General features: G+C 48.2%; 1 protein-coding gene across 5 annotated transcripts; it reads right to left on the minus strand.

Moving 5' to 3' along the window:
• Positions 1 to 10,620: 10,620 nt before the first annotated feature.
• On the minus strand, positions 10,621 to 58,302 carry LOC144166600 (uncharacterized). Of its 5 annotated transcripts, none has more exons than XM_077696112.1 (9): positions 58,023 to 58,302; positions 53,939 to 54,087; positions 42,588 to 43,277; positions 23,989 to 24,276; positions 21,962 to 22,092; positions 20,391 to 20,754; positions 18,832 to 19,074; positions 13,834 to 13,920; positions 10,621 to 13,328 (listed from the first exon to the last, which is right to left on the minus strand). In XM_077696112.1, exons 1-9 carry the CDS (start codon positions 58,045 to 58,047, stop codon positions 13,269 to 13,271), a joined length of 2,037 nt encoding a protein of 678 aa, XP_077552238.1. In that variant the 5' UTR covers positions 58,048 to 58,302; the 3' UTR covers positions 10,621 to 13,268. The 5 variants fall into 5 exon arrangements, with proteins under 5 accessions (XP_077552238.1, XP_077552237.1, XP_077552234.1 ...); XM_077696111.1 differs by having other exon boundaries at positions 53,939 to 54,090; XM_077696108.1 differs by lacking the exon at positions 58,023 to 58,302 and adding an exon at positions 54,797 to 55,042 and having other exon boundaries at positions 53,939 to 54,090.
• Between the last annotated feature and the right edge of the window lie 13,787 nt (positions 58,303 to 72,089).

Here is a 72,089-nt window from a genome sequence, read left to right on the forward strand (position 1 = left end):
AGACACGTGCGAACAAACAGCGGCAGCACCTTTTTCTTTTTTGGGCGCGAGGGCGGGATTGGTTGGCTGCGGCTGTCTCGATAAATGATGCATAGAGTTAAAAATGACGCATGCCCTTGCAGTGAATCGCCGTTGAGCTGGTAGTGAAAATTCCTTCCTTGAAAAAAAAATAAGGAAATGAAAATTACACACAAACCAGAACAAAAATCGAGCCAGTGTTTGCGGTGCTTAGTGCTTATTTCTTGAAACTCGACTTCCATGGTGCGGAACTGCCACCGACACTCAACGGCGGGAAAACTAGATTTGAAGTTTACGATACGGGTTCCGAAAGGTAGCGTTGATTAAATAATGTATATTGAAGGTAGTACTGCACTGGCATATTGGGGGAACGGTGTTTTCGGGTGTACGGATGCCAAGATATTTGGGCAAGGGCTTACTTAAAACGTCGCACTGGGCCAAAGGCTCTTTGCAGCACGGTTCGGGCGGGGCGGTGTACTGTTCCGCATCTTCGTCATGGTAGTGCGCAGGGATCTAGAATTGGTTTCGAATATACGTTCGCTACTTCTATAGGATGCATAAGAACCCGTTCGAGCTTTACACTTGTGGTGGCGGGAACGCACAAAACACTGGGGTCGGGTCGATGACGCTGTACAGAATTGCGTGCGATAGTTTGACGCGATTGAAAGTACCGAAGTTCTCCTTGATGCCGTTAAAGTTGCGACTCTATGCGCCATCAAGGTCCTCGAGCGCCTCGTCAACGTCCAGCAGCTTTTACAAAGTTACATCCGTGGCGGTTCGGTTTGTGCGCGCCGCGTCGCGGCGGTGGAGGGCCGCGCCTGGCAGATCGTGGTGGCGTGGTGCCATCGCGTACAGGAGCCGCTCTCGTTCGTACGGACGGGCAGGTACTGGCGTCTTAATCTACGATGACGAACAGTTACTTTCACCGGCCATTTTCTTAGCCAGACGGCCAAGTGCGAAAATGACAATGAATGTTTACCTTTGTAATTATTGTTCGCATGTTACCTTTTCCATGTGAGGCAATCAAAGGCAACTCGCGAAGCGCACTAGATAACAATCCAGCTAGCATATGCTTACAGGCATCAGGCCCCAAAATTTGCCCTCAAACGCACCACCGACACTGTTGCGTAGATCCAACAACTGTACGTCACAGAGGAGATGGATAGTCATGGCCACTAACCTCAAAGGAGCTTTTGATGTCAGCCATGAGGCCATGACATGACCTTTTGCAAACAATTCCGTGACTATGTTAAAGGGGCCATGCAAACAAAATACAACTTTGTTTTATTCAAAAGATTTGGTGTTTCATGGTGCCCCTAGCGCTTTTCCTGCCACAAACGATGCTTCGGATTGGATTGAAAAAACTTTATTTACAAAGATCCTGCAGTAGGCGGGGGCCGATTTACGGCTCCGCCTATTTACAGAGAAATTAATCAATTTAGGTCAAAATTGATTCTCCTGCCAAATTGTATGTTTCATGACATCTGCGATGATGTAACCAGGACAGGTCTTCAAGCAAACGTGCGCTGCTTCGTCGCAGCGGACTGTGGAATGCCTTGTTTACCGTCAGTCCTCCTAGACGGCACCACCATACTGCACGGGACCACTGTCCGCCCTCACTTTGTTTCTGACCGTATTAGCACTTGGCTTGTTTTTGTTACACTTGGAAGTAATCGTTTTGTAAAAAACTGGGTACGAAACAGGGTCACACAAGACTATGTCACTTACGCCAATTGGCCAGTGTCACGTGAGACAACCCCAAAGCGCTAGACTTCTGTGCAGCTATAACAAGCACAGTGCGCACTGGTACTTCTACGTTTACGTGTACTTTCATAACTTCCATTGTTTACCCCTACATTCGTAGTGCTGTAAAACGAATATGCATTGCATTTAAGAGAAAATAACTCGTTCTGCAAGCTTCTAAGCCCTGCCTCAGTTGTGTTTGCTTTTGCTGACCTCAGACAACCGCACAGCTGTGCATATTGCGTCAAGTGTTCTAGAGCAGGAAATGAGCTAGTGAGTTGCATGGCCACTCTCTTTCTTTCTACTTATACAGCTTATTTGAGCAAAGTTTACGTTAAAAGTGATGTATGATTCTAACGAGGCAATCTTTCGAATGAACCAAACTTGTGTTTTGTCTGCATGGCGCCTTTAAAATGCTTTCTCCTACAGAACTGCCACAGTTGGCATGAACAACGTCCGCACAGATACATCAACAATCGCCAACAAAGGAACTCCACAGGGCTCTGTGATACCACCCTACTTGTTAAACGTAGCAATAACCAGCTTGGCCACAAAGTTGGAAGACATCCCGTACATAAGATATGCTATGTACACAGATGATCTAACAATCTGCATAAATTTGGCCAAAGGAAGCAAAGCTCCAGGCAGCAACCACATGCGTCGAACAGTACACCTATGAATATGGCCTCAACTGTGCTACAGGAAAGCCTGAAATACTCCAATTCTGGTGCCCAAAGCTGAAGAGGATGGGGTTCCCACGAATCCACACCTCTGACTCTTGGTATGCTTTGAGGTTTAGGGGATACTGGCGAATACAACGGTACGAACTCTAGGGATGTGGATTCAATTAACCCACACTCCATAGCCTTGTTCAAGACAATGACGCAAGTCACAGGAAAAAACGAGTTGGAAACAGGCGAGCCAGAACGCAAAATGAGGAGTGAGCATGGTGGCATCAGACTGCCCCATCACAGCATAGCCTTCTACAAATAGCGACAGGCAGAAGTAATTGCAAGACAAACTTACAAGACTGCGATCAAGCTACCATTGTGCACGTCAACCAAACAACCAATGGACTTGGGGGTCCGTAACACCTTTCAAGGACACAGAGAAGATGAACTCAAGGCACAGACGGAGCAGCTGATGAAGACCCCGATAGGTAGGACAACCTGCGCTAGCTAAGTTACACAAAACAAATCAAAGAAATGTCCAATAGAGCGTACATATGTAACGAAATTCGCAAGCACCTGAGGGTGACCTCAATGCTCTCAAACCTCCATAGAGGAAGACTGCAAGCACGACTGTGAATTTGAACTTCATTGGATGCAAGTTCTCCAACAAGAACAGCGTGCATGCAGATGAAGCCACACAAGCTTCAAAAGGTTCAAGGACTCACGGTGGCTGTAATCGTTGACTCAGCCTCCATGAAATCACTAGTGGCTCGCCAAGTCATAGTGCCTCAGCTGTAACAGCAGCTGAGAAATTAGTTGCTTCAGGTCCAGCCGATCACTTATAATTTCCGACTCCCAAGAGACCTGTCAACATTTTCTGAGTGGCAAAGTAAGCCTCCACAAACTCCGTAGAGTCATCGAGGTGAAAGGCACTGTGACACAACAAGCTGGGCTCTCACCTAAGGTCCAACGGAAGATTCCATGGGCACTGGAGCACGCAGGGGTAGCAGGATATATACAGGCGGACAGGGTAGCTCAGAGCTACGCTACAAACCAAGCACCTGAAGAACTGGAACTCTAACCCACGGCAGTCTCCACGGAATACTCGGCCACACTTGGAGGTTTCAGGAGGATCAGAAAAAGATGCCCGCTGTGGCAGCATGGATATTTCTGATGAGTGCAGAAGTCACCAAAAGCACACAGTTTCAGACAAACACATTTCCCAACCCAAACCTAGTCATTAAATGTTCCCGCCTCCATATGTAGGCAAATGTCCATGGCAGCATCTAACACCTGCACTACATAGCAACTCTCAACTGACAGTTGAAGTATCACTTACAAGGGCACCCTATGCATATACAATGGGGGACTCGATAGACAATTGGTTGGAAGGCCTTTGAAAAACCTTTTAAATGGCCGTGTAGCACAGGTACAAAAGAAATTACACCACATGGGAATTGAAAAACGCAAGGGCTATCCCCAAAATCAGAAACCCAAATGTGCAGCAATGGGAGGCACTTTTGGCCAGCAGCTGATGCGAAGACTAGATCATTGTCATTGGAAACCTCCTGGACCACGGGCACCAACCCTTCTGATCCTGTCTAGAGCTGAAGCATCACGGCAGAAGATCCGCAGCAGTGTACAGCCCAACCCTACAATAAAATTCCACTAGATGTTTTTTCCAGTCCAGTGAGTCCCCTTCCCAGTCACACCATGGTACACTGAGCAGGTTAACTAGAGATCTCCCGGATCACGGGAGATAATGATGGTGAGGAGGGGGATAGAATTGCCGTGGCACACGTATGCACATATGTACCGAGGGACCAATTTCCCCTTCCGTCATAACCCAAGATACACAGAGTACAGCCGCATAATGTGCAAGTGCAAAGCTGCACACTCAAGCAGATGAAAACGCTGAGTAAGGCAAACCACCAGTCTTTTCTCTATGCATGCATGCCACAACAAGAACTACGTTTTCGCCATGAACATTGCTGATCCCTCGTTCATTTTGTCCATGTGCCAACTTACGAGACAAAGCAAGAGAAAATTGCATGTCTTGTTTGTAGTGGAGGAGGAGGAGGAAAAGGATGAGAAGGAATACTTCTATTAGGAGTGTAGGCTTTAAGACCAATTGGAGATTGGGACTGGAGTGGGGTTATAGAAGAATCACCGTTATAGAAGAGACATATTCCTTGTTACATTAACTTTGCCATGGCGATTCCAGGAATGAGGACAGTTAGAAATGCCAAATGTCGCACTAAATGTGCACAACGCATTAAGTTCCCCAGACAAGTGAGTCGAATGCTACTAGCCCAGGTATTCGGTCTTCCCCAATATGACATAGGAGTGCATTAGACTACATTGCGCATGCTCTCCTCACAGATTTCTTAAATATGAGCAGTTGCATCCTCGTTTCTAGACTCATACTTCAATGAACATTCACACTGCTGATGGACTCTAAAACACGCTTTTCCATCAAAAACCTCTTCGGCTGCTAAGCACCTTTTTAAAAACGCTCGTGAAGTGTGTGTAAGTGTGTTTGGCAGTGTTGGGATGTCTTGATTGTTCAAGTTGTATATCATATACGAGAAAATTGCTAGCGTTGTACCTTACAGTCCTTATAGAACAGCGTATTAAAGTAGGATGGCTCACAAGTGCCACCCACCTCCATTTGCGATCGTCCGTTTCACCAATTTTTCAGCTTGCACTGTTACAGAACAGTAGATTTAAATAATACACAACATTCTGACACTAGACAGGAATCAAGTCCAGGTGGTTCGGGTACGAAGTGGTTTGGGTACTTGGTTCGGTGGTTACTTGGTTCGGATACTTCGTCCAGGTGGTTCGGGTACTTGGTTATACAGGACCAAATGACCTTGATTGATTGATTGTAGGGTTTAACGCACCGACGCTTCATCGGTGATGAGGCAAGCCGCAGTGGAGGGTTCCGGATTAATTTTGACCACCTGGGGATCTTTAACGCACTCCGAAATCTCATACAATCGGGCGTTTTTTTCTCTTCACCGCCATAAGAAAAGTGATCTACGCAGCTAGAAATCGAACCCGCGACCTCGTACCAAACGACCTTGGAGCAGGCTCAAGGAGCAATGAAATTCAGCAGTGCAGGTGGTACGGTATGACACACTCTTTATTTCTTTTACCCCTGACCACTACTGGCTATGAAACAAGGAACAACGCAAGAAGAAAAAAAACGTACATACAATGCAGTTAAAAATAGGCATCTGTAGTAGGCTCACTTGTACAAACACGCTTGGCGGCCGTGCGAGTTCTCTCATCTGGGTGAAAAACGAAATGCCAAGGAGAGAGAAATGACAACAGATGAAAAAAAAAACAAGTGCAAAGCAGTGACGGCAGCTCTGATGCCACCAGCTGCAACGTATCTCAAGCAATATTCGACCGTCCTTCAGTGAGAAAGACACAGCGAGTAGCAGCACCTCAAAAAGCAGCAGTAGCCAGGGCCCAACACTCGCCAGCCATCCGGGAGGCATCAACCAACGATCAGGGAATGCAACATTCAAGCACACAAAGCATTGCATCAGTGCACGACACACACCATCGGGACAACATCACACTGTTCGGGGCGGGGGGAAAAATTGTCTGTCTGAAATGCACACAAAACGAGTCCGTCAAACCCGTCTACAACGCTAGCTGTACAGAGCTTCATTGCCTGCTGCCCATTAATTCTCTTGAATATCCAAAAACGAAAACAAGAACGGAGCCGTGGTTGCTTCGCACATCCAAAGATGAGCTCTTCACTTGTTTTTGTTTACCCAACCAAGTCTCATTCACGGCCCACAAAATTTCTAATGCAGGTTTGAAAACGCCCGCGCTGAAGTTGTACCACTCTGAAAATTAATCTGGAGCATTTATGCATGCCCAACCACTACCACCCAAAGAAGCTCAGTGTTGTAGAAGGGTCTGACCGGCTTCAAACACTTCATCCATCAATGATGCCTCGAAAATGTACATCAGCAAAGTCAAAACCTGCACAGCCCACTCAAATGTTTGCTATGTACTCTGTTGCGCAAAGTAACCCTTCTCAGCTGGCATTTGGAGTGCATTGGTTTCAAAAACACACATTTTTTTCTGAATCCCCTCGTATTGGCTGGGGGCGGACAATGTTGGTGGAGAAGGTGACTTACCCATTGCACAGTAAGCTGCCCTTGGTAAGAAATGTAAAGTTACCCTTGGTAGCCTCCCAAACCTCCCCATTCAGCTCCAAGCTTACCCCCATGAATGCAGCAGATGGTTCTGATACAGATGCACTCAAAATGCCGGTGCTGGGGTTCGCGCTGGGGTTCGCGGTTCGCACTTCACTCTCGCACACGAATATTCATTGCCATTTCATAATGGGTGCGCAAGGTCACAAAAGTACGGGTGAGAATAAGCCATCTTCTCAGAGCACCCAATGAACGCGTGAAAGGGAATGGGTGACAGATATCGTATTGCGGTAGCACGAAGCATACGAAAGAAGGCGATGTCACAAAGAAATAAAAAAAGCTGCAGAGATAAGGGAGTTGCATACGCTACAGCTAGAGAAATACTGCGATGCCTTCACATTACGAACCAACTGCATTGGGGCGAGCTCCGTGCTCGCACGCACAAACCGACAAAAACTGTACAGACACGAAGCGCGACATCGACTGCTTGCCCTATTCACACAACTTACAATTCCCAAGGATCAACTGCCATCTCGACCCTTGAAAGATGCTTGTTTCGACATATTCTGTGTCTGTCCGTAACTTCCTCCCATGCACACATTTATAGTAGGGCTTCCAGCCCCACACACAATTTTAAAGAGTCTTGATAGTGACAAACTCTCGTGTTTCGTGGCAGCTTGAATTAACTTTGCCATTCACATGCACCCCACCAACATGTGCACTCAAGAGTGCTGTCTGTATTTAAGATCATCATTTGTCCCAACACTACCATCTGCCCTTGCCATCTGTCCAGCAGATATGAATGGTACAGTGCAATGTTTCGCCAACCTACACTTGAGTTAAAACTCTGTTCCACCAAAGTGGAACACAGTACTAATACAGTCAATGCAATTGAAGAAACTCCCACAATAATTGGCATAAATGCATGTGGAACAGTAAAAGCAGGCTTGTTCGGACGCTTTTAGACTGAAATTTTCAGTGAAAAAAAAAACGCCCAAGTGGATCGAATCTTATCCCTTGAGGTTCTATTTTAAGGGGACTTCACTGCATATCTCATTTAACAATGCACGATCTCGGCATAACAGACTGAATCATGTACACTAAGGTTTAAATTGGTTGGTTGCAATGCAACAGTGCCGGATTATTGACTACGATTAAACCTTACCATAGTCAACAGCCATTTTTCCGAATCTGACACAGACTGTAAAATTGTCCGAAAGACCAGTTCCGAAGAAAAGCGCCAATATGTTACTAAACCGTTCTAGCAAAAAAAAAAAAAAAAAAAAAGTGATTTTTTTAGCAGCTACAAAAATCAGGGGTCCAAAAAATAGGCTGTACAGACTATGCCACAAACCATTATTAAGTAAATGCTAAAAACACAAAATTGTTAACGCAAACGTGAAACATGCCTCACAGTCTCTGCATGCACTGCAATTCAACGTTCACCACACTCTTGTCTCTCCCATACATGCGTTGATCAATTCATTACACAATAAAGTAAAAGCCTCTGTAATTTAAGAGAAATTAAAACTGTGTTGGCTAATAATAAACATAGAGATTATAACAAGAATTTCATTAACGGATTTGCACGATTCTAGGCCGCGCCTTTTTTCCCTAAAAGACACCCTAAAATTGGCCTGCACGTTACAATCAAGCTTAAAACCAAAATCAGCCTTCATTGTTCCCCGCTCTAGTTTGATTTCGAACAGGAGTTGGATAAACGAGTGGAAGAAGCACAAGGGATTTTGAATGCCACAGTTGTATACGCCAAATAAAATGCCTTCTGCCAAGTACGTGGCGTCACGTCTTTTACGTCAGCATGGTAGAATTGACGTCAAAATATTTGTGCGAATTTTCATCCGCAAACTAGCCTGTGCGTTACAATCGGGGGTGCTTTAGAATCGAGCAAATGTGGTAAGCTGCCACGGAACACAATAATGAACAACTGCATCGCGATCGTTCAATAGAACATTTATGTTTTTCCATAGTTAAGCTATGCGTTACTCTTTCGCATTCCAGAACTGTCACCAGTGAGGCTTGACTGTACTTGGAACCATGTTCCCACAAAACCTCCTGCTCGCGGTGAAGGTAGTGGAGCTACCAATGTGAGACTTCTTGTCACAATGTGTGGGAAGTTAAAGGAGCAAAGTCCGAGGGGAGAAAATGCAACATGTTGACAACTTCGCATCACTGTTCTAATGAGAAGGGGACACTGACTCATGTTCTGGACATCGAAAATTTACTTTACATCGCCTTCCAACACAACTACACGAAGCCTCACACTGGGCCCTTGCTTTTAGCTTAGGGACAGCAGTCCACACTGTTTTTCTGATGGGAGACAGGCTCACAAACAGAAATGAAGCTCAAAGCCTTTTCATATTTCCTGCCGAAACGCCGTCAAACGCTTCTGCGCCGGCCGCAAACGCAAACACAAATACGGCAGGGTCGAAAACTGTATATAACAATCGGCCCACGCGACAATGCCTAGAAAGAAGCCACCAATCACAGCTTACATACTACTGTGTCTATATCTACAGCACAAGTACAAAGAACATCATCGTGTGGCTTCACACGTGGTGCTTCGCTCAGGCCTCACAATATCGCCAATGAGCGGAAATGAAAAATAACTATCATACATCCAAAGTGAACGTCACGTCAACATCACAAATCAACACTCCAAGCTTGCGAAATTTCAATGGAACGTTAAACAAACAAAGATGACTGAATGTTGTAACACCATCCCAAACATCAGCTTTTAGCAATGGTAAAAAAAAAAAAAAAAAACGCACCAAAAACAAGCTTCGGAGCACACAAAAGCAGCCATCATGCTCTAAGAAAACAAACCCCCACAGGTTAAATGCAGAACAAAAAATGGGTTTGGGCATAAATACAATGTCAATAGGCCTCTTGTATCCAAAAACTATCAAAACTATCACGTATCAGCAGATACACGTGACATCAATTCAAATAATAGCTAAATTATATCTGCATATTCACACCAAGCTGTTCGACCTAAGGGTCTAGAGTCCATTTCCCCTTTCACAGGCCAGGACTGTCCTTCCAGAGCAAAAAAAGTGAATCCGATTATTTTCTCACACTGATACGCCATTCAAAAGGAAAGAGAGAGAGAGAGAAACAGCGCGGGAAGGAAGTAAGCCACTGTCGAACAACGACCACACTAAACCGTACACAACTCAATCAAATGGACTGCATGAAACAATGCTATCTGCATTGAACGCATTGCGGCACCTCGCAGAGCTTAACACCAAACAATTAAAAAAATAAAAGGGTGACAGGCTAAAAGCAGCAATGACTGGGTGTAAGTGCGATGCGTATTGTATTTCGTTTGCCTCGTTGATTAAGAAGCCAGACGATCCCAGAGATGACTTCAGTGGTCGGGGGGGGGGGGGGGGGGGGGGGGGGGGGGGGGCGGGAAAAGCAGACACTCTACCACTTGGCAAATATTCTCCTCCAAACTACATACAGCCTCAGACGCATGACCTAGCTTGACACGATACTTCCTAGTTTGTTCGAAACAAGCAAGACCTTGTTTTCCAGGCAAGATAACGCAAGAACTCACTGGCTTATGAAAATGACCGAGCTATTGTACGTTACATCTGGCATCGCAGTCACGTTATGAGGAGGTCATGACAAACAGTCCTCTTGTGCTGACCATCCAGCGAATCTTCAAGAACACACCACACAAGCTTGGAGGGGCCATGAAGACAAAATACAAGTTTAGTTCATTAAAACGACTGTTTCGTCCTATTAAAAATGAAAGCTATTTTATCGCAAACTTCAAGCATATCATCTTAATATTAAAAAAAGAAAACGGGGTAATGTAGTGGCTTTCCCAGTCACTTTCCTGCGATTCCTCTACTTCACAGAATCTTATTTGGAAGATTGGTGGCCACTGACCAAATCCACCGCCAAGAAACATGACTGGCGATTGCTTAACACTCAAGTGATAAAATGTCCCCTCCATTGCTTCATAGCTGATGTTCATCTAGCATATTTATACATGCCCCAACATTCCGTGCAAATTATTCAGTCAAGAAACTTCTTTTGTGGCTGAAATGGAGCTGAGTGGGTTACTAAAAGCTTCTTCTTTCAAACAAAACAAGACTGCATTTTGTCTTCACGCCATCACGGACTGTCAACTCCACTGATTTCTCACGTTGTGCACCCCTAGGGAAAAATTTTCCCCAAACTATTCCTCCAGTCCCCTTAAGACACCCGACAAAGAACACAAAGCTTTCGGCACTTCCCCATTCCATTCGGACACTGCCTTTTCCGAATGCAGAAACAGCAAGTTCAACAATGCCATGATATGAACTGCGTGTGCAGCGCTAGGACGGGTGGGAGTGATTTTTTGAGAGGCAGGCGAGACGAGGAAGAGGGGAATACTTCTAGAGCACACTTAGTTGGCAGCCACGCAGTGAAGCTGAGGAAATGTTGATTGGGAGACACTGATCCCGCTCTTAGCTACTTTACACACGAGTGGGATGAAACAACAGGGAGGCATTATCAAGAGAGACTGCAAACTTGGCTTATTTCACTAGCTGCACTGCACTGCAGGAGAAGAAAAATACAGTGGAACCCCAATGATACGTCCCCGGGTCTTACAACAACCCACTTCTTATGACAGATCCCCGCAGTCCCAGGAAACTCCCCATAGAAACAACGCATTAAAAACCCCGACGATACCACACTCGGGTGCACGCGGTCCGCTTCATACGACGGACCCTGGTGGAGATAAACAGGCGTTTTTCCCATCTTTTACACCGCACCGCTTCCTCATCCCGACCTTTCTTTACTCTTAACCCCGGTTTGAGATAGCTTGATGTTCAAAGGTCAGCAGGCGGGCCAAAGCACTTGAAGAGACGCAAGCAAGCATGCAGGTACTGGCGGGCAGGAGTTGTATTGCGACGGCTCCACGCGGCAGCAGAACGTCACTGTGCTAACCGCGAGAAGTCAAAGTGCCGGTGACCGGCGGACTGCGAATTTGAAGCTCCCATCGAGCTCACAAATGTGAAATTGCATACAATTCAACCCAACCCCTGCTTTTCTCACTCACTTGAATAAAGTTTCTTCCTTGCACAACCCTCTCTACCCGTTCTCTCTGCTTATCGGTGTCTTTCGAAGCCACGTCGCCACTCCAGTCTTTCTTGACCTCCTATTTTTTTCCATCACCGCCTCGTACAATCGTTTGTTTCGCTTGGCCATGGCAGTCTCACACTCTCGCTTTTTTTCCTCTCAATTTGCTCGGCCACGCGGGCCTACCCAGATAAACTTGTGCGCGCACGGCGCAGGCCTAGCGACCCAAGCTAGTGTCGGACAAATGGGGCCGTGTGGCGTGCGGGGCATGGCTGGTGGGCCAGCGCAGACACCATGGAGGGGAAGGGGGCACAAAGGAACATTTCTTTTTTTAACTTATAATTTTAGCTAAAGGTTCTCAAATTACGTGAGAAGGATGCGCTAACTATATTAGTTTAAATTAGTTCTAAGCCCACCTGTTGCATGAGACCGTCTATTAGGCTGGCGTAACCCGTCGTAACCCGATCATACGACACTTTCGTGCGGTCTCTTGAAGGTCGTATTATTGGGGTTCCACTGTACAGAAAAACGGATTAGCCTGGGCTTCATCTTGCTTGCTTGCTTGCGCTGTTCCCTCTCTTCACAGCGCGGAAAAGCAAAATGCCTTCAAACTGAGACAAATGCTCTGCCTGAGACATTCTCACTGCAGTCAGCATGAGCGGCAGCTCTCGACCGAGGATGACGCGCCTTTAGCACAGGCTTTTTTGCAAAGACGACAGCGAACGCCTCGAATGAACTGGTGTCACCAGTTTTTCGAACGCAACAGGTATAGGGGGAGGCTCTTTAAGTGAACCCCCTCTATCGGAGAAGCAAGTGGATTTGCTTCATCAACTTTAAACGAAGCACACAAACGTCCCTACACTAGCTCTGCCGAGTGTTTTTTACTTGAAGAGTTCTCCTCCTCTTCAAAACACTTGTTCCAATTTGGGCCGCAAAGAGAGATTCTCCACACTTGAGCAAAAGCTGGCAGTGCTTGCGCGGTTTCGGCTCTCTGTCCCGGCCCAAAACCTGGAATCCAACTTTGTTCAAACAGCCCGTTGTTTGGCCTCTCTTGTTTGTCACTTAGGACTGCACAGAACTGCTTGGAGCCGCTCCGTATTTATTTTCTTTGTGCCTGTAGAATGTCTACTGCAAATGTTTTGGACTGCTCTAAGCTGCTCGGGGCTCGCGATTAAACAGGGCCAATTTAGCTCACCCACACTATAGAAAACACGATGAACCCATTGATATTCTGACAGCAAGCAGCTCCATACCTGCTCACAGTTTCGATGGTTGGCGAAGATAGTGAAGCCCGTGCCCTTCTTGAACTAAGAGGGAAGAGTTAGCTACATAGGATGACGATGAGAAGACAAGGGGTGGATTTCTTCTTGCTTTCTTTAGGCAGAAGCGGCCGGGAGTGGGGTGAGAGCACAAGGAGAAGGGGAAAAAAAAAAAAAAGAATGACTGTACACGGAAAGCATGTGCGTGCGCTCCATCAAGCAAGAGGCACACGCTCGACGACGACGATGCAAGATTCGGGCATCGGGTGTGGCCAGCGGTGCTTCGACGACTGAGCCGGTCAACTGGACTTGGACTCGGGAACGCATGTCCGCCACAGCTTCTGCAGGTCCGCATACATCTGACCCCGGGGGAAAAAAAAAAGAGAGACGTTGTATTGTACAGTGAAATTGTACATTAAGAGATTAAGAAAAAGAGTAGTGTAAAGAAAAAGTGTATTGCACAGTAAGAGATGCTTAAACCTGATTTCACAATCACTTTGTTGCTTTGAATTGTTGACGACGAGTCTATGACATTGGCAGCATAACTTAATTGAAGAAGAAGTGGAAGAGGAGGAGGAGGAGGAAGGAGGAGGAGGAGGAGGAAGAAGACGCTGACCAGCAACACTCCCCCACCTATGAAGCGCGAGGTAGGAAGGATGGTGAGGGTTTGAAATAGGCGCAGAGAAGCGGTGACAAAAATTGCCACACAACTGAGAGCCATTCATACAAAAACGTGGCATTTGGCTTGGATGCCCCCAAACAACAATCCCTGCAGCAGTGCAAGCTTGTGCGCCACGTTTCAAATGTGTTTCAGGGCCCTTTTAACTTGCAGGAAAACACGACGATACCCCATGCATGCCTCACCTGGTTGACCCATGTGTCGTCCTGCAGACACCGCTCGAGGATGATATGCGACTCGGTCACCTTTTCGTCTTCCCGCAGCCGCTCAATCTGCGCCAACATGTAGCCGACATGTAGCCAACAGCGGCCGCAGGGGGTTGCACATTGCAGCCACCCGCCACTTTGGAAGATCGTCTGCTTTAACAGAGTATGTGCTCTACCAGTCAAATTTTGCAACAACGGAAGAGCACCACATTTAAAGCTGCACACCAGACTGACGTTCACGTTGTATAATATCGTACAAACGTGGCAAGATTATGTGAAGCCGAAGCTTGCACCCACCACGGCTAGCACTGCTGACAAAGTGATGGCCATGTGCTTGCATACAGTGTGAGAATTGTACGAGAACCCGCAACTGCGGTACCCCGGTAAAATTTCGATGACGTACGATGGTTATGTGCCCGGCCTGGACTGGGATTTAAACAAAGGACCCCTTGAACTAGGAAGTGCTAATAATTTTTTTTTGTGCTTGTTGGCAGCAGGTATACAGTCTTTGTCAAAATTTTCTAGGCCAAACCGGAAACATGCAGGCTGCAAATAATTCAATGTACAAGGTTGTGCCCCGAGCGAGGCTGAAAGTTTTTATGCCGGAAAGCTAGAGAAAACACCTTTCTTTCTTACTGTTACAAAACATTTTTGTCACATCTAAAGGTAAAGCTTATTCTTTGAATTCTTCCTGGTCAAGAAGGCTTAGGATTGGCATAGAAAATTTTGACAAAGAGTGTACACATTGTAATCTGTGGGATCTGCCAACCACCAAGGTTTACATTACATTTTCGTTTTTTTTTTAACCTATGTGCTCGAGATTTAAGATTAAATGTATTTTAACATCCTGAGCAAAGATCCGCAGTCAATTTTCATCTATGTGGTGTAAGTTCAGAGTTGTGCAACGTGTCAAGCGATTCTGCTTTGGGCAGTTTTTTCATTATTATACAGTAGAATCTCGATGATACGAATCTCGCGGGACCGCGAAAAATATTCGTATCATCCGAAATTCGTATGAACCAACACAGACCAAAAAATTGAGCGCTGAAAAAAGTTTTCGTTGATTTCTTTTCTTACTTTCGCGTGACCAAATCTATGATTTTTTCTGCTTTTTTTAAACCCCCACATCACAAAGCAGTCCTTTCTGGAGCGCGTAACGCTTCGCCTAGCTTCGCACTTGTCTCCTCACTCCCGGTGTCCAAGCTCGCTACACGCCGCAACAGAAAAGCGTGAACCGAATGGTGCGTTTTCACACGCGATTCGCACGCCTCGGCTTTGCGCGCGCTGTATTTTCAAGGCCGCATTGACGATTTCGCGCCCGCGGTATCCGTTTTCGGTCAGAAAAGGACGCTGACGACTTGCGAAACGCTCGAGACAGCCCGCTGGCTCCGCCCGAGATGTTTAGGCTTAGCACTCCGGCAGATATTTTATGGGTGCTTTCACTAGCGGCGCAGATGGTGTTTTATAGTACCGTTTTCGCCAACGTTATCAGCTCCTTTACTGCACAAGAAACTTCAGGTCTGCCTTGAGCGGCATTTTAAAGTGCGGCTAGGAGCAGTCGCTCAAGCGGCCGTGCCACTTCGCGGCCGAAGCCGCCGCCATGTTGCCGCCGCTGGCCGCGGCGCGCATGGGGTGTGCAGGGCGCGTTTTCGCGAGCAGAAAACAACAGCCCGGCCGTTTCTGGAGAAAGAAGAGTGACGAATGGGGAGAGAGAGCCGTCACTTGCTTGTTCGGCAGTCGGGCGCCTCGCCGGCTCGTTCGTATCATCCGCCGGGCCGCGCAGGTCCGTTCGTAACAGCCGAAATTTTTCCCATTGTAAACTATGCAATTTTGCCGGGACTTTTCAGAAATTCGTATCATCCCGAAATTCGTATCACCCAGAATCGTATCATCGAGATTCTACTGTACTATGAACAACTCAAATACTTTTTATCCCTTTGTGCTCTAGAAGGACCAGGCACTGCAACTACCGTATTTACTTGCGCAATGAACCCACTTGCGCAATGAACCCACTTTTTTTTCCAGAAAGTTTGGCATGAATTTGGGAGGAGGGTTCATTATGCTGGAAAAAATTGCAACAGATTTTTTAAAAGTTGGAATTCCACACAATAAAGTTGCTAAGAGGCGCTTAAGCGCGTCTTACCATTTTCGTAAAACACCTGGGTGATTATGTAATCGAATTTTATTATTCTGAACATGTCAGTGGTCCCCTAGTCGCAATAGAGCTGTCCTACTCACTGAAGTCGTTTGCGGCTTCGCATTCGTACAGTCGGCCCACAGCGCACCGTCTTCCATGCCGTCAAGGCACTCCAAAACTTCTTTTCTCACACCCGGAAACTTCCCTTTTTTGGGCCCACGAAGCACACAGCAATCCTTGCTTACTGACCAAAAACCTTGTTTTCGCCCGTAGCGTACATGCAGTGGGTCAACCCTGAAGTGCAACCCAGCCACGCGGTTTCCATGTGCATCAACACATGCTGCACCACCTTCAGTTTAAAACATCTCTGCAGCTCATGTACTGGCCCATCGTACGGCGCGCACCAGGAGCACAAAAAAGGTCAGAACTAGGGATGGGCGAATATTCGGTATTGTCGAATATTCGATCGAATAGCTCTCTATTCGTTATTCACTTCGATCCAGATGCAGGTATTCGATATTTTCGAATTATTCGATGCTCCCGAATAGGCAGCTAAAAGCCAAGCTTTTCGGTCAAGCTTTCTGAGAGTTACCCCAGGCTTGGCTCAAGACCCACCAACGCGGACATTTCTATTATCAGTGCCGGCACTGCCGAGTTGCTGCCTTGCCTAGAGGTTCGACGAAGCTCTTGGCCGCCAGCACACTTTAGGTTAAAAAAAAAAGGCGGCATTGAAACGACACCGCTCCGAACATAGCGGCACCAAGCCAGCTGACTTGTACAGGCCACCATTTTGAATAGGCATGCCGCCATTTTGAATAGGCATGTTGCCATTTTGAATAGGCTCGCTCAGTGCGGCAGTACGCCGCACTAAGCGAGCCTATTCAAAATGGCGGCCAGACACTTGCGCTTTGCTTGGCTACGGCCGAGGATACTAGTGGCTACAATACTTTTTTTAGCGGAGCTTCTAGGCGGTGCTTAACTCTGCGAGTTTCTAGGCGGCGATTAAACTTGTGAATGAGCAGCCGGCGGAAACTGCTGCACCTAGAGCATGTGGCGCAACAGGCATTTCTTCATGAAAATTTGTGAATACAGCAAAGGAAAGCTGTGTGTAAGATTTTGCAATAAATGTTCAACTGGTAATAGTTTTGCACAATGCTGTGCCTACGTGAGTTCTAATTATTAGAAAAAATTGTGTACATTAGTCAGGTCACAAGTTGCTCATTTGTCTTTGTGATTTGCAATGTGCACTATTCGAACTATTCGATTCGAAATTATTCGACCAAATCACTATTCGCTTCGAATTCGCTTCGAACCTCAAAATCTATATTCGCCCATCCCTAGTCAGAACACAGCTGAACAACACCACCACGAAGCGTCATGGCGAAGTCACGGAACAGCAAGAGCAGGGGAGTGCGGACAACGTTTAGTGCTTTGTTCGCATACCGCCAAAACCAGCCGGAACGGCAAAGAGCAGGGAAGGAGTGCGGAGTACGTTTTGCGCTTTGTTCGCATGCCGCAACGTTTTTATGGCGCAAGGTTTGTTTTGTGTTCAGCAGGTGGCGCACTGCAAGTGCGCAATTTTTAAATTGCAAGCCACAGCATTCCCGCTCACGTCTCCTCCTAGTGTTGGGATTTCTTTTTGTTGGAATGCGTTTTTAGCATTTCTGCATGTACTGTGGTGTGATATCAAGCATCAGCAACCATGCTGAGATAAAAACATATCCCCACTCCATTTTTTATTCAAAGTGACAAAAAAGTAAATTCCCAAGAAGAAAAGTGGGGGGAGGTTTCATTACGCAAGTGGGTTCATTATGCGAGTAAATACGGTATACCACAGCAGTAATTTTGGCATTGTTTCTGCAAATGCTGTAAATTGATTAAATGCCAGGTCATCAATCAGCGGTTTCACAGAACGAATTGTATAAAAACTTGGGCTTGCAAAAACAATTCTATATTTCCGGCATTTTATTGCACTGTTAAGTGCATAAGCTTCCAAATGCAGCAAATATGATACAAATCTGACCAGTACATCCCAAGATAATGTACCTGACAAGTGACCTCGTGGGAAAAAAAATCGATCCTGAGAAAACAAGGCACGAACTTTGGAACTATTGGCGAAAATGGTCATTTAGGCGAATTCAAAGGGCGACACCTTTGTAAATACTTACGCTACAGCTGTAACATTTTTCGAGTACATTCTTTGGGACCTGTAGACTGCAAATAAAACTGATACAGAAAATTCATTTTTTGAAAAATTTACGGTCCTGAAGACCAGTGTCATCCCTTAACAGGACAGCAAGTGGAAGAACTGACGATGAAGAAGCTACACATGTGCTCATGTGGCGAAGGACATGGCACTGATGCTGCCAGCCAAGGGAGATTGGCTGAAGGCCATTCAAGACAATAACTGTCTGCAACAGGCTGATAGGCGTCAAAGGTGATGCCGCTGTGAATACTTCGAAGAGAGAGAGAGCAACCAAGAGAATTTTCTTTAATGCTACTGGTGAGGTTACCTTCTGGCAAGGGTGCCTAGATCGCTACACCAGACATATAAGAAAAAAATGAATTTGATGAATATGATGACGACGATGACGATGACGCGCATGCTTGCGTAAACTTATTTAGCATCACCAACCAAGTCTCGTACTTCACGGGGAAGTCAACAGAGCTCTTGTTACTTGGGATGCTTGTTTGGAATTTGACCAGGGGCCTAACACGTCATTCAGTTTCAGTCTTCAAGAAAGTGGCTCGCCCAGGGACACAACAGAGGGATGTAAGGAGATTGTACACGATCTCTCGTACAGTGAAACGCCACCCACAGAGGAAAACCTGTCCCTCACCTTGTCCCTGCAGCAGTGGAAAGCGTGCAGCTTGTAGTGGTGTAGCTGGCTGAAGATGGGCACCGGACCGGCACAGGTGGCACACAGCAGGAAGGTGCGCTTGTCCCACCCGTCCACCTCCTCCTTCCCCTCCCCCCTCTCCTCCTTGATGGCGGGCTTCTTGGACTCGGAGGACAGGTCCAGCTTGTTGTACGGGTCGCCCGAGAACTCGGCCACCCTCGTGACCGCGCCCTCGCTGCACCCCTGTCGAGAAAACGCATCAAACTAGACTTAAAGACGACAGTTAGCCCCATATAGTGGGTCCCTTTGAAACCATTCCTGCCAAGTGATTTCAACAAGTTTCGAGACATCTCCACACCAAGGTGTGGAGACTCTTTACTGAAAACAATATGTAAACTTACAAAAAAAAAAAGAGTGCTTATTAAAGGAATGTTGAAGTAAATTGCAAAAACATGGTCCTTCCCATTCTCGCTACCTGCTGCATGCTGGCTGAATCCGTCATTAACCTCCTCACCACTCACGCCATCACAGGCACATGACTACGAAATGTAACACCTTCAATTTAGAACTTGTTGTTGTGCTCTGCACTACACTCCCCACTACACTAACTAACCTCATTACACCAACGTTACACCTCCTCATTACACTAAGAAGCACACCTCCCATCCCGCCATCAACGTCCCCACCCACACCTGTCGTAGCATCTCTGTGCTATGCAAGCAGTCTGGCACAGAATGTGGCAAGAAGTTGGGCAAAAGCCACAACGAGCACAAAGAGCACAACACAAGGCAAAAAGAGCCTGGCACTGTTTCCAAAATGAGCAAAGCTGTCAGGCACACTCCTGAAGCAATGAGCTTCGAAGTGGGAGGTGCATGTAGCGCAGCCCAACGTGAAGTTGAACGAGGGATTTCTTAGCGACGACGAGCGCAACAACAAAATCAATGGCAGAAGTATAACTGAAGGTCATGGGTGCACCACCTTTGATACACAAGTGATACAACAAGGACTCCAGCACCTGCAAGGAATCCTGCTTTGGCCTTTGGGACTGCATAGCTGGAAAGTGCCATTTGACCTTAGGAGCTCTCCTGGCACATCAGGCTGCGACGACGAGTGCAACGACAGCTAACAAACTCAATGGCAAAGATGCCCGTTCATCCAAACAAATGGTCATGGGTGCACAAGCCCACAAGCAACCCTGCTATACCCACGGACAAGTTAAGAACGGCAATAGCTCACATACGGTACCACTCCGCTGAAGCGACGGGGACCCAGATGTCAATGGGCGCGTGCGCTTTGAAAGGAGACTGCTGCAAATGCGTGATATCGTCTGCCTTTTCTCCCGTAGTTTGTCTGTCGTCCCTGCAGTCGTTTATAAGCATATTAAGTCCAAAAAATCACAGAAACGGCTCGTGCCATGTTCAAAATATTCCCAGTAACGCCCTACTTGTGCCACGCGGAGTAACATCTGGCTGGGGTGATGAGGCACAGTGGCAACTTCCATTGCCGTTCTTAAGTTGTCACCGAGTACGGCGTCTTTGAGACTGGACACGGCAGCTCACCTCGCACGGCAGGCTGCCGCCCTCGTCCTTCTTGGCGGCCCCCGGCGGCTGCCCCTGGTGGGGCAGGAGGCGCACGCGGGGGTAGGTGACCAGGGCGCGGCACAGGTCGGAGCCCCAGCGGGGGCAGCGCAGGCGGGCGGCCCTGCGCTCGTTCTCCCCGTCCACCGTCTGCAGGTTGGCCAGGAAGTACTCGTCGTTCTCCCGGTGCACCTCGGCCAGGAAGTTAGGGTCCAGCACGTGGCTCAGCAGCGTCTGCAGGTACACCTCGAACGGCTCCTCCAGGCTGGGCAGCTTGTCGCCGCCGCCACACGCTGAGGACCTGGCTTCCGGGCCGCCATTCCTGTGGCCGCACAGGGGGAGCGCTCTGATCAGAAGGGGAGGGAAGGCCCATTTGGGGAGGGAGGGGGGGTCTGTAAGGGCTGAAGGGGACAAGTTGGATTTGTGCTTTTGAGGACGCATGCACACGCACTCATGCCTCACTGTGAGCTAGACACTGTTCAAATGGAGAGAATTCTCGGAGCAGAGCATTGGCTGGTGAGGAAAGCAGACTTGCAGCTCCAGACTACTCGCGCAAGACCGCTGTTCATTGAAAACTGTGCTCGGAGTGCGAGGGTAAAGGCATCGACAGAGTAAGGACAGTTTGAAATCACCGACCAAATGTTTATTAAAAGCATAAAAAAGACGTTTTCGACCGAAAAAACCCTGAACTACCATGCAGGCAATCTTCTCCCTTTGACATATACAAGATGCCTGGGGCAATTACTTTGGCGCACCTAAAAGCTTCATGCTTCAGGCTTATTTGCTCAGTAAACAAGGCTACCGTACGGAAGCTGAAATGGTTTTTTTTACGTCTTTAATAAACCTTTCATTGATGACTTTAAGCTATGAACCTTCTACCCCACCAGACGAGATTTCGTCAAGCCTTAGATTTCAGAGTAAGGGCTTATGGGAATCAATTGTGCAGCATTGAGAATGCCGTTACACTTCCTCCTCTTTCTATTCACGTGCATGTATCTATCTATTACGGTCGCCTCCCAAACTGCGCGTCAATCGGAAGTCGAGGAGCCCGAGGTGACGTCTGGAACAGAAAATTGGCGCCTAAGCCCAGGACTAACAACTTTAAAAGTACTTTGCAGTCTACGGCCCTTCCGATCAGCCCAACGCCAAGTGCTAGCTGATATTGCGTGATTGCCTAGGAAAGATCGGTGTCACTGAAATCATTTAAAATAAGACCGACATCTTCAGACCGCTTTATTGAACTACTCGCACAAACTCAACACTCCTGATTTTTTTTTTCCCATTTTACTGATCGTGTTTCCTAGCCCCTCTTTAGCTTTGCTATCTACATGGTCTTCTCTTTCCTAAAAGCCTTTCCCCCTCTTTTTGCATTCCATGTCCCCCAGATGTCAACAAAATGTTTGCTTCTAGGTAGCTGGCATTACCCTGTGTTCTCTTGTCCCACACACGCCGTCCTTTTTTCACTAACCCCAATGGCCCCGACAGCAGGCGATTCAGGAAGGGAAAGAAAAGAAAAGAAGGGGGCACAGGACGAAGCCCTGCCCCTCGCTCACTTGGTGAGGCTGGAGTTTGGGGGGGCGTGTATCTCGAGCACTTCGACAACGGTGGCATTCCGGCTGTTGGAGTGCACCCGCACCGTGATGTCGGCATACTTGGACTGCTCCAGCGGGTTCCACGCCGAGAACTGCAGGGCACAGCAGGGCAAGGGAGTGGTGAGGGCGCTCATCTCAGCACAAACATGTCTTCGAAACCATTCTACGCACCAACGGGAAAGCACCAGGGAGAAAGGGAAGGAAAGCTGAGGACCACAATCAGTGTGAATGGGTCGATCAGTAGCAACAAGACCAGCAGAAACCAAACTTCACAACAGCAGTGACACGAAGAATGAAGGAAGCTCACACTAACGCCCAAGACTTGAAGGTAGCGAAACTGTATGCAACCTTCACCACCATCACGACGGTTTAAGTCCGCGATTGCAGCTGATTTTATTCTTCTTTGCTGCAGCAATGACCGTTACTCCAACACTATTGCACCAACTGTGAGCTTCCTTCATATTTTTTGGGAAGTGATCATCATTGGACATCATCTTGGAGGGGTGTACGCTATGATGTGTCTTTCTCGTTCCGAGTAAGTGTTGCCACGATTACTGCGAACACAGGATTTGTTGGTTTCGGCCAATCGCCCTTAGTGGGTATGCCGGGGATTCTCGGCCAATCTTCCTAGGGTATGGTCAGCACTTTCTTGGTATTTTTAACTGCGGACACGAAAAATAACAATTTGCTAAACAGCTTCGCTGTTAAAATAAATGCCAATATAATTTTGGTTCACTATACGGGCGATTCCAAAGAAGTCATGAATGGCCAAGAATTTTTGACTGCATAGTGCGAGCTATAACAGATCACTCGTAACCAATGCCAGCAGCTTTGAATGTCCCACCGCTCTGAAGGAATCAAGCACATCGCCGTTCTTTAGAACAACTGAGACAACGAAAACATTTGTGCATGACAGATAGCTATAAGTAAGGACTGCATTCTTCCGTATTTACCAGCATTGCTAAAATGTGCCTGCGAGTTCCAATATCATAAGTGCTGAAATTTGGTATTGTTTATGGCCGGTCACACAGGAGAAATAGGCACACTGGCCATAACTGCATGCACCACGGCTGGGACGGCAAGCTGTCAAGGTTTACCACGTGTGCCCTTTTCAGCTCTGCACCTGAATTACAAGCAGACTCTTAAAGGAGTACTGACACGAAATTTTTATGTTACGTTTTTTTCGCTGCTATGCGTGCCTACCAGCCCACTAATCATAGAATGACAGATTAGACTGTCGAGCGCAGCGTAAACATTCCTTTACGGCGTCGTTTATTCGTGCCAGTTTCAGTTTCGACTGAAAAACGCCGAGCGGCCGCCATGGCAGCATGTATAACATGACGTCACCATTCTTGCCGTATCGCTGCCTCTCTGGAAGCGCGCGCGAGCGAGCGAACGCGCGCGCCCAGACCGGCCGAGGTTTTCGCCGTCCCCACAGGCCCGGGCAGCATGACGTCAGTCCCAAAACCATGACGTGTACACACGCCCGAGCAGCGCGCGCCAACCACAGCCAGCGCGTCGGCTTCGTCACGGGAGCCCCGACGTCGGCAGTTTGGGGCACGTAGCAGATGATGTCACGTCGGCCCGCTCTGGGCTTTCTCGTGCGGGCGAAGATTAAAATGGATTTTAAATATGTTTCGCTGAACGGTTGCTGTTGAAACTTGCTGGGAGATATCTCCTGATAAAAAGGAAGCGTTTTACATAGTTATCTCAGCTTTGAAATTTCGTGTCAGTACTCCTTTAAGACTAAGCTACCTCGCAATGCCCATATTTTATTGCTATTCTCTGACACAACGAATGGGGATGCTAATGAGTAAAAAACGTTTGCACAGTACACATTCTATTCTATGCCGAACAAAGTTGACACCGTCCCTTTTCAACCAAGACACCACCGGTGAACGACCACGCCTCTTGGCTAAGGCAACTACAGCAAGAAGAGGCGAAAGCGATCGCGGCACTGAAACGAGAAGAGAGGTGACACCACTCACGGAGGAGCTGTTTCGGTAGAGGAGGGTGTCCTCGCCGGTCTCGATGACCTCGAAGCGCTGCAGCAGGGTGCGTCCCTCGATGCGCCAGATGGGGGGCCGCGACCGGTGCACGTCCGCCATGGCCATGATGTAGTCGCCGGGCTGCAGCTCCCCGCCGGCCCCCGAGCCAGCCCCGGCCACCACCGCCGCAGAGCTCGCCTCCGTCACCGTCACCATCATGGGCGCCGACAGCCGCCACGCGTTGGCCGCTGCCGACGGCCGGCGCGTGTAGTCCCGCTTCACCACGCTCTGCAATGTCACACACGCCCAGTCACACCGGTGAGAACACGCTTCTCACACACATATTGTGGAGTTCACTAATACCTTTCTGTTTTTTCTGCCTGCCCCAGTACCTTGAAAGATCTGTACACGTGTTATGTGTCTACCATACTTATATGAATATAAGACGAGGTATTTTTTTTCCAAAATCCGTATTCTCTAATTCATACCCCGCCTTATACCCGAAGCTCAGTATTTATATATATCTTTCTGTATTTACTCAACGAGCCCCTCACTTCCTAACCACATTATTCTGCGAAAGCCTAGCGAAGGTCTCGGTTCTGGCAGCCTTGATGCCAAGGTAGCATAAGAGGGTTTCCGCCAGTTGCCCGCTCATGACAGGCTGTAGACGTTCGAGTCACGCTCCGGGGTTGAAAAGAAGGACCCCTCTTCCCCGTATAGTCAGAGTGGCATTGGCTACCACCCTCAAGCGTCAGATATAGTTGTAGTAAATATAAATACCCCAGAAAGTGAAGGATAACACACTCGCCCAGATAGCCGAATTGGTAAGGCATTCGAGATCAAAACAAAAGGCGTGGGTTCGGTCCCCACTCCGGGCGTGTGTTTTGCTTTCTTTCTTTCCTTGTTATGTCAATTTTAAAAATATTAACTTCACTAACCGTAGTAAAAAAAAAAGCATAATCATTCCCCTATGCCTCCTTAGGCATTGAAGACTGCCGACCTATCTTTCTGTGCACGCACACACACACGTGGTGGATTTTTTTTAACTCTCTGAACTGCACCATCGCCTTACAATCGTGACGGCATATAATCAAACAAATACGATAGTTTATCCCTTGTTCTTCCTTCTGTGTGCTTGCAGATTGGAACATGCCTTGCTGTCCTATGTTGCGTACACTCCTCCTGCCTTGGCAGCCAAACACTGCTCAACTCAAACTCAAAACTCAACTGGCCTGCCGACAAGGCGGAAAGCACTGACCTTTAGCTGCAGTGCTGTCTAATTACTCCACTCGGACTCATTTCACGCTGCAAAGAACAGACGTGTGCTGTTCGTAAGTTTTGCGAAGGCTTTCTATTGGTGAGCGGTCTACAGCTTCCTTCTAAGGCCAGCAGACTAAGAAAAAAGCCCAGTAACCAACCTCCGATAATTCCCCAGCTATGTTGTCAGTATCTGTTCACTCATCACTGGCCTGTTCGTGTTCACTGCAGCACGAAGGCCATGTTCCTCCAACCATTCCTGTCTTGTAGACCGTTCTACTCCTTTGAATTCTGATTCCACCTCTCCACTGAGTCAGCTGTCCTTCTCTACCCTAGCTCCGTCTTTCCATAACCAGGTGATTGAACAAGCTGCTTTACAACAGGCTCTATTGTGTGCTGACAAAGGGGCCGCGCACTATCAAACAGCAAGTGCCTTTGTGAACACACATTATTCACTTCGCAACACAACGCACAAGTGGCTTTCTAAAAGAGAGCCTATTTAGTGCCTGCCCTGTAAACTTCTTTAGTATGCACGGTGTACAAGCTAACTTATATAAGCACAAATCTAACTCGAACGCTCTAAAGAACATCTTTCACCTTCCTTTATTTTCATCTTTGGGTACTTTGAGTCAACTTATTACTGCCGCAACAGGGACAAAGCATTTGCTTAAGAAGGCCCATGGGTCTCTAGGACCGAAAAATTTCCCAAAGTGCATTTTTTTTAGGTATGACTTTTCTCATGATTCGCACAGTTTTTCCACCAAAAATTTCGTACGTGGAACAGTACCAGGTACTTATAAAAGCCATAGAGGCCCGATTTCCAGAAAGGAATAACAATTTTCCCATAATTCCCCACTTTTTCGCCACGAGTGGTATCGCAGTGACACAAAATTCTTGAGGTACATCCCAGCACGTAGTGCAGCTATAAAGATCATTTCTTTTGCACTGTGGAGCTGAATGTTTAAACCATGCACTATGGGAAGCCGATTTTGTATTTTGTGTTTCAGTATTTAATTAGTGTATTTTTAATTGGTTAGCCGGAGTAGTTCAAACCTAGAAGTTAGCACTGATGTAAAGTGCATGTGATTGAGAAACAAAAAAAAAACTGCTTCCTACATTTCATTCTCCACAACTTCTGGTATCTATTCATGCCTCGCTGAAAATCTTTTTTTGAATAGTGCTTTTCCTACTGTTCTCAAGAACAAGCGAGAAAAATATATAATTAACTCGGAAACTAGTTACCTCACATCAAAACTAATAATATATTTGAAATCAGCTAAAAAACCAAACAAGCCCATGAAGTTTCGTCAAAATTGGTTGGAAAGCAAAAAAAAAAAGTTTCTAAGACCAGTCAGAATAAATTGCAAAACTAGAGCAGAGCGATTAAAGTCAAAAGGCCAGGTCAGCCTCTCGACACTATGTTCTCAAGCCAGCTGTCACTGTCTGCCAATAGCAACAGTGAAACAACACTGATAATTTGGCGTGTTGGGAAACATCGATGGCACCAGCACGTCTTCAAGTTCCATACCCCCTCAATTCACCAGTCTCTCTGATGTTTGAAAAGCATTTTGGGTTGGTGCCTACGAGGCAGACGTCCACGGCCAGTCAAGGTGTGTCGGGTGAAGGTTAGTAAAACAGAACCACAAAGCAAAATAGAACCACAAGTGATATACACGGGAAACTTTGCCGCATATCCCAGCTGCGAGCCCACAGCTCTGCGAACCCCCCAGTGCATGGCTCTACTCTTGCCGTTTCGCATTATAAAAAGCCACCGAGAAGACCTGGTCTACGATTACGATACCATTTTGCCAGCAACGTTCCAGTTTTCGCACATTTAAAGCAGGCTTACAAAGCAAGTGTACAATGCACAAGCTTCTGATGCCAGCCCATTTTGCCCACAGACAACAGGACACATTACGTTTGCACAAGCGGGTAGAGCACAGCACGTTTACGTCAGTAAAGAAATGAACCCTAATCACTTTCTGGAACATGCTCCAGCTTTGTCTGTAAAATGGAAAAAGCGCTTTGCAACTGATCTAGAGGTGGATCCACAGTGACAGAATGGTGCAGTAAATGCCACACAGTATGACTGTAAGTGCTTGAGTACCCCCCCTGTATTCACCAGTGAAAGAGTACTATCCAATCAGAAAGAATGGAGTAGAGTCCTCTGTACAGATTGATGCTGTACTCGCAAAATACGAGTGAGGGCAACATTTCTTTCACTATCACATACCTGCCAACCTGGTGACATGGAAATTCGGAATATCTGCGGACTGGGGGAAGTGGCGGGCAGCACACTAATTTTTAAGTCTAAAAGGATTCACGTTTTTGACACGCGTTCTCACGTTTTCCTAACCATACGTGAAACCGTGAGTGTTGAAGAGTATATGAGCAGCAACTGCATTGGAAAAGGCAGCAAATTCGGATATGCACCGATTTTGAGAACACTTGGTAGTGCTTTCGCAGCTTCGAGCCCGCTATTGCACAGCAAAGCAACTACCGTGGTCGTACCATGGGTCTTACTGCACAGGACGCGGCAGTCATACAAAGAGCGCCATGAACACGGAATTCGTAACCGGCCCGTGAACAGCATGCTAGAAGCAGGCTTGCTGAGGTAGCAGTGAGTTCTGGATATGGATGCGTAGCCAACCCCGAGAAGACGACAGAAATCGCAGCTTCGCAGATGGTGATAACAACACTACGTATTGCTTTCTCGTGGTGGCGCAGGTACCACAGTGTCGTTTAAATAGATGGTTCCATTTTTATTAAAAATTCGTATAATTTCAGGCACGATTCGTAAAATCGTAAGACGGGTCAAAATTCGTACATTTTACGAAAAATTCGGAAGAGTTGGCAGGTATGCACGATCATCATCATCATCATCATCATCACCACCACCACCCCAACCCCCCTTGTCATTTATGTTCCCTGCTGAACAAAGGCCTTCCCCATAGATATCCACCCATACCACTCCTGTGCTGTCGAATCCACTCGATGTCCCCACATTTTTTCCGCATCCCCCCACTTAGCTTTCCTAGAAAAGAGTTGTTTCTGCTATTTGATCCTTAACTTGCACAGAACACTGACACAGTCGAGTTATGTTTATTTAGCAGTGGAGAGCAGCGACATCGTGCACTCATTTTGTTGGCGTTTCCCACACAGCCCGTGCAGTGGCTTTCATTTCAGAGGCACCTCCAGCTTTATCTAGTTACTCATTGCCATCATTTCAAACTCGCGTTATATGTCTCAATGCCCTTTATCGTTTGTCCCTTGACAGGGGTGAACCCTGAGACAACAAAGCAGTAAGTAGCGCTGACATCGGAGCTTTGGATTTCTGCGACACTTTACAAAGTGGCAGGTAAAATGATGCTGAACGGAATGCAGTGTCACGTAGGGCTGCTATGTCTCATGGGTGAATGGAGGCAGCACATATGGTTGCGATCGAGTCGAGTAGGATGCATCCATGCTGCTGCAGATGACTGGATACAACTATCACAGAGCTATGTTTTCGCAAGTACAGTTATTGAAAAAAAAAGAAAAGAAAAACCTGACCATGGATGCAGGCCCTTTCACTAAGAAAACTGGCCACAAAGGGTTTAAGAGTACTTGTTCAATAGTACCTCTGAATCTCCAGAAAGCCTTGACTGTCTAATATAACAAATTTTTATGAGGTCCCCATAGCTCCCCCCCCCCTGTAGCTTACGAATTAAAATTCTTACTAGAAGTCCCCACACCCTGTTCTTTTTAAATAACAGGCCAGGTGAAAAAAAAAGTACAGAAAAACAAAAGCATTGGTAAAAAAAAAGAAATCCAGAATGAATTCCATAAAGGTAGCTTAACAGAATCCCCACTCTCGCTACAAAAAGAGGCTATTTCAAGAAACATAGACGCAAACAAATAACCGCTCGAAGCCTTCGTAGACAATAGTAGAATGTACTTAATTCTCTCCGTCATGCCATTCTCCTAGAAAAACTATACAGCTACGGCACCTGTGGTAAACCTCATTCATTGCCTCAATCCTACATTACAAAGTGAGAACAATGACTAGTCGTAAATATGTACCCACCTTCTATTCAGTAAATATCACACGGAGTGCCTCAGGGAAGTGTATTAAGCCCGCTTTTGTTTACGTTGTTTACGAACGATACTGTGCATATTGATAGCTACTCAGAAGCAGTGCTGCACACAGTTGACACTTTGAGCGTGGTTCTCTACCTTGATCAGGTGTTCGCTACTTCACAGGAAATTTTTCTGAAGACTTGAACAGAACCCCATAAACAAGGAAAAAGTCACACACAAGCTCACAGAAATTTCCGTTTAGCCACTGCATCAACTGAAGTTGGTGGGCCTATGCTAAAAGCTGGTAGGCGTAACTGTCAGCTGCTGCTGTGAATGCAGGGCCTGTCCGAGTCCTATGGGGCCAAATTTTGCAAACCAATCACACAAAGCAAAAAATTAAAATAACGGCAACAGAATTACAAGGGCCATAAGATTACCTACCACTTCGCATTTTTTGGAGGACGGGGGGTTTCATAACTCACTACAATATTGCTTAGTGTAAAGCACTTTTCTATTACAAAAGAATATGCATTTGAAAAAAAAAATGAACTTCTGTGCATGCTTCAGACCTCCAGCAGCAAGATTTACATCTAGCTATAACTGGAACCCCAATTGAACTCTTAACCATAGAGCTAAAGGCTTGATACTGTATTTCTGATACTGACACTGTTGTAAGTGCCACATAGAGGTGGTGCTACGCTCTTGGCATGGCCCCTCAAATCCGTGTTTCCTGATAACAGCCTCAGCCAATTCATACAAACCGGTCAGCGATGCTAATCAGCAAGTTAGGGAAATGCTTTGGGAGATAGCCACCGCTGTTTTGTCTTTTCCCAATTAAAATCTAGTTCAAACAAATGCAGCTCACAATACACATTTGTTACTCCCACCACAACTTTATTCCGACTGCAGCAAAGTCTCATGTCTTCATGGTCCCCTAAATGACGGTCAAGTGCGGCACACACCACTTAGAAGGATTACGTATTGTAACGCAGCCTTACAGTGTGGGGCAGTTTCCATACAGCCAAGGTGGTTGTGCCGCCAGGCCCAAGTTTATTGTCGACGTTCCGGTAGCTCTGGGGTGGACGAAAAGTGTGCCGTACTAAATGCACACAGACTCCATTCTGGCCAAACTATTCATGTTTTTTAAAAGTCCACAAATTCCTTTGCATATCATGTCCTATCGTACATTGAACCCAACGTTCTACGCAAACCATACGCCTGAAATAGAAGGTTAGAATTGTTCCCAGCTTTTTCTGCAGAAGCTTTGCCATGCCCTACACTTGTACATGCAACCCATTCACCTCAAAGTATAAATGAGCTCAATTAAAAGAAAGTTACGGGCGATTCGAGAGGGGAGGAGGGGAGAAAGGAAGAAAAAATTATCGGGGTACTTGGAATTTTTTGAGAATGTGAATGCGAATGCCTGGTTGAACCTTCTGTTGATCTGCTGGTGAAATTTCTGCTGACCTTTGCTGCTGTGTCTGTCACTACCTGACGAGCCCCGTGACCAGCCCCCAGGGGGCTCTACTCACTCCACACCCCCCCCCCCACTGTGACCAAAAGGGGGGGGGGGAGTTGAGTAGAGCCCCCTCCTATGCTCCCTCCACTTGCTCGCCATCACCAGGAGCAACGTGTTGTTCGCCCTCATCGATACATTCAACTCTCAAGGCAGTGTTTACGTTTCCAGGCGCGCGCTCCGATTTTCCGTGCAACCAGTTTTGTGTATGGCACAATGATTTTCTGCCCCTCACGCGTTCCAGGAAATAGAGACCCACGTCTTCTGCCTGCCCCCCCCCCCCCAAAAAAAACCCGGATCCCTCATTCATACATGACCCAATACGGCTTTACACAAGACATCACTTGTATTCGAATCTTAAAAGGAGCACTCACCATTTTTAGATGAAAACCCAGGACCTAGTGAAACTTTGCGCAGCGCTGCATTATCTGCACACATATTTCCTACCATTTGGCGGCCTTCAACCAGTGGATAGTCATCACTACTTTCAAAGTGACTAACAATTTTGTTCAAACAGTTGTAAACTGAAGCGAATATTTAGCTATTTCTGGTAGAAAAGGGAAATCTACCATTCCTCAAGCGTGCTTCAGCAAAAGCTGCACTAAAAATGTAAGGTTTATTTACAAATGTAAGCATTTGCAAAAAACTCTCCGTGGTATAACAAATCGAACCTGCTGCTTCAAGCTTTATTGAGGCCCAGGTTGTGCCAAGCTGCTCATAGTGACTTTTTACTCGTGATAAATTGTCCCATTAAGACAATAAACAGCGTCTGCAGTAGGCAAACTAGCTTCCACAGTGCTGTGGTTTCAATGCTCCTAGCGAAGAAAGCTTTCCTGAGTGTGATCGAAGTAGGAAGCTAGACATTCTTATTCATGTCTTCGATAAATAAACAATGAACATCCTTTGTGTTAGTAAGCATTTACTTTACGTATTATTAATGCAAAAAACTAAAAGCCATGAGGCAGTGTGTCATTCTCCATTTTTTATCTAGCAGGTGTTGATTGAGCCTGCCTGAGAGCAAGCAAGTTATCAGGACACGAAAAAAAACATGCCAGGGAACCCTGATGTGATGCGACACATCTGGGGGTTCAATTGGCGCTTCCATTGGGTTGATTCTCTAAATCGGGTGAAACGTGTTGTGAACGCGTAGGATGCCTTTCCATCACATGCGAGTGTTCTCATATGTGGGACGATGGGGGTAATTTTCACAGTGCCTGAAGGAGAGGAGACAGCGGAGGAGAGTCGCACATGCGCGCAAAGCGAGCGAAGTGCGCGCACGCAGCTGTTGTTTACGATAATGAGACGGAGTGAGAGTGTTGCGCACAGCTGTCGGAGAGAAGAGCGGAGGAGAGGAGCGCATGCGCAGGTGGCGTGCGGACGCCGCCGACGCCGACGCAGGTGGGACATGCCTCAGAGTAAGAGATGCGTCGCATCTAAAATGGTGCATGGCGGCAGTGTTTGTTCAAAGCCACAAAGATAAGCGACCCTACAAAAGCCCTTTCCTTTAGCTGCCTAACCTCACAAACAGCCATTAAGCTGGTCACCACTACTAAATACACGACGCCTGTGCAATGTGGCACTGTTCGTAAGCTCTTAAATTGATACATATCAGAAGCCTAGCTTGTTGCAAAAGACACAGTCCATGCAATCTTTTAGTCAAGTATTTCTCATTTTTGAAGCGAAGCATAACGGCATGCTTCACGATTCCCCCCTCAAACAAGTGTCTATCAGTGCTTTCAAACATAAAATTACTTGTAATGCTTGCAGTTTTCAGATTTTGGGGTTTTACGGGCCAAACCTAGACCACGGCTATGAGGCGCGCTGTAGTGGAGGAATCCAGATTAATTTTGACCACTTGGAGATTGTTAGCGTGTGCCGAAAACTCGACACTGCCGTTTTCGCTTTTCGCAATATTTGCCGTTTTCGAATACTAGTAACATTCCAACAGTGCCACCCCTTCCCTCCCTTGAAGGACAGAGACGTCACACTTCTGGCAGAAACTGAAGACTTCCATTGACGTCCACATCGAGAGCCACCTTTGCCGAGAAAAATGAAGCAGGAAAGCAGAGCAACACAAACACACACACACACAAGCCGCCGTTTATTGAGCCGTGTAGTACTTTTCAATGGCATTCAGCATATCGATCATGCCGCTGGTTCGTTGCTGCGGCATCAGCGAGCGAAGGCGCAGGGCAATTATCTTGCCAAAGAGCGTCGCCTCGTCCTCCGCTTGGGACGGCCGCCCCAGCAGGGCGTCAGCTATTTTCTCGAGGGCGCACGTCTCCCTGTCCCGATACGAGGGCCTCGACCGGCCAGCACTACTAGAAGCGTCTGCCCGGACAGACGAGATACTAGTGAGGCCGGAGTAGCTCACATCGCTGCAGACACTGGGGCCCCTTTGGACGGTCGAGGCGTCAGTGGGCACGTGAGCGGGCACCTGGTTGGCGGTACGGGCGATGGCATTTAGCAGGGCCAGCTGTAATCAGAGGTTGGACGGACACACACACACACACACACAACATTGCGGCGTCAGTGCGTTCCGCCCCCACACGGAGATCGTTATTACGCCGATCTACAACGCCCCGGCCGTGTGACCACTCACACGGTGCCGACGCTTACTGCTTTCTTGCAGCTGGCGAGAAACTGGAAAGGAAGCAATTATGTATGCATCCCGTTCGATCGTCACGACGTACTGCCATTCCACAATTTGAATGCTCCACCCAAACATCAGGCTAACGTACACCAACACAGGCAGCAGAAAACAACGAGGACGTGGAAGCACAAGACGTTCTCAACTCTTGAGCCCCGGCAGGCAGGCGGAGATGTAGCCTAGCTACATGCAGGCGCGAATCCAGCCAAACAGGTGCCTGAGTGCCGGGACACCGGAAGGTCACATTTCAATGCTTCCCAAAACGAGCGTTAGGCCTAGGAAGCTCACTTAGGCTTAACTCTTCAGCCACACAAGGGGCTGAGGGCGATGAGGATGTGGGGGTGCAAGACTTCTAAAGTTTTGCGTCAAAGAATGCAGCCAGAAGCAATACATGACTGCATGCAGGTGTTGATACAGCCTTCAAGAGTGCACACTTTAATGATATCCAAAACTGGCTCTTAAATATATGTTTAGCGCAAAAAACCAAAGACTACATGAACCGACTAGCCCCCCAACAAGTTTTGTTAAATTACCAAAATTGGCGTTAGGCCTAAGTGAGAAGCTTCAGTTAAGCCTAACACAGCCACACAGGAGGAAGGAAAACGACAAGGCTGTGGATGGGCAAGACTTCTGGCAGTGCACCACTGAGGGCCAAGATGGAAATACAGCCCAACTCTGCACAAGTATCAATTCGGCCAAACATGTTCATGACTTGCGGCTTGCTTAAGAGTCGTGGAGTTGTTCACAAATCTCACTCAGTTCCACCAGCAGTGCATGTGCGAAAGAAGCCACGACGACACGAGCGAGAAAAAACGGCACGACAGTGCAGGAGCTTGCACTGATCTGCGACTAGACCAGAAACGGGGGCAGCGACTCGAGGGCAACTTCAAGGCTCAAACCAAACAGTGAGGGGAAGAGAGACTGGATGGCGGGCCCCACTTCATACAACACACTGAAAACAGTTGGGGCTGTGCTGTCTGCAATGACCGGAAAACAAAAGGGTGCCAAATAAAGTGGCGTTTTTGTGCGAAGCATGCAGTCAGAAACCAGGACACATGCAGGGGAGTGCTTCGAGCCATAATCCATGCCTCCCAAACATTGGTAAAGGCATGTGATGAGAAACCGGGGATAACCATCTCACACGTTGCTCTTATAGTTTTCTCTGGAGGCATCCAAAATTCTTGAAACAGCTTCAGTATATCATTGTCACAAAGTGGGCAAGCATGCAATAATGTCTTGTTTTTTTTTGTTTTTTTTTTTGCTCAGCAGGCTCAATTTTGAGTCAATGTTGCAGAGTCAAACATGCACTCAATTCTTCAAACTCTAGAAGCTTCTGCAACAACCCCAAACATCACAACAGAAATATTTGGATTTATCAGTAATGCATTGACACCTGATGGCGATCCAGCCAAGATACGATTTGGAGCAATTTTCCGGGGGGGGGGGAATAAAACTGTTTTAGAGCAGTTTTGGAGCACAAAAAAGCAGATTTTGGAGCTGTGCAAAGCTAACGTTGTAGCAACTACGAACAAGCAGCATCGCTTTAATATGGCTACACTACCAACAAATGTTACTCAAAAGTACAAAATCAAATCTCTAAGCATTGTGAAGCCCGAGGGCTTCAATCTTCAATCTAACTTGAGCCCCCCCCAGACAAGGTGCTTTCACAATATAAACAACGGCATCAACTTTCTCTTGCCACTATTTTCGACTCCTGCTTGCACCAAACACAGAGCTAGAATGACATACAACCGGTTCATATTCATTGCTTTAAAACAGTTATTCGATGAAGAAGATGTAAAATATCACCGATGCGAAAAATTGAAACCAGACAGCCGAAGGAAAGGACAGCAGAGCAGTCGCAGAGGTGCCTGCCACAGTGTGAAGACTGCTATCAACTGAACATACTACAGACTAATGGTGCACAGTTATCGAGAGCACAAGTTGAAATGACCAAGTGAAGAGTGTACAATACGGAAGGTAGGGCATAGATGCCCTTACCTCCCCTACTACTTCAAATGAGCCACGTAAATGCCCACGCTTATATGGAAACGCAGTATTCGAAAAGCAAGCAGAAGAAAATTGGTCAATTGCAATCAATATAGAAAGAGGTCATTTGTGCAAGAGCAGTGGCAAGCACTCAGGGACTTTTAATCGCACGCTTTTATCTCATTATAAGTTGATGCTGGCGTGTCTGTGCTGCACCACGCATAACTTCGATCGTCGATCGGTCATTTCAGCCTAGTGTGTCGATGGCAACTCCTTATTAATAATAAAGAAAAAGTCAACATGACAAAAGTTTTAACTACTGTGGAGATCAGCTGACCTGGTTGATAACGTGACCAGGTGATTACGCCAGCATCATGGCATTTCTCAGATGTTTCAAGATTACTAGTCCATAGGCACATACTAAAAAAAATATTTACGTTCATTCATCTCCAGCTCCGCTGTTGAACGGTCAAATTTCACAATCACAGAAGTGCGCTGTCCTATTAGCGCTGCTGAAGAGGGGAAAAGAATTCCTCTGCTGCCAGACGAGAAAACAAATCTAATTCAAGAAACACCCCGTGCACATAAGTTAGTGCAAGCGGAGCTCGGTCGAGCGCACCATGGCCCAGGCAAGTGGAGTTGTCACAACCTCCGTCCCCCGGCCATCATTGCTTTCAAAGCATGCCAGTTTTACCATTGCCCTTCAAATGTGTGGCCCTTTGCCAAAAACACAGAACGTCATCTCAATACGTCAATTATCCAAAAATGAACACCCCTTCATTGGGCCAATGCAGAGCTCTTTAACCCTTTCACCGCCACTCCTGAGATAACTCGGAGAAGCACTGCTATGATGGGTAAGCCTGCAATGTGCGTCAGCGCTTTGATGCATGAACAAATTCGGAAACTTTTGATGAATTCCGACTCCGGCGTGGAGTCGCAGTGATGAAGCAGCTCAGCTAAACGGCTTGTCAAGCGCAGACAGCAAGGAAGAGCCCCTGCAGCCTCAGAATCCGAGAAACAAGAGGAAACCCGATGAACAGAATTTCTACCAGAAGGAGGAAGAATTACAGCCTCAAGAACATGTTTTTGAACCATCTTCTTCAGGAGTTCGCAATGGCATCACAGCGGTGCCCATTGAACTCAAGGTTTCTGAAATGTTGTTTACAATGGACATTGTGGACACAATAGTGGAATAGACAAACATTTTCCAGTGCCAAGTACAAGCCACACTGACATCGACGGTTGGATCCCATTACCCCAGTGAAAAGACTTGACTCCACGTAAGTTATACGTATTTCTTGCAAGAAAAAGCACCATTGCCCAGTATCTGTTGATGGATCCACTCTTGAGCAAACCTGCATTATTGAAGTTGAGTCACAACCGCTTCCTTCTCATTTTTAGGTTATTTCGCCAATATTGAAGATCAAATTTATGGTGACCGGCTGCACAAGGTGTGATCGTTCTTTCTGACGCTTCAGAAAAACTTTTAAAGCGCCATATTTTAGGGCGCCTTGGCGCTCCAATCATGTGGCACATGAGGAGCAGGTGAGGGACGAACTCCGGGAATATTTTCATCGGTAACCGCCGCCAATCGATGCTCAGCTTTCGATTCTTCGCCCTCGCTTCATTAACCAAATAGTTATGCAAGCTCATGAGTACAAGATCGCATGATTACAGTCAGCACTTTGAAGTGTAATGCTACTAACTCGTTGCGCATTGAACAGAGTGGGTGACACCCAAACTGCGCAGTGAATACATTTGCAATAGACACAGTGTTACGACAAGTCTACGAGGCGGAGCACCGTACCCGAAACCACTGTGGTTGAAAGCCCTGTATGCGAGCAAAATGGCCTCTTTTCAATGCTGTGAATAGCTAATTTATGCTTGCTTTCAAGCAAAACACAAACACACCAAGAAAATCATGTGAAGACGTGCAAATGCATGCTAAGAATGCTGCATGTGCATTTCCCTTGATGTGCATCGCATTAGGAAGCCAATTTCGCCTGCCCGCGCCTTCATAAAGTTTGCAGTGTATTCCCCAAGTCTTTCCCTAGCACAGTACAGTAGAATTGCTGTAGCATGCTTTACTTATTTAAAACGAGATTCGCGCATGCTATATTTCCTCTGGTGCTGACAAGCAGGGGCCCGCTTGAGACCCCAACGCGCTGGTGAGGGGTGGCCGACCTGCTATTTTTCCCCTTCCCCGATGGCGGCGCTGGGTGTCATGGCTCAGCGCTGCCCTCTGTTCACTGCACCGGGCCTATGGGGTGGAAATTTGGGGCCTTACAAAGCACCTACAGGGAAACCTTAGATCGAAAAGTATAGAAAACAAAAAATGCATTTAGGGACAAGAAAACAGAAGCATGGATTAGGGAACATCCTAGTGAAGATTAAGCGATTAAAGTAGGGTTGGGCAGGTGACTTAATGTAGATGAAGGACCAGAGGTGGACTATTCGTTCAACGGTAAGGCTACGAAGGGATGGTAAAATAATGGGGAAGACCAACATAAGGAAAATGCATAGCTATTCGGGGTGTCACGTACGGGAAGGACAAGAATTTGTACTCGAGTATCCTGCAGCTGTCGAGCCATATAATATAAAAAAAAGAAGAAAGAAAACCCTTGCTGCTTATGAAATTTTGCATCCTCTGAAATACTGCCGCCACAAAGAATCAAACTAGCCGCCTTGCTTGTACCGCATTTAGAAAAATACAAAGTTAGTTGAATAAACAAAAACACCATCACGATAGACGACAGCCTTAATGGGTTGCTTTGGATACGGCTCGTCAAGCAACTATCAGCAAAACGTTACTCCGAATCACCAAAATTTAAAAAAAAAATGCCGCTACGCAACCGTGTTGCCAATGACAATAGCACACGATTGGTAACTTCCCGTTTTCTTGTGACATCACGCCACCTCCTACTTTAATCAAATCCAATGCCACACAAAGCAAATCACGCATGCATGCCACAGTGTGCAGTGCGTCGCAGCAACTGTGGTGCCCGCAGCAACGCACAATGCGCAGCCACTACCTTCAACTTTTTGCATACAGAAAACATTCCTCTTCTGTGGCACAGCGGATAGCGAGCCAGCTCGCTTTACGATCTAGAGGTCCAAGGTTCAAAACAAGCCAGAGGAGGCAAAGATTCTGAGTCCTAAAAAACATTCGGTGTTCCGCAAGGATCAGAGTTATGTCCTTTCCTTTTCGTTTTGCAGTGGAGCTACTTATGGCTGGTGCCTTCAGAGAATGTGGATTTGGCAAGCTGTTAGTGCAAGCTGTATAGGATTGATAAGGGCAGTAGAGGTGTCAAGTCAACCGTGCTGGCGGGTTGACACAGCATGGATAGAACATCGTCAGCAGGAGCACTGTGGTTAGCCGTAGCCGTGTAATCAAGTGTACCGCACTTTCTGGTGCATAAGTCGCGCCGTTGTACAGGTAACATTGCCACATAGCAACCACTAAAATTCTGGAGCTCAGCTGCACTTTAAAATAAGATGCCCCCCCCCCCCCCCCCCCCCCCAACTCTCCATAAATAGCCCCTTCATCAGACATCAGTTGCACTGCCCAAAACTTCTGAACAGAGGTGCGACTTGTACAGCTGAAATCGCAGAACCCAAATCGATAAGATATGGTCAGGTTTGTAGCAAGGAAATAGAAGAAACAATTGGTGATGCTGTGTTAGAATGTTAGTATCCATCCAAACCGATGTAAGGAAAATATGTGTGTTCCGGAATTCAATAGGGTTTTCAAGGCAATGCACAAGAAGTACTGTATTTTTGCAATTCTAAGCACCCTCACCTCGTTTCAGAAAATGATTGTGGGAGTTTTACACATCGATGCTACACAGGTGATGAGGAACGTCGTAGTGGAGGGCTCCAGATTAATTTTGACCACCCGGGGGTCTTTAACGTGCGTGGTTTCAAAAAAAGAAAAAGAGAAAGGAAAAAATGTTTGCGCGCGAATGTAAGCACCTCGTTTCCTGAGAGGAAGCACACATTGCCCCGGCTACCAACCGCCTTTGCTTGACCTGTTGATGACACGGAGCTGCCGGAACAGTACAATCTCTGGTTTCTCGTACACGGCCAGGCTAGAGTGGAGGTGCGTGCATTCTCGCCCACTGAGCCCAGCCTAGCTGCGTATCACATTGCAGCATTCCAATGCTACACGTCAGAAAACGCTGCACAACAGGAAAGCTGCCTAAACCGTCTGCGTTAACCACTGCAAGGCAGATTTCAGACGCATGGAAGTAACTCCACGTTTACGTTCTGGCCAAGTCACCAAAAAAATGTTCCATTTGAAATAACTTCGATGGAACAGAAGGTAACCTGCCGTGGGATGCTGAGAGCGGCGGCTCAAGTGGTGCGACGGACTCGAGTGGTAGTGAGAGTGACTATCAGACGTAAGCGGTGGGTTCACCATCCGTGCCTTTCTTGAATGTTGGCTGAATAAAACTTTATTCCTTGTGCCAGTCTCATCTAGATACTGCGGCGAAAAGAAGTACAGGAGGACGGGGGGAGGGGGGAGTCATTTTAGATTTTTCGAATCTAAGCACCACCCTCACATTTGGCATTGCGACCGTAGAAAAAGGGATTGCTTACAATCAAGTAAATACGGTATGCTACAAAGCCATGAAGGTGACAAAGATTAGTGCCCTCGGGGAGAAAACGAGAGTACGATAAACAAAAAAAAACATTAACCACCTGTTCTAGACAAAACCTAATAGACTTATTAAGCCTGCCACCAATAACTGCACTAAAACTAGAAGAAAAATACAAGGGTAGTTGTATTGGAACATGCGACAAGATAGCAAATGCCGTCAGCTTACTAACATTGCTCGAAGTGCTGTGGAACTATGCACACCAGTGGTTTCAAAAATGAAACTCTGCAGACTGAAAGAACAATAGCGAAAGATTAAGCCTGCCTATGAAAAATGCTCATTAATTTTTTTGTAATCAACTCTGATGGTGATGCAACAACTTGTTGTGAAATAATGTACCTTCGTCGCGCTTCTCCTTACACTGTGTGTCATAAGATTGGGTCCTTAGCACAACACCTCACCTGTGTGAGAAAGCTTCGTACACGACGGTCGCGCGTAAAACTGCTGTACAAGCAAGTTCACATGCTAGAGCAACTTGCTTTGACGGCATGTCACGTGACATCACTACCTCTCTTCCCTGCAAGTTAACTTCTCCTCACCCCCCCTTCAACACTTCTGAAAGTACAGAGGGGGTTCTCCGGCATAATCACATTTATGAACTACCAAGTCGGATGATGCTCGGTCATTTAGCTTTTGCACTGAAAATGACACGTCACTGCACAACTCCGGGGCCTTCGACTAGGATGTGAGAAGTGCTGTCACCATTGTAGAGTGCAGCTCTTAAGCACCCGCTTCAGTGGTTTCGCGATGCCGTCAGCCCCATCACCAAGCAAATGAAGAGAACACCGAAGAGAGGTAAGATAGAGCAGGAAAGCAGAGGAGGCAAGCATGGTAAAACTGTGAAGGGGAGGGCAATATGCTGAGACCGCGCGAGACATGCTCGGTGGCAGCAACGCGCTGCGAGATAACACCACAGTAGTGCGCGCCCATCGTGTGTTCGCTGATGACGCAATCAATTTCCGAGACACAGCAGCTATGCGCCATCGCTGAAAAGACTACAGCTTGCACTGCACTCAAATTTCGCATTAAGAAACAGCATAATCGTCAGCCAATTTTTTCTTCTGGGCTCTGCCAATACTGAATGCATGGTGATTCAACTTTGGTCTTTACAGTATTGAGAACGTTTCAGCAGAGCAGAGCACAAAAGCTGCCGTCAAGAAGTACACCTGGGGTTGCTTTTAAAGTTATGCCCAGAAACTTCCCAGAAAAAGGTTTTGCATCCCAATCTTGATGCCTCTGGTGCGAAATCACAAATATGGTAGGCAAGACTCAATGTACACCGCAATCTCTGCCCTTTGCAAAAGCTTCATTCAGAGGCAAACGCACCACTACCATTAACTTGACAATGCACTGCATCAACATTTCACTTGGTGTGCTCTAGATAAGAGCAACAGTAGATGTGGGAATCGGAGTATATCCCAGAGGACTTTTTAACATGGCAGCGTTACTAGGTTCATTCAGAAATCTTCCGTGGGCAATAGGTGTCCGAAGCTGCCGTGGTCCTCAGCTATGGTTATCAGCCGTGCTAATACAGCATCCGGGAAAGACATCATCACTGCTACTTAGAAACGACGGCGGTGGCAGCCAGAAGCGAGTGCCCGCCTGAAGGTGGAATCAGGTGCACTGACAAGTGGCAAGGGGAAAGTCGGAGGCATGCCAATGGGATTGCCCCATTGGTGCTAAAGCAGAGATTAAAGAGGATGGGTATTTGTAACAAGAACGTGCTGCCTGCGCTGTGAAGTTCATCCTTCCCTCGCCAGTTCTCCTGCCGGTGAATTATCGTTTTTAGGTGCAGCGGTGCTTAGGCACGTTGCACTGATGATTGCCGCTTGAGCGTCAGCGCCATTCCACACTTCATAGTGGTTTGGGGCGCATTCTAACGCGGGCCCTCAAAACGGCATGGCCCGTCAGGCACTGGGTGATGAGTGGACAAGAAATTGCACTTGTTCATTGAAGCTCTAACATGCCCTGCGGGCAGATTTGTAGCAGAGAATGGTGTGCCCCAAGAAGCCTCTCTACTGTGAAGGATGCCTCTAAAACTGCTGCTACTACGCTTGCTCTTACCGCTGATTTTCAGTGCTTTGTCGGTATGGATAGTGAATGTAGCAGCACCGTTCCAAATTTCTGCAATGACGACAAAGTTACGCTATAGTGTCCTACAAAGAGGATAAACCAAACGCTCACACTTCTTTCAATTTACCTTGCTCGTTAAGCCTTTTTACGATCACACAGCTGCCAAATAATACAAACGTTCCTCGCTGCTCAAAGAAATTGATATCAGTGAGATTCTACTGTGCTGGTGGATAACAATGCGCCTGAGAAACATTCAGAGGGGCTTTGGGTCTGCAATCCGTAGAAACAAGAACAAAGTTGCAGCACCACATAGCTCCCACGCCTCCGACATTGCTTCAGTGGGATCCCGAACAAAAGTGGCAAAACTCCCAGGCCTCGCGCCAGGGACAGCACTCACCTCTTCCCCTTCACCGGGCACCTGCACCTTGAGCTGTAGTGACTCGGGCAGCACTTCGCTGCTCGCAGCAAGGTCGATGCTCGGCGGCGCCTCAACAGCTTTCCGCGCTGCTCCGCGCCGTCCTCCTCCTCCCCCTCCTCCCCCTCCCCCTCCTTCTCCCCCTCCCACTGCTCCCTCGGCCTCACTCTTCGCCCCGTTGGGCGGCTTCTTGGCCGCCGCCGCCGCGCCCTTCCGCGCGCCTCCAGCTTTCCCTTTGGCTCCCTTGGCCGGCTTCCCGCGACGCGCCACCTTGACGGCGGGCTCCACTACGCTGTCGTCGCCCCCCGTTGACGACGTATCCCCGACGGACTTGGTCGCTGCGCTGCTGCCCCCGCCGGCCGCACCGGGCACCCACACCGGATCAGAGTCGGAGTCGTCGTGCTCCATCTCAGGCTCCGATGTGGAGAGCTCGTCCGTGTCCAGGGACTTCTTGCGCTTCCAGCCGCCCTTGCGCGGGGAGGCGGCGGGCGTCGACGTGGCCGCCGGTGTGGCAGCATCCTCCGCGCCCGCCGTTCCGGTGGCTGCGGCCGCTGCCGCGCCGGCGGGCGTGCCCCGCGTCCGGGGCCCTGCCTGCCGCGTGGCACGCGATGCCTGGCGTGGACTGCTGCCGCTGTCAGTGGGCGCGTTCCCGCGGGATGCCGACGACGCTACCTGCGCATCAGTTCCAGTCGAGGCATAAGTGACGTTGAAAGCGAGAACACGGTGGGCTTGAGACTCGCTGCGCCGTTATACGGTTTGCATGGTCCGCTTAAACTGCCGCTGAGCCAATGCCAGTTTAACTGAATGAGAAACAAGTATTCACACATCAGCCAGTTCAGACAGAGGCAGCCTGAGAAGCAGTGCAAATGGTGAGAGACAGACCGGCCTTACATTAGAGCCTGTCCTATAATGTTCATCTCGGTGCATACCTTTCCTTGTTTCTTATGTTTGGTGCTACTTTTGGCTAGTTAAGTCACTAAGCTCTCCAGCCCTTTATCACTCTGTCAGATTAATGCGTTTGAAGTTTATCCCCTACATTGAGAACACAATGGCTTCTGACTTCAACCAAAGTTAGACACTTCCGCTAACAAGATGAGTTGGCCAAATGCAGTGCAACCCTGGGCTGATTAAACATACGCAAAACAAGTATCCCGTAAGAAAATTTCAGCAACAGCACCTTCTTGCAAGAGTTGTTCTTCTCTGACAGCGGTAGCTCGGTTTCGGCTCAACTCACGCGTGGCCCGTGAACGACACAAGTATTTCCACTTCCGTGGGGCAGCATATGTTTATGTTTTAATGAATAAATACCGCCTTCATAATTCAATCCTGAATTGAGATGACAACTCGTCGCACTATGCAGGAAAAGAAGGACCATCAGCGTATAGGCACGATTGGCCGCTATCGAGGGAAAGACTACTCCAGTCACAAAACCCTGCTTGACGGCACGTACGATCCCTGCAGAACAAAACACATCAGCTCATTTCTGGCAATAATGTGGAGCGATACTAGTATTGCGTAGCGGGGTATCGCAATGCACATGGTAAATCATAAAGGGTCGACATACTGGGTACATATACATTGTCAAATGTACCTCAATACAAATACTATACACGCACTCAAAAGAATCAAGGCACAATCGCGATACTTCGGTATCATGATAATGTTCTGCTGCAATCCAGCTAATTCAGACATGAAGGAAGTTCAACTAAAATGGTGCTGGAACTACAGTCAACCATTTTAAACCTGCATGACTGCGAGTACTCAAACACCCTTTTGGAGGGGGCGGGAGGGGAATGGAGGGCCAGGAGTGGGAAGGGATGGCATGCGCTCCAGCCTTAGCAGTGCTAGTATTACTGAGAGCACTTTGGAGGGCAGGCAGGTGATATCTCTCTTCTCCCCTGAACCTACATTCACACCAATTCAAGAGATCGGGCAATCTGAATCAAACAAGTTTAAAACATCGGGGTTCCACTGTATCAACTCCCAATAAGTATGGCATTGTTTCAAAGGGGCCCTGCAGCACTTACCATCGACTACTCGGAATGTATTCTGGGGTGAAGTCTATGGCCCCCGCAATCTCCTCCCTCAAGAGTTATGAGAATCCGTTCACTATCACTGAAACTATGCACGATGAGAAATCGCGCATAATTGTTCCCTCTCAGCTCGACCGTGGACAACGCGGCGAAAGCTGCACGCTCACTTCCGAAAAGGGGGGTGGTTCGCGGAGTTCTCTTTAGCGGCCTTCGATATACCACAGGCCGGGGAGTTTTCTCCTTTTCTTCGCAACGTGGAGGGGCCTATTTCCGGTCTGGTGCCACAAGGCATGGCTGCCTGCTCGCAAGCATGTGCTCAGGCTGGTAGGGCATTTCTGAAGCCATGAACGCTTGTTGTTGAGTAGTCTCGTTGAAAGGGGAGTATTGAGTTCGTCACTAAAACTCTGTGCGCACTCAAAACACAAAAGAAACGCCAAAACTGCGTGTACAGGTACAGCCAGAGAAGAGGTTGGTACACAGCGCCGACGACGGCGGATCGTCGTCACAGAAAATGCGAGAAATAAGCCGCGATGTTGACCAGCGACAGCCAACAGGACAGCCATGGCCTCAATGATGTCATTTAGGCCATGTCAGGGGTGCATGGCGCGGTTGGTTGTTCAGAGTCTTTCCCAGTGACTTGCGCGCTGCTCACCGCTTCACGTGCACGTGTAATTATTGGCTGAGGTATTCCTGGCAGTGAAATCTAAACGTTGTGCAGGTTTACTTGCACTGCTCAAAGAGTGTTGCAGGGTCCCTCAAAGTTTAACAGTGAGATGATGGAGCTACGAGAGATTGGTCTGCAGTCCACCTCAGATCAGTAAAGCTGGCGGCGTCAACATTCACCCGTCAACATCGAGAAGCCCCCTGACCTCGAACCTGCGTTTACACTATTTAACACAAAAACACACCTAGCTTTCGGATTAATCCACTTGTTACATAACGAACGCCCACAATCTTCAGTACGAAAGCCATAGGCACACAGTGAGCCTGCAAGGTAACGTAACATTTCGACTCACTGCCTGTCACTCTAACATCTTCCCCTCACTGCTAGAAATGAGAAGCCAGAGAGGCACTACTTTCAAGAGCCCAGAGAAGAGATCCAGGGAAAGAACAGGGGTTAAAGAAAGCAGGATCAGGGGCGATATTCTCGAGTTTTGTCCCTTTTGCGTCCCTTTCGGCGAACCCTGATTGGCTAAAAGCAAACAACCGGAAAAGACGTAACGCAAGCGCGGCAAACTTATTGTAAACGTTTACTGCTTAACCGGAAGTACGTCACGATGAAAGGGACGCAAAAGGGACGATTTCAAAAGGGACAGTTACGAGAATACCGCCCCTGGTGTGATGTTCCCCACAATACCAAGCGCACCACCCTCTATGTCCAACATTCTGGCCACAGGTCTGGCCTTGACAGTAACAGCTTGAAGTCTGCAAAATCCAAGAGTGACAATCAGCAGAGCTTTTTTTAAATTAATTAACAGCTGCACCATCATGAGATATCCTTCGACAAGCAACAAGGAGGCTGACTTCTTCTATCCTTTCTAAGGACGTTTTCAACGTGTTCCACACAAATAGAGGTTATCTCATTTTCGTTCTGAGCCTTCCCTTTGTGTGCCAACTTCATCAAACACCACAGATAACGGTTTTCAGAAACAAATCCAGTCTGAACAAAATGTCTGGGAGGCATTAAAGACTGAACTGTGTCCTAGTTAAACAAGAAGGCTGGACGTTTTCCAGCTCGTTCAACAGTTCTTGCTCTTTCTAAAGCGTCTGCTAATGTGCTTTTTAATGTCACTAAAAATGGAATAGAAATAGGAGAGAAAAATGACAGCTTTAATTATTCATTTCTCACCAGACAATGCTTTGTTGGCATTCAAGCTAGAGCCGTGAGGGATATAAAACGTGTGATCTTTCAGTCAAAACAAACAGGTGTTTTTGAAAGCAAGGCAGCTTGTTTAGTAATGTCTGTGAGCTAGTGTAAGCGTCCTTTTTGAAAGGTGCATTCAACAGATGTTTAGGATGCATTTATGGGTTCTGTACATCCTTATCTGTTTCTTTCAGAAAAAAGGTTTCAAGAAGTTCTTTTGAATCCACTCTCACAATCTGTGCGGCCACAATTCGTAATGTGTAAACTCTATGGCTGGGGATACCTATTTACTTCCTTGGTATTTTATTTTTTGTGCTATTAAGGTCTGCTCCTACTGAGACGAACATACTTGCTTTCCTGCCGTTATAATGAACCAAGCCAGCCTTTCTTTTTGTGCTTTAGCGTCCCTTTAACCACGGGTTTCCCTAAAAGGCTAACTGCGTAGGTGCCAGCAAGCCAACCCACTGGAACAATGCATACTGAAGGAGGTTCAAGCTTTGCTGGGTCATCTTGGATTTTTTCAAAATTTCTGTCAAGTTTTATTGCAAGGCAATCAAAGCAGGAATTACTGCTTTCATTTCTGCTAATAAACTTCTTATTCTATGCAAGTGTGTATTTACTCATTCTGCTAATAAACTTCTTATGCTATGCAAGTGTGTATTTACTCAATCTACTTAAATTATGCAAATTACAAAATTACTCTCTTTTTCTTATCGGTCTGTTCGACCAATGGTGGCTCATTGTCTCCCATGCACCCTCCTTTGTTCCCTACTTTTAAGTGCGAATGCACTTCTTAAGCGAGCCTGAATCGTCCGCCGCCGTAGTCCGCATAGCAACAGCTGCGGGTGCGCGCGCTCCTCGTCTTCCCTAGCAACGGGGGGAGATGGGCGCGCGCTGCCTGGCCGCTGACATGGCACATACCCACGTGGGGGATTGGCCAGGAATCGGGCGTGAGAAGGGCTAATGCACCCGCTTAAAGGAGTACTGACACGAAATTTCAAAGCTGAGATCCGCTCTAGCAATCAAGTACAACGACAACACAAATAGGTGTCTGTGAATAAATGCATCTTTCTTTCTTTGTAGTTGTGCGTGTGTGTGTGATCTCTCTTTCACGAACATTACCGAACCGCGCAAATTCAACTCGTGCATTCGCACTTTCACATTCTTCCCCTCGGGGAAATGCGGGGAATTTTTTTCAGCCAGAATCATCCACTATATGGAAGTCTACTTATATTCCCTGCTGTACAAAGCTTTCTGATAAATTCACAACCCCCCTTCCTAATTCTCCGCCATCCAAATATATCGTTTGCCCCCCCTCCCTGAATTTTCTTACCTTATCCTTCCATTGAGTTATCTGACTCCCCCCTCTTTTTGAGAACACATTCTACTAGTCCACCCGTCGTCATTCAAAGGTTCTTGAAACTCAGTGTTACTCAGATGCCTGTCCAACAAATATAAGGCATAGTGGTAACAGAAACATGCTTTGCAAATGCTCACGTCGGTATGAGCAATAGATGGTATTCACTGAAAAGTTAAGCTGTCACTTTCTTCGCTTGGCAACACTGGAAACGGCCACGGACATGGTGCAGTTTGTGCCACTGCACCCGCACGCCGCAGAACAAAAAAACACCAGCGTGCGTCGTCTGGTCCACTTCAACCCAAGTCTCAACAGTGGTGTCAACAGAGATGCTATTAATCGCACTCACATTGGAGTTGAGGCATTACTTTGTGCTCGATGGGGGACAGTTTGAAACATCAAACGCGCATCGTGCGCTCAGCACGGACAAGTACCTCCATCCCACGGAGCCCGACATAGCCAGTGACGGAGCACTCACATGGTTGCCTGCATGCATGCCTTGCCAGTGAATACACCCTATATGGCAGTAAAGATTCCTTTCTTCAATGCAAAACCTCGCTGGTCACTGATTACCTGCCGACTCTTCACCAATTGAACTTGTGATGTGGGGAGTCTGAAGACCAACACTGCAACTAGTCGCTCTGCTTTTACCATCCGTCCCACAAATTAAGCTAACGAAAGATCATTAGGTGAAGACATTCGATTTACGAGTAAGAATCCCATATTGGCAGGGCATGTCCTTTCTACAATCAAAGCAGGGTCAGCAACGAGATGATATGCAAAATGAAATGCCACCCTGTAATCAATAGGAAAGACGTAATATACAAATTTCTAAGTCAAGTTTGGGTGTAGGGACCTCAGAAAAAAAAAAATTAAAGCCGTTTCACTAAAAGTGATTCGCCATAATGGGCTGTAGTGCCGTTATCCGCTCACTGCTACCACCCAAAGCAATTCAAATTTCCCGCCTCCGTAGTGCTTGCGCACCCCTTCCCTGAAACAGCGCCAGTGGGAGTTCTGTTCTTTTTGTGCTTGCTTTTCCTACCACATGTGCCGGCATTGCACTGCCACTTCTTTTCGCTTACTATAGCCAAAACCAACCCAACGAGCGTACCGAACTAAATGAACGCGGGCGCTGCCAGTTAATTACGTATATTTTGCCTCAAATAGCGAGGCAAATATTTTGTTTCGCTAAACAATGGAGAGATGTATGACAACTGCCAGCGGTTCCCAAGTTTCGAACGGTTATGACTATTTAAACCGCTCGGTTTTCGAAGTCTCTACGGGACGCCCTACGATGGAACGCCGGGCTCTACTTGGATCCATTATATCGCAGCACTGCCTGATTCCGGCAGTCGTTTGACATCGACCATTACAGCGAGCTACAAGGTGAGCCCCTAAAGTGCTCTGCACTTCAAAACAGTTTCAGAGAAAGTTTTTATAGCCATAGTTTACTGTATTCCATGACAGTAATACGTACCTCTTAAAAGGCTTAAGAGGCCTTTTCAGAAAGCGACTGCAATCGAAACGGCATTCACCTCAGTTACACAGGCCCTGGCATATCACCAGCATCCGGCAACTGAATGAGACGAAACATGACTTCACAGTGAATTTAAAATACAATTATCGCTACACATAAAACATACTAAATATATTACTCAATTACAATGAATTTTTATATTCTCGCTCACCCCTGTTTTGGCGCAGTGCCATTTCTACTCTCTTCCAAGCATTGAACCGGTTAATGATTACAGCGGTTCATGCTACGATTTCTGCCCTTCCCTCGTCAAACACCCTCTGTTCATCCACAATGATACGAGGCAGAAAGAATAATAGTAAAAGGGCTTCGCAGGAGGTCCATCCCAATGACTGTTGTAAACCGAAGTTGTAAACACACATTGTTACCAAATGAAGCCGTAAATATTGGCTAAAAAGGAAACCAGTCTTGCTCTGAATACGGATACATTAAATCACCTGCCTGCTTAGTTAACTGGCAATAAAAGGTGCATATTGCCTAAAATAATAATAAAGACCCATTAGCCGCCCATTAATATCACTATTGGGCATGTTTTTTAAAGAAAACCAAAAGACTAATAGATTTTTCCTTTCACTAAAAGATCACAAGTATTGTAGTTCTTTTGGCTTTTATTCGACGACCAATAATTGCCCTGTTCACTGAGAAATAATGAAGGCTGGCTTCTCCCTCTCGGGTTTCCCTTCCATTTTTAGTGACATTGAAGAAGACGTTACAAAATGCCTAGGGCAAGCTATCTTCGCCATCTTCCTGAGAGCCTATTGGCTCGCACTTTCATCGCAAAGATTGTTAGCCAATCAGAAAGCAGTCGTTTTTTGTCGCCACCTTGGTGTAGTAGAGCAAACACAAATTAGGTCAAGGCCAGCCCGCTATAGAGGTGGGGCTTCGTGACCGTGCAGACTTCCAAAGAGGTGCTGGCGCCTGGAATCGAGTGTAGAAATTACAGTTGCGGTTGTCAGCCATCTCATTTCAAGCCGATAGTGCTAATACTGTCCACAATTACCAGTGCTGTTGCATGTATGTACACTAGTGGTAGGTAGGCTCCGACGTTCACAGACGTGCATAAATCTGTTGAGTGCGCAGGTACGCGACGCAATGCAGTTCGACAACAAAATCGAAACGAAAATGTTTTCTAGCCCATGTTTCTGCCTTTTTGAAACGTTTGCTGAGCAGTACTTCACACGTAGGTTTATTTCCCATCAACAAACCCCTGCTCCTACGGCGCTTGTTTCAGAGAAACACTTAGGCGAGCTCCACCAATCCTGCGCTTCATCTATGTTAGTCCTGAAATAGCGCATACTCCAGCCTCAAATGGCTGCAGCTGTTCACGGAGGTTCCGATTTACGAAAAATAGGTACCACGGAATTACAACAGACCTTCCTGGTGTTTCAAAAATATTTTTTTTACGCCGAGGCTCTCCATGGCTAGTTTCTGAAAATTATTTCATATCTCCCTCGAGGCAACATGCCCCTAATGCTAGTCCAGACTCTCAGCAACCACTCTGTTACCCGCACAGTCCACTGGCTGTCAGCGCTTCGCGTTACATGCCCCACCCAAGCCCACTTATTTCTGTTAATAAGTGTTCGCAAATGTTGTAGATGGATGGTCTGATGTGCGAGTTACAGGTTGATATGAACGTGCAGAGCGCTCAAACATTAAAGGGGCCATGCAGACAAAATGCACGTTTGTTTTATTCGAAATATTTCGTGTTCTATAGTGCCCCCAGCGCTTTTCCGGAAGCAAACGAGGCTTTGTTCACTGAGAAATTAATCAATTTAGGTTAAAATTTTGATTCTCCCACCAAATTGCGTGTTTTCGTGACGTCTGCCATGAAGTCACAAGCGCGGGTATTCAAACAAACTTCCAGTGCATCATTACGCCCTGCAGCCTTTCTTACCGCCACTCTTCCCACATGAAGTTACCATACGGAGCCGCCGACCGTTATCCGCCATTGCTTTGGTTTTCACCATATTTGCACCTGGCTTTATTTTTGTTTCGGCAGAAAGTAATCGTTTCATGATACATGGGATATGCTCAACAAACAGGGTCGCGTACGACAACGTCGCTTCGCCAATCAGCCAGTGTCGTGTAAGACAACTCCAAAGTGGCGGACTGCTGTGCAACTAAAACAAGTGTAGTGCGCCCAGTACCAGCAGCAGTGCGTATTGGGACTTCTGTGTTTACATGTATTTTTATAACTTTCATTGTTTACCCCACTATTCTTACGGCTGTAAAGTGAACATGCACTACATTTAAGCGCAAATAGCTCATTCGGAAAGCTTATAAGCCCTGCCTAATTTGCATTTGCTTGCGCTGGCCTCAGTCAATCACACAGCTCGGCATATGACATGATAGGTTCTCTTGCAGGAAATGAGCTAGTGGGTCGCATGGCCATTCCCTTTTTTCCTAATTGTGTAGGTCATTTGAGTGAAGTGTGCGTAAAGAGTGGTGTCCGTATGATTCTAACAAGGCAATCTTTCGAATGAGCTAAACTTAGTTTTAGGGCATCACGTGCACTGTCAAGTATGGGTCCTGGTACGGATACGACACATGCGCTGCCAACGTCCTGCAAAACACAAACGAGGTGAATAGAAAGCTCACGCTTGAAACGAAACAGCTGAAGCCAATTTGGAGAAATGGAAGTGCGGTTTATTTCTTAGGCACTACACAGTTCTCGTGCTGAAGAACAGTCATCGAAATGACGGCACTACCTTCCTTCAGCCCCTCCCAAATGTTGCAATACGGAATTGTTTGAATTACCACGACCACTCGATGCCCCCACTTTGGTTCGACCAGCTAAATGCTCCTCTCCACCTGTGAGAGCGACAGTTCCTTTCCACTGTGCCGCGTCGCCTGTGGCGCTCGCTACCAGCGACAGCTCAGAAACGAAAGCAGCAGCGGCAGAACAAAAGCAGATTCCTTTTAAAGTTCTTAATCAGGTGGTTTGGGTCGATTGAGAGGAATGATGGGTCATTTACCCATAGAAGGTGTGGCACAACATGCTGCACATGTACATGTAAACATAGAAGTACCAATGCGTACTGCTGTTGGTACTACGCACACTGTGCTTGTGCTAGCTGCACAGCACTGCTGCTCTTTGGGGTTGTCTGAGACAACACTGGCCGATTTGTGTCAGCGACGACATCTTATGTGGCCATATTGGTTGAGCTGGCATCATGTTTCACGAAATGATTATTTTCTCTCCGAAGAAAACACGCCAGGTACAAATACGGTCAAAAAACAAACCAAAAGCAAAAATAAGCCCGCTGCGGTGTGGTGGCGCCATCTAGGTTGACTAACGATAAACAGGTCTCCACTTCACACCAAGTTTAGCTTGAAGACTTGTTCTTATGATGTCATTGCAGACGTCATGAAAACACACTTTTGGTGGGAGAATCAAAATTTTAACTTAAATTGATTAATTTCGGGCCCCATCTGCTACCGGGCAAGCACTAAGGGCACTACAAACACAGAATCTTTCAAATAAAACAAACTTGTATTTCGTCTGCATGGCTCCTTTAAGTTTTAATGCCATTAATTTGCTGCTACATGCAAAAATCTAATGCCATTCGCTCAGTCATTTTTGGTTTAAGGAGCTCCACACAACTCATTCGCCTACACGAACGCCTTAAATCTGCCTACTTTCGAACACAATGAGCACCAAATGAAACCAATGAAACTCTCAGCCCCAGAGTGTTGACGCAGAAACGTAGCTGAACTTCGAAATAAGACGATTTTTTGTGCACTCTCAGTGGCCAGGTTCTGGAGAGGACGGAGTCCACTAAAACAGCGGCAAAAGGCAAAACATCGTATTACTCAAAGTTTTGAATTTTTTTAATTTGGCTACCGCTGGCAGGCGGCGGCAGCTGCTGAATCCACTTTTAGAAACGGCTCACACCATTTTTTTAGAAAACACTATTTCTCATAACGTTTTCTTTTACAAAAAAAATGCGTACCCTTGTAAGACATTTCTAGCGCCGTACCGGGCAACTAGACGGATCTTGCGGCGAGACAGAGTCTCGGCCGTCGTTTCTCGAGCGGTTTGTGTTAAAAGCTTCTAAAATATGAGTGCATTTCTCTTTTTGGCCATTATGAACATCATGCATCGAATCAACTCCGACTGAGCGACATCAACGTACCGGGCCTCGCCATGGACCGTCTGAAACGGAAACGTGGGACGCTCCGCGCATCAACGACAAAGATCATTAACGAGATGAAATCCCTGGTGGATGGTAACCCACTACCTATCGGTGAGCTGAATGAACACCTCAATATGCTCAAACAGAAGAAGACTGTATCAGCCGACTTGAACAAAGAGATGGAGCAGCATGCACCAGATGAGGAATTTGCCACAGCAGAACAATGCCATTGCGTTCTCGCGTGTGGCACGGCCCGACCAAATAATGTCATTTGGTATCTTGAGGCCTCAAGCACTTAATGTCATTTTTCGTGTATGTGTGGCACGGGTATTACATTTCGTCTTTGCCGCCCCTTAAACGTTGAAGGGGACAAGGGTGTGTGGGGCTTTGGGGGACAGTGGCCACCAACCTGTCGAGCCGAGGTCCTCCGCGTCACCACGCCGCCCAAGGGCTGGACGGGTTTGCGCGTCCGGCGTCCGGCTGCCTGCGCCGGCGACGTCTGCAGATCGGCTGCCGCTGTTTCCGCCGCATCTCCAGGCCCCTCCTCGTCCTCAATTTCTGCTGCCGGGAGGGGAAAACAGGGGTCAGGAAAACGCCAACGCAGTCGGTCAACACCCCAACATTTTGATCCACCCAACCCCAAGCTACAAACAAGGTCGCCTGAAGAAAAGGCAGTGAGGGAAGGTGTGAGGACGACCACACAACTACCTGTTCCGGGTTATGGAGTTTAACATGTCAAAGCTACACCAGCGCTATGAGGCACACCGTAGTGGATGGCACCAGATTAATTAATACCACCTGGGGATCTTTAACGGGTGCCAAAACCAAAACACACGGGCGTTTTCGCTTTTCACCTCTGTTTGAAAAGCAGCCACCGTGGCCCGCATCCAACCCGCAACCTTGGGCGCAGCAGCACAACAATGCCTTGGCCGCTGAGTCCCCATAGAACTACTTGTTTCAAGCCCTTCATTACGACAAATTCTGCATATGCATCAGCCGTGCTACAGATATACAGCATGCCTTAAAGTGAGCTGTTTTATTTTTGAAAACTAGGGTCACACCACACTCTTTTTTCCCACACTGCTCCGCGCAAACAATTTTCAGACTACCATCCCTCGCACATGTCCAAGTTTGTTTTAGTTAAGTTAATAAACCCGGCTCTCACTTAAAAGGTTACCATCAGGCGGTCTAGTTGAAAAATGTTTCCAGGGGCCCTTCAAGGACCTCCAACATACTCTCTACATGAGGGTATTGAGACTGTACAAACCTTTAAAAAAGGGCTGTTCCAGCCAAGGATGCAAGTCTGCGATATTGTGGACCATAACAGAACAAACCGGCCAGAGTGCAACGTCGGCAGGTCGCAAAGAAAGCGGTGGCACCATGGTGGTCCGCAAGCCAGCGGACCGGTGTTCTCTAACGGCTGAGGCCAAATGAAAGTCATCCTCTCTACGAGACCTCAGTAGTGTGCTGCTTCAACAATAAGAGCCAACGAAGTGCTTGGGAAATTTAATGGGCTTTTTAACAGGCTTTGTGCTCAGTTTCTTGAGCACTCATAGGCTATACAACTGGCTAAACAATCAGAGCAATTAAACAATGACCCTCTCGCACAAAACAACACGTTCGTCACATTTAAGCGAGATCCGGTGGAGTAGAAAAGGAAGGCTATTGACGTGCGTCGGAGTAAACATCACTTGCTAGCACGTGGTAAGGTACTACTTGATCGCCAACATATTAAGATCAGGGACAAGGGAGGCTTGCATACTTTAATGACCCTGTTCAATTAGATATCGTAAAGCAAAAGACGCTACTGAGCGGGCGTCGGTGGAAACATCACTTCCTAGCACGTGCTAAGGTACCGCTCGATCGTCAACATGTTTAACACCAAACTGAATCGGGGCTTGCACATTTTAACGACTCTTTTTTTACGGCGCTGCCCAGGCTTACAGTTGAAACTCGACGCACAGCTGGACACGCGACGCCGATTCCGCGAAAGTAGACTATTATACACCATTTTCCATAAGCAGCCGGGAAAGGAGGAAAATACTCTCAAACCAGTTCTCTCGGCGGCCGACCAGTGTTGCCTGTGCGCGCTGGGCTGTTAACATCGCTCGGCGCGGTATGCTCCGCTGCGTATACAGGGGGTATTTCGCACCGCGTGCTTAGTTTTTGCGGAACTTTCAACTGTTTTAGCCAATGCTGCGATGCCGTTCAAGGCGCAAACGTCACTTGGTCAGCACTGCGCGGTGGTGGGTTATTGAACAACCAGAGAAAGCGAGAAACAGTCGCTGACAGCACGCATGTGCACGACACTGCCTGGAGAAAATGCAGTGCGGTTGCGGCGTGTTTTTGCTGCATCGCTTCCCAACACACACCGAGTTGAGATATTGGTGGATGCCGCTGATAAATCGCAACGACTTTGTACCAACGACCAACTCCAGGGTTTGTTGGGTGCACTTGGACGGCAAGCAGACGGAGCAAAATCCATTTATCACACGCAAAGCTGCGACAGGGAACGGAACCCCCTGAAATGTTAGAAGCAACTTTATCGTTTACCATACAGCATTGATTGATTGATTGATTGATTAATTGATTCATTATGGTGTTTAACGCCCCGACGCTTCTGGGTGATGAGGCGCGCCGTAGTGGAGGGCTCCGGGTTAATTTTGACCACCTGGGGATCTTTCACGAGCGCCGATACAATACAACATTACAATAACTTCTGGTTCCTTGTAGTCAATTTAAAATACCATATATTGTTTGGTCATTACAGCCGATTGGCATTAAACAATACCCTTTTCATCAGATTCATCTAATCTAACCTTTAAAATCACGGCGTTTTGTTTACTTTTTTTTTTTTTTGAGGCCAACGCATTACACTGCCAAACGATATGAAAGGATAACTTTCTCCATCGCACACTGCTGGTCGATAGCAGGATAAGCAGGCAGCCAAATGTGGAAACGCAGCTCGAGATACGCGTGAACGCTGCATTTGGAAAATAGCTCAACCTGTTCACAACGCGGTCAAAGGAAAAGCTTCTAATCCTTTTGCGTTGCCACGGAATCTAAAGTATTACAATTACAAAACAGTTAATGCTGGTCGCGTAAAGCATTCGCGGTGCAAGCAGCGGTTTCACAAAGGTGGGCTCCGAGCGACAGGCCACATGCGCTGCGCAGAGTTAGGTCAATCATGATCACGATCATGATCAACCAATATTAACTCGCCCGAACGTCAACCCTTTTGCTCAACCTTCGAATACTAATTTGACTGGTTGTGCGGTCGTGTTATTTTTCCGCCCAGGTATAATTTCGTTTCGTCAGTAACTGTCATAAGTCTAGTTAAGAAAGATTATATTGCATTGCAATGTCAACAGCGTAACAATTGCCTCGTCGAAAGTCCATCGCGAGCACGGATCACCGTGACCCACATATGCTGTGCGCGCTCCGAATTCGACGTCCGCGCTTCCGTAAACATGACTAATCGGTGAACATAACAAGCACGGTGGCATTGAAAACACGTATTTACTCCCCGATATCGATTTCTATGTCAGTCGGTGCCATACCGGTACGTTTGCATCGCGGAACTGCGGAGCACCACCGGCACCACCACCACACTGCTACTGCTGCTCGCAACAGCCGGGGTCGGAATTCCCGCTCTGGCAGCAAATTAGGACCTAAAATCCGCCCGCATATGATGAAAACAAAACAGAACACACACACACAAGCACTGCAACCGCTAACTTAAAGCCAAACCACTACGGTTCACTTGGTAATGCACGGGTACCGAGCAGACGCACGGAAGGAACGGAGCACTTAACAGCCCAGCGCGGAAGTTTCGGCGGGCGCTTCATAGACGGCGCTGGCGTCCGGTCAGAAAAAGCAAATGGCGGCGCCCATCTCTAGCAAGGAAAATGGTGTATAGACACGAACGAAACGAAATGCGCGCCACCACTGGAACAATCCGCTAGCAAAAGCCCCGGCCCTGCTAAAGAAGTTGTCTGCCGTTTATCGCGTTCCTAAAATTCGTTACGAAGCAAGCGCAAAGGCCGAGCAGAGCTTAGCGGGACGGACTGCAAAAGCCTCCCGCAGACACCAAGCAAACAACTAAAAAGCAACGTTGACCGGAGAAGCGCCACCGCTTCAAACCGCGATAGCCCCGCACTACACAGACGAGTCTCATTCCGGCAGTACGCGACCAATATACCCGTACCGCTAGCAATACTACGAGCTGGCTCCCCTGCTAACTTCTCAGATCAATTCGGGTACAAACAACGGAAAGTTCGCCGCCGACCGAAAGCGGGAATTCACTGGATCGTTTCAAAGCGGCGCGCTGCACACATCGGCGGCGCAAAGCCCTGTCGCATTTACGGACTCCCGTTCCCGCACGGACAGCTGTCGGAACACGGCAAGGAGAGTTCTCGATCACGGCGGCCGCGATCGCGAGCACCTATGCTCGAGTGGCCCCCCGGAAGAGTGCGAATCGTGCGAGCTCTCACCTCGTTTGACAGTGGCGTCCGCCATGTTTACAAGACGGGCGGACGACGAAGACGGGCAAGCGTCGGCGGCTCTCCGGGCTTCCTCGCGCACACCAGAGTCGGCCGGGCCCGGAGCTCAGGCCGGCACCGAAGCGAATCGAGCTGATGCCATGGTGGACGCAAGCGACAACGGACCCAGTCGCACGGAAGCGTTGCAAAATAAAAACCCGGCTGCCAAGCGAGCAGCTTCATGGATGCATACGATTACATGGCTGCTGCGAAGGGGGCCTAGGGAATTTGAAGCGGCGCGATTCGGCGATGGTGGTTCCCTAGTTTATGACGATGATGATAGCTAAAACGCCGTTTAAACCTGTTAGAAGGACTGGTGACATGCCTTTACGAGAGGCAAACCAAAAAATTATTGCTTTACGGGGGCGTTGTTTCGAAGTAAGTTTAGTTGAACCTCCTTGTTCGAACTCTACCACTTCAATGGTCTAGAGAATCGTATTGCCACAGCTCTTGCAACAGATCTCTAGCAGGTGTCCTAAAGTCCCTTCATCTGCATGCAAGCGGTGCACATGTCATTCGTTTTCCTCAATCTTCCTTTTTTTTCTGTTTAAAAGGTGATTCAGGATGGTGGGGGCGAACATCCTACGTAAAACATGACATTCGTATCCTTGTTGCACTGTTGTGCAGCGAGGTGTGAAGGCTGTGACCGGACTAGTTGCTGAATAGACCTAATCAATCACGGCGGTAATTTTGTATTCAATATCTCCGAAAATTCGAATTTGGTCGAATATTCTGGCGTACTACAAATTTTAGGGTTTGCGTCGGCTTCCTCAAAACTAATCCTCCGAGAACGAATCACAGCCGGACATTCGCGAGCGTAGAGACGCGCGCTATTGCCAGTGCCTACACTTGCAAATAGCTCTCAAGTGCTAAACTATGACAATGCAGAAAAAAATATTACGTATTCGATTTGTTACTCGAAGTCAGGGGTTTATCCAGAATTTCGGTTTGGGAGGGGGGGGGGGGGGGTGAGGGCGTGTGCATAATTCCCTGGGCAGGGTGGTGCTCGTGGTTGTTGGATCTTTTCGAGGGGGTGTCGAAATCCAGCTTCTTTTCGGGGGTGTATAAATCCCTGCTCGAAGTAAGTATTTTTGAAATACCGTCGTCCCTCGAATCTTCCTGCGTTAATTTGATGAGCGCTTTTCTCGTCCTCATAATAAAAAACTGCAGCGACCTTTCAGTAATAAAGGGTCCATGAAAAGGCAAAGCCAGGACTCGTGGCGAGGGAATTCGAAGCTCATCTCGGTGTTCAAAGCGCTCACAACACAGGCGAATAAAGAGGACAGGGAGATGCCTTTATCGTCTATCTGTCTTCGCCTGCATTGTGAGCGCTGTGAGCGCCAAAATGAACAGCTACCAACTAGCGCAATTGTCCGTTCTGCTGCAGTACGTCTCAATAAAGCATGCATTATGGTTGCTACCCTCATTGTTTGGAGGTCAAGGTACGTCATACGTCATTGCTGAGTCCTCACTAAAGTACCGATGAAAATATCTTCATCGACTTTTTGCCAAGTAACCATCAATTAATGGCATGATGCTCGTTCCCCCTGCTCCGGTTGCGTCGCGTGCTGCCGTTGTGAACCATACGATCTTCCTGCAGCAGTTTATCCAGAATTTCGATTTGTGTGTTGGGGGGGAGCGTAGTATAAATTCCTGGGCGGGGTGCTTGTGGTTATGGAATCCTCTTTCCGGAGGCTTCGAGTGGAAGAGGTGAATAAATATCTGCTCGTCGTAGCCACCATAGCTGCACGTACGTCCCGACACGTCGGCAGCGTCGCGCGCTCTCCCTTTGCAGAACACTGTATATTCTTCAGCGATTTTGTTTTGTAGAATACAGCAGTAACTTTATTGTCAAAGGAGGCGACGACTGAATAGCGTATTTGCACGATTATGCGCACTCTTTTGTGCTAAAATGAGCCTTCGAATTTGTGTGCACATTACAATCGAGCTCACAGCCGAAATCGGCCTCAAAGCGGCCAGCATGGACACAAACTCCTCCCAGCAATTCGAAATCTGATACAATTCGAAATCTGCGCGGTAGAATCAGTGTTAAGTAATATTTCTTTTTTTCAGTTTTCCCACGAAAACTTAGGTGGTACTACCGGGGCGAGCTAGAATCGTGCAAATAGGGTATCTACCGGCGAGCATCGTTAGCCCATCTACCTTGAGCACCCGCGTATTGTGGCGGGGCACGTAACACTTCGGCGGCGACTGAGATTCCAGCTAGCGTGCATTACATTTGGACTCAGGCAGTTTGTCATGTCTTTCTTTCGATCAAGTTTGGCTAAGGTCTCTTTAGCAACCTTAGCTGAAGCGACATCGACAGATTTCGTCTCCGGTGGCCGCTGTCTCACGATTAGCTCACCGAGCCCGTGCCCGTTCAAGGGCCCGCTCCTGTTATGGTTCTTTTGGGGTTTCCTGCTTTTCGGCGGCGCGGATCAGGCGCGGCCTATCTACGACTTGGAGACTACGGATTTTTTAAAGAAACCTCGCCTTACATTCGGATAAATACGGTAACCATCTTTTCCTTCTCCGGCGGGAGCTAGCGCCTGTGATTGGCTGGAGGTCTCAGGTATGGCGTGATGCGGCGCGCCACTTTTGCGAACAGGAGATTTCCGGCGTCCAGCTGCGGCTGAGGAGGAAGGATACGGGGGTGAGGAGGAAGTTTTGGCGTACACCGGCAACAGCAGCATCGGCGGCGACATGAGTCAGCCAATAAAAGCTTCGCTTAAAAATGGTGAAGGCAGAGAACAAGTAGGCCCTAAGGACAGGTGGCGGGCCTTTACAAAGGATGTCTCTGTAACGCTGACTCCTCGAAGCGGAAGAAGCGGCGCTCCCACTAGCCATAGCCCAGACCCAAGCGTATATCATAGTAGGGGATTCGAAAGCGGCTTGTCGAAAGTATACAACCGGAGGGATTTCAAAGAAAGCCCTACGAATCCTGGCCCAAAACCATCCTGAAAGAACAGTCAAGATCACTGGGACCCCTGCCCACTCGTCCATTCGAGGAAATGCAGCGGCTCACGCTCACGCCCGAGATCTTGCTCGCCGGGCACCGCAAGAGTACGACAAGAGGGCCAGACACTCACTCACAACGATCACTCAACACTACATGCTCACACGACGCACATTCCCGCCACCGGATGAAAAGATAACAGACGAACAAGAACTCACCCTCCGACAACAAACACATTTACACACCACAAACGGTTACACCCATTCACCCCAAAATATACAACCGCCTATGCCAGCCCAGCAGCACTCTGCCATATGCATGGTTGGGGCATGTCCTCCAAACCTAGAACTTGCACCAATTTCTAATCCTATACTCGGTTACAACTCAAGAACGGCACCACCTCATGTAGTGCGACTCCGAAAAAGCGCCGGACCCGTGCCGTCAGGGTGCGCGCGTTTTGAAAGGGGTTTGCTATGAATGCGTGATATCGTCTGCCTTGTCTCACGCAGTTTGTTTGTCGTCACTGGAGTCGTTCATAAGCATATTAAGTCCAAAAAATCACGCGAACGGCTCACGCCATGTTCAAAATATTCCTAGTAACGCCCTACTTGCGCCGCGCGGAGAAACATTCGGCTACGGTGATAAGGCACAGCGGCAACTTCCGGTGCCGTTCTTAAGTTGTCACCGAGTATACAGTGGAAGAGTGAACTTGCCAGCTCGCACCCAAGTAAGCAGCATTGGCTCGCTGAAAGGGCGAAGACGGCGGGCCACACCAACGAAGTCCTGGAGTGAGGACACCGCCCACTACCACTAACCAGCTCGACCTCACTGTGAAATAATGCTTTCTTCTCCTCCGCCTCCTCCCCGAGTGCTCTCATCGGCTGCGCCGCACGATGCTCAGGCGATCGGAAAACGGTTGCGCGTCGCGCACCCTCCCGACGATCGCATGGCGCCGAAACCGGTTCTGAACGGCCTCTGCCACGACCAGTCGCAGGTGAATCGCGTGGATTTTACGCCCGTCTGTCTCGCACAATGGGTTCCCTTCCGATTCACCAATTCTTACTGCCATGATGCTCGCACTCGAATGGCATATCCAGACGTGAGTACCCCAAGTAATTTATTTCATTCGTACCTGGAAGCGTTTCATACCTTCACTTGGAGGAAACTGAGAATGTTCTTTGCCTCCTCCACCTCAAAGGAAGCGCCCCTAGCTGCCATTGGTAAATGTCGGTTCGGACATCTACCCGAACCCGCTTGCCTATAGTCACTTCAATCCAGAGATCTCCTCGGATAAGTGCAAACACTGCGGCCGCCGCGCAGAACTCACGCACATTATGTGTAAATGCCAAAGAAAACCACGGAGCAAGATCCCTGTACCCCCCATAGATATCAAACACCAAGAGCACTGGGAAACCCTGCTGCGCAGCTCTGATCCTCTAACGCAGCTGCGCCTTGTCCAGATGGCCGAAGAAGCCGCCAGGGACCAAGATCTCCTGGCTGACTAACGCGGCAAAGAGAGCCCAAGCGCTCTACTTCAGGGCAAAAAATTGGCCGCGTATCTGCTCCTTTCTTTGCAAATGTCGACAAAATACGATAGTCTTTATCCACTTTTGCCAAGTAAATGCCTCCCTTCGCTTTCCCGCTCACCGATGTTGTTCCTCTTGCGTCGCGCCCCTCCTAAGGTAAAGACGCCAAAGGTTTGCCTAGATCATTTTAAATTTACCGCGTTCCACTGCTCCAGGCCGGGTGTCTCGATGCCAACGCCGCCGTACGGCGGAGACGCGCGTGAATCGAGGCGCCCTACTTCAACGTTGATAGAACCACGTTGCTCTACTCCACGTGCGTTCCAAGCAGAACGTGGAACCTAGCTAGTGGAACCTTTCGTAAGTGTTGCCGGTTGATTTCTTCAAATGGCGCAAGAAGCTATAGTGGCGCGGGCGACAGCAGGCGACGTCGGAGTAGTAGTAGTAGTAATAGAAACTTTTATTTTGCCCGTGATGGGATTAAAAAGGAAGGGGACAAATGAGAAGGTGGTGTCTTCCACTCGTCTTCCTCCCCTCTTCCTCAGTCGTCAGCCAGAAGCCCTTGGACTCTGGCGGCGGCCTCGGCCATCCGGACGACCCGAAGTTGCACTTCCGGATCGGGGCTGAGCAAAGCGGTCTCCCATTGCTCCATGTTCGTTACAGTAAGCGAGTCGCTTCTAGCCTTTGCTGCAGCATTTTGATTCTGTCTTGCGGGGCACGACCATAACATGTGGTAGAGGTCCGCCCGACCCGCGCATATCTTACAATCTCCTGAGTATATTTCGGGATAGCAGCGACTGAGCGCAACCGGGTTTCGAAACGTGTTCGTTTGTAACTGCCTCCACCATATCGAGTCCCGTTTAGTGAGGCTGCGGTGCGCGGCGGGATACTTCCGTCTTGCCAATCTGTAATGATCTATGATTTCTCTGTACGACACCATGCGATCCCTTTCCGATCTGACGAGTTGGGGTCGACGTCTGCCTGGCTGATTAAACCTCGGGCGGCGTCGTGGGCCCTCTCGTTTCCTGTCAGACCCGAGTGTGCTGGCGTCCAAGTTATTTGAATTTTAAATGCAGATCATTTCAGTAACTCACGATGTCACCCGCGTTGACGTCCGTAGTCCGCACCGCACCCCTCCCTACTATAAAAAAAAAATACTATCCGGCGCCCGGTTTCGATCCCTCGACCCTGCGGGCGGAACGCAATGCACATGGTGCTCTACCCACTGCGCCACAAAGCCGACACAGAATGGGACGCTACGAACGCGCCTTATATCGTTGACTCATTCAAATTACTGCTGACGAGCGCTCTCTCGTCAGCAGTTGCCACAAGTGCAACAACATTAACGTAACGCTTAACGTCGTGCGCCCCCGGAAATGCTCTGCATTTGATCGTGCCCCTCGCGAGGGGGATGTTTCACTGCGTCTTCTCTCGGTCGCGGGACCCGTGGCGCCATCTGTCGGAGGCGCGGCACAACTCGTAGCACTTTCTTTGAAAAAGCGCCTCGAAAGCCCGGCAAATATGAAATAGGGATGACGCGCTTTCGAGGAAATCCGCCGACGCGGCTGCTTTGTGTACAGACTCGGCGGCGAGCGTCCCGGGATTCTGGTGCCGACCGAATTTTTTTTCTTACGTTTTTCGCTTTCGCGAGTATGCTCGTGGTTCGAGGCGATACCCTACCTTTTGCAAAGTTTCTGACGGCCGATTTCGAATCGCTAACAATTATTTTTGCGCTGGTGTTGGATATGGCCATGGCAATGGCCACCTCCTCACCTTCCGTAGGTCGCACCGTAGCGAGCGTGAGTAATTGTCCCTGATAATCGATTATCGCTACCGTCATGGCGTCGCGGGCACGATATTCGGCTGCGTCAACGTAGACCACGTCCTCAGATCGCTCAAATCGTTTGTCTAGTTCGCGTGCTCGTTCCCGCCTGCGCTCGACGTTGTGGATAGGATTCATGTTTTTTGGTAGTGGGGGAATGTAGAGGTGCGCCCGCCATTCAGGGGGGATCTCCTCTTTCGGGCCCGCCTGTGTTCCGTATGCTATTCCTAACGAACGAAGAATGTGTCTTCCGGTTTGGCTCTGGGATAGTCTTTCGTAATGGGCCGTTCTCTGGGCCTCCACCAATTCGTAGAGCGTGTTGTGAATGCCCAACGCTTCAAAACGATCATTTGCAGTGCTGAAAGGAAGGCCGATCGCTTGTTTGAACGACTTTTTGATTAGACCGTTGATTTTGATTTTCTTTGAAATTGAGAAAGGGAGTCACATACGTAATTTTGCTTATCACGAAGGACTGAATGAGTCGCATTAGGCTTTCTTATTTCATGCCTCTGTGTCTGTTTGCCACCCGTGAAATCAATCGCATAGTTAGTTGCGTGCTTTTCTCAATTGTTTAATGGTTTCCTTATTGTGGCCATTATGTTGAATTTTTAGGCCAAGCACTCGGATACTGGCCACTGTGGGAATGAGATTGGCTGCCCGCGTAGAGCTTGATGTTCGGTGTGGCAGGGTCCCGTTTGCGTCCTCTGCTAGTGGGTCTGTATATCAAGAGTTCGGATTTTTGGGGGGAGCACTCGAGGCCTCTAGAACGGATGTAATCGATTATCGCATCTATTCCGCTCTGTAACGTGCCTTGCACATGTCCGTCGCTGCCACCGGCGACCCAGAGGGTCACATCGTCAGCGTAGAGGCTGTGATTTAGAGTGGCTATATTGTTTAGTTTGTCGGGTAGCCCCATCATAGCGGCGTTAAATAGAAACGGTGAAAGTACCGAGCCTTGTGGCGTCCCACGGCTTCCCATCTCCAATTAGCTCGATTCGATGTTTCCAATTACTAGGGATGCCGTTCTGTCAGAAAGAAAATTTCTAATGTAATTGCAAACTCGTTTTCCGGTCCCCAGTCTCTCGAGGCCCTTGAGAATCGCCTCGTGACGGACGTTGTCGAACGCCTTGGTGAGATCAAGACCGAGAATCGCCCAGGTGTCAAGCGGGGAGCAGCCTTCGCCGTCGATTATCTGATGTTTGATTCGTAACATGACGTCCTGGGTCGATAATTTCGCACGGAAACCTATCATGGTGTGGGGGTACAGGTCGTTTTCCTCCATGTAGACATTTATTCTGTTTAACACCACATGCTCGAGAAGCTTACCCAAACAAGAAGTTAGAGATATAGGCCTGAGGTTTTCGAGGTGTAGCTTTTTCCCAGGCTTCGGTATCATGACTATTTTAGCCGTTTTCCATTGGTGTGCTATGTGGCCAGTCTCCCAACAATCGTTCATGAATTTGGTTAGTGCCTCGATAGATGCGTCGTCTAGATTTCGAATCATTTTATTCGTTACGCCGTCTGAACCAGGTGCGGATTTAGTGCGTAAGTCGTGTATTGCAGCGCGAACCTCGAACGTGGTGATGGGGCGGTCTAATTTTGGGTTGCCAATTCCCGCTTAGTCTTTGAGTTGAACCTTAGGGTTCGTCCCAACGTACCTGTCCTTGATCTCCGCAATTATTTCGGCCTCCGCACCTTTGTGCTCGTGCACTAGCCGGCCCATGTTTTGTCGTTGTGTTGTTTTACTCTTGTCTGGGTCAATGAGGCTGTGCAAGATGTTCCAAGTGATTTTTTTCCTGCAGTTGATGACGTATTTAATTTCGCAAAAATCAAGCATGTATGATTTTTATAAAGGAGCACTGCAAATATCACTTCTGTATTAATTTGTTGTCTTATATTTGCGTAATGTCTTGTTCTTCTTCAACAATGTTCACAAGTATGAACATTACACCGTACTTAGACGGGTAGGTTTAGCTGTGACTATATAAGACTGTTGCGCAGGCGTCGTTTTACTTCGGCCGGGTGTCTGAATCGAGTCACAGACAGACATACAGACAGACCAAAATTTCTGGGTTTAAGTATCTCAAGAAAGACTATCGTCTTTAATAAAGTTCTCTCTCTCTCTCTCTCTCTCTCTCTCTCTCTCTCTCTCTCTCTCTCTCTCTTTCGACATCTAATCACATCCTTGGATGACTGCTCAAGAGGTGATATTTGCACACAACCCAGCCTACCAGCTGTTCCAAGTGGACACTCATGAGCATTTCTTGTTCTCCGTAATCGTTTTGACTTAAGCTACGTCCTGCTTAGAAAAGCAATCAGGTGCACATTTTCATCAGTATGAATGAGCACCCAGGTGACGGTTTTTGAAGAGCTTGCCGACATGTCGGGAAGCACTAACTTTTATTAACACCTCCTCAAACTGCTTCGGGCTTCAGACGGGTACAAAAAAAAGGATTGACAGCCTCACAGGAAAAGACGTTCAGCGTGGCTCCATCTCTCGAGCATTTCTGAGACAACGCCACACACTCCACAGTCGGTCTCCATCCGTGAAAAACAGCCGCACGTGCAGCAGCCCCTGAGTGACGCAAACTACTTTCACCACGAGGTCTCTTCCGGCCACAATATTTGCGAAGGCCTCGCACGAGTGCTCGTCCCAGGTTGGCTTGTCGACAAGGCGGTTGTTAATCTTGTCTGTCACAAGGCATGCCTGGAGCGCCTGCTGGGGCAGGTGCGTGAAGCGGGCCTCGAGGGTTTTGACATGATCAGCAGGCAGGCACTCGCAGAATCCGAAGTCCATGTAGAACACGTAGAGCGTGTCCCCCTCCCCCGGTGACACAACTCGCGCCCGATACCAGCGGCCATCCTGGTAGCTCTTGGCCGCAACCAGTTCTCCTTGGGCCTGCATCACGCGCCGGTTTTCTCGGACCCTCCCTCTGCTGCAGGCGACTTGCAAATCCCGCGTTAGGTTCTTCAGCGTCTCGCGTGAGTTTCTGCCCACGCCGTCCGTGCTGAGCCGCTCAATAGACCTCCGACCGTAAGGGAAGACCAGGTAGAAGCAGCTAGGACTGACAACTGCGGACACCTGGCCGAACACACAGCTTCCCACTTCGGGTGGCCTAAGCGGCTTCACAGGGTCTATCACTGGTTCAAACCGGTCAGCTGAGGCGTTTGAACCACGACGGTTGGCGCAGCGGTCTTCCTCCCTGAAGAACTCGTAGGTGGCGTTGGATTTGCAAATACGGCGTCCCCTTCTCGCGCCTAAGTTGGAGGCTGCCACGCTGAGGTCTTCCACGTCGATACTGTGGCTGCGCAACGGACTACTGTGCTCCTCCCTCGTGGCGTCACATTGCCTGGCTGGATTTGGAGTTGGTTCCAGGTCACTCATCCTACCTCTCGGTGCCTCGGAACTGGATGGCTGGATACGCCGAAATGGCCGTTGAAGCGCGACGTTCTGGGTGGCTTCACCACTGTCGAGGGACACACTGACAACGCCATGGACAGGGCTTCCGACCACTTCCGGCGGGTCGGCAAGATATGCCACAAGCTTTGCGAAGCCGTTCTCGACCAGGTACTTGCCCACGTCGTAGGTCTTCAGTCTGGACTTACTTTCGCGGCACTTTGCGTACAGGTCGACCTCGTGGACGCCTGCGTCGGACGCGGTATGGAAGACTGCTTCGAAGAGAGCACCCCGTTTCCAGAGCTGCTTCAAATCGAAACGGGAACTCGCGGCTGTTGGCGTCACACTGTGGATGCAGCAGGCGATCGCCTTCCGTGGTTGGGCCGCCGCTTCCTCATCGATGGCGTACACGCAATCCAATCCAACGACGTCAGACCGGCCGCTGTCAACGTACAGCACGTCGACCCTCAACGGGATTCCACTCGGATTGCCGTGCACGTCCGTGACAACCGCTCGAAGAGCCAGTCCCCTGCTGCTGTCGTGGCAAACCAAGCATGCCATGCCGATGAAGGCATCGTAAACGTGGCTGCTGCTTGGGGCGATGGGGAAGTCAACCTGGGCCTCGGCATCGGGCATTCCTTGCTGCTTGCACCGCAGGAAGAGACTGGCCGAACTGGAATAGTGCGTCAAGCGTACCGCAATTCGCACTCCCTTGGGCACGTCCGCAGGTCCTCTAATTACTGGGTGTCCTCCTGGTACCTCAGGCGCGACAGATGCTTCCATTTCCACCGGGCCGCGTTGTGCCACGTAAATCTAAATTGATATGACTGCAGGCAGACCGAGCGAATGGCCGGCAGTCTCGTGCAGGTAGAACCAGACTAGCAGGAAGGGATGCCGGGAGCAGTCTGGAACGGTTTCTTGAGGGCCAATAAGGAGACGCCACCAAGCTGTCCAATGATGATGGCCCACGTCAGCTGGTGCACATTCGAGCGCGGGGGATTGGCCAATAAGGAAGCGTGCCGGAATTCTCTCTTGTCGGGAACTTCGTCTCTTCGTGCCATGCGGACATAGGCGCAAACTGAGTTATAAAGATAAAGGTATTCATATCAAAATATTAAAATACACGCCAATGCGACACAAGCTACGTCAAACTCCGGATTGGCCTCCGGAGCCAGTCATCGGACACAGTGCGTTGTCCCATGATTGGCTTGTTTTGCGATAGCTTGGTTTGGCCATTGCATAGAGAAAACAAGCGTAAGCCATACATTATTTGTTATTTTTTCCTTGAGAAACATTCGTATACCCGCAGAGAAGAGAAATATAAAAGAAATGGTAATAATATTGGACGGCAGACACTAGTGCCCCCGCATCGCGATCCGCCTGCTCATTCCCTCAAAGTGCCGCGTGGGCCCATGTAATAATTTGTAATTTATTTTATGTTCATGCCACTGGGTGGCGCACAGTGTTAGGTGGCCGATTTATACTGTCATCAGCAGTAACCACAGCTTGGTTATCAATGGCGTGTAATAACAATAAAAGCTCTTTTTTTCCCGTAGGTACGAGGTACACCGTCTGCGTCCCTCTGTCACGTCGGTGACTTGGTGTGCGTCGGATGCAACGTACGGTGACGAGGATGGGATTCGAACTCGCGCGGGCATGGGTGAAGATAGGCACCGACATCATTGATCCTTTCGCAACATAGTTGTTTACCATATACGCACCGACCGCCAGCTACAGCTTAACAAAACTTAATTGTTGCTGAGCGAGTTGGTTCATACGTGAGGTAAAAATAGAACGTGGCGTTAAAGAGTCGTGGACGAAGACAAGATAGGACGGATACAGGCACCCGTATGATCTATCGTATCTTGTCTTCGTCGAAGTACGTTTGATTTTTTAGATGCGAAGCATCTCATGCTCGGGGCTGTGTCCCTCCCTCCCTCGTCGTTGTCCGCCGTCCGCACACCCACTGCGCACGCCTGGCCAGGCACCACTGATGATGATTGTGGCAGGATGCCCCTAGGGATTGGCCAACCAAAGAATCCATCCATCCTTCCCTCGTCATTGTCGTTGTCCGCCGTCCGCACCCCCACTGCGCATGCCTGGCCAGGCACCGCTGATGATGATTGTGGCAGGATGCCCCTAGGGATTGGCCAACCAAACAATCCATCACAAGATAGCTTCGCGTTCAACCACCATCATCATCTTCCCGTAGGGCGAGAGAGCGAGAGCAATCTTTAATGAAGTCTGGCGATGTTAGCTGGGCTGAAATGCCTAACTTGATTGATTGTAGTGTTTAACGCGCCGACGCAATGCAGGCGATGAGGCGCGCCGTAGTGGAGGGCTCCGGATTAATTTTGACCACCTGGGGATCTTTATCGTGCGCCGAAATCTCGTACACACGGGCGTTTTTGCTTTTCGCCTCCATGAGAAAAGCGGCCGCCGCGGCCGGGAAGCGAACCCGCGACCTCGTGCTCAGCAGCGCAACACCTTAGCCACTGAGCCACCGCGGCGGGTAAAATGCCTAACTTGCTACGCCAGTTGATGACGTGATGAAGATGATGGCGATGATGTTCAAGAACTTGATGCGCACAGAGACGGCGAGCTATTCACAGCGACTGGTCTAGACCTGTGTTGCAGGTACTCTATCAGAGCTTTGGTAGCCCGTAAAGCACGTTTGGGACAATCCCATGGTCCTAAAACATCCTTTAGCTGCATGTCCACGGAAAGCGGCAGTCCCAAAGCCACTGCGAGGGACTCTCTTTGAGCACTGAATCGAGCGCATTCACAGAGCAGGTGCTGCAGGGTTTCTGGCACATCACAGTGTGGGCAGAGTGGCAACGTAACCTGTTTTATTTTAAAGAGGAAATTGTGCGTGTATGCGACATTCAACCGCATGCGATGTAGAATTGCTTCTACCCGCTTGGAAAGTCCTGGTGGCATTTTAAATTCGCAGTTGGGATCTATGAAAGATAGCGGCACGTAATGACGTGATACGTCATCCCAGGCTGCACGCTGCATGTTCCATGCCGCGCTGGATGCAAGTACAGATGCATCTTTCCTGGAGAATGGTATAGGTATTGCCGATGCACGATGCTTATGCGCAACGGATGCAGCAATGTCCGCCTTCACATTGCCAGTTATCCCACAATGGGCTGGAATCCACTGAACTGCAATGTGATGGTGTGCTTGTAGAGCTTGAAGGTGTAAAGCGTGTATGTCAGACACAAGCTGGTCTTTTGGAAAAGACGCAAGACATTGAAGGGTAGCCCTTGAGTCTGTGAAGATGGCCCACTCTCGTGCGGGTTGCTTGACGATATGAGCGAAAGCCACCCTCAGAGCTGCAAGTTCGGTAGCCGTAGTTGACGTTCTGTGACTGAGCATGGCACTGGTGGTGGTACGTGATGACGGTATCCACACCCCGATAGTGGATGATGTTGATGACACCGACCCATCAGTGTACACATGAGTGCACTGTATTGGAACACCGAGTAGTATGCGAGGCATTCCTTCTCTCCTCTCCGACACTCCCCTCCTCTCCGTCATTCCTCCTCTCCTCTCCAAAGCCCCTCTCATCTCCAGGATTGCGCGACGAATGGCAACACCTACGGCTCCGCGCGCGATAATGAGAAGCAGCTTAGGGTTAGAGACGCGACGGTAGCCGCTGCATACTCCGCTGGGGGCGTCACTGTAGCTCCGCGGTATAAATGACGTGCGCGCGCGCTCCGCTCCCATATTCTCCTCCCGCAACGCCGCGATCGAACTGAAAACTAATGGGAACTTGAGTCGACCCCATGGCTGCTTCGCATATACTACTCAGGGTTCCCCTACGGTAGGATGGTGAATTTTTTTGTTTTGTCAGCTAAGACTTTTGCGGCGGCATATTACCCGCTCAGTCACACGTTTCTTCGACGCCGGCATGACCCATGTTAGGTACGATCACGCACTGCCTGCTCTTTCAGCGAACACACAGTTGCCACGGCTCACGGCTACCAGAGAACAGGGAGGATTTCGCCTACCTTGTAGCCCGTAGAAGTGGTAATGCGCAGTGAAGAAAGCAAATCCCAAAAAACCGCTTAAGAATCCAACTGTCATGCTAAGCCCAAGCCAGAAGCGGTGGCCTATATAACTCCCAACGACGATATAGATTTCCAGGTGCACTTTCCTTCTGTTACCGACGCAAGCCTGCGTGGCTTGTCCATTATGACTTATGAGAGATTGCAGTGATGGTTTGATGCCCCTTTTTGGAAAAAGGGGATGTTGTGTGTGTAATTTAGTTCACGTTAATGCAACCAGGCGGCGCACAGTATTAAGGTGGCCAATT

The sequence above is a fragment of the Haemaphysalis longicornis genome, unplaced genomic scaffold (assembly GCF_048455015.1).
Source record: "Haemaphysalis longicornis isolate Haplotype H1 unplaced genomic scaffold, Haemaphysalis longicornis Haplotype H1 scaffold_18, whole genome shotgun sequence".
Lineage (NCBI taxonomy): Eukaryota > Metazoa > Arthropoda > Arachnida > Ixodida > Ixodidae > Haemaphysalis > Haemaphysalis longicornis.

Excerpts from the sequence above, each read along its gene's own strand:
- LOC144166600 (XM_077696108.1), bottom strand. The coding sequence starts at position 54,911 with ATGGTGCCACCGCTTTCTTTGCGACCTGCCGACGTTGCACTCTGGCCG. Across the intron at positions 22,093-23,988 it reads TCTACCGAAACAGCTCCTCC|TTCTCGGCGTGGAACCCGCT; the intron begins GTGAGTGGTGTC and ends TGTGCCCTGCAG. Across the intron at positions 20,755-21,961 it reads CCAAACTCCAGCCTCACCAA|AGCGCTCCCCCTGTGCGGCC; the intron begins GTGAGCGAGGGG and ends CCTTCTGATCAG.